The sequence below is a fragment of the Muntiacus reevesi genome, chromosome 9 (assembly GCF_963930625.1).
Source record: "Muntiacus reevesi chromosome 9, mMunRee1.1, whole genome shotgun sequence".
NCBI classification, from domain to species: domain Eukaryota; kingdom Metazoa; phylum Chordata; class Mammalia; order Artiodactyla; family Cervidae; genus Muntiacus; species Muntiacus reevesi.
In genome coordinates, this window is record NC_089257.1 from 29,965,559 (window position 1) to 30,037,647 (window position 72,089).

Genomic DNA, 72,089 nt, shown 5'->3' on the forward strand with positions numbered 1-72,089 from the left:
AAGATCATGGCATCAGGCCCCATCACTTCATGGCAAATAGATGGGGAAACAGTGGAAACAGTGACAGATTTTATTTTGGGGGGCTCCAAAATCACTGCAGATGGTGACTGCAGCCATGGAATTAAAAGATTCTTGCTCTTTGGAAGAAAAACTATGACCAACCTAGACAGCCTATTAAAAAGCAGAGACATTACTTTGCCAACAAAGGTCCATCTAGTTAAAGCTATGGCTTTTCCAGTAATTCTGTGTGGATATGAGAATTGGACCATAAAGACGTTGAGTGCCAAAGAGTTGATGCTTTTGAACTGTGGTGTTGGGTAAGACTCTTGAGATATTCTCAGACTGTAAGTAGATCCAACCAGTCAATACTAAAGGAAATCAGTCCTGAATATCCATTGGAAGGACTGATGCTGAAGCTGAAACTCCAATAATTTGGCCATCTGATTCAAAGAATTGATTCATTGGAAAAGTCCCTAATGCTGGAAAAGATTGAAGGGAGGAGAAGGGGATGACCAAGGATGAGGTGATTGAATGGCATCACCGGCACAATGGATATGAGTTTGAGTAAGCTCCGGGAGTTGATAATGGACAGGAAACCCTGGTGTGCTGCAGTCCATGGGCTCACAAAGAGTTGGACACAGCTGAGCTACTGAACTGAACTATATGCTCATGGGTTGATCTAAAGCACAGATAACACATAAGAGACTTCCCTGCTGCTCCAGTGGTTAAGAATTTATCTTCCAATGTAGGGGAGACAAGTTTTCAGTTTCTTTCTCTTCAAGTACATACAATGTCTCATTCATATGCAAATGCTGTTAATAGTATCTTCTTCCTTATACGGATGAGGAAACTGAGTCCTCGGGAGAGCAAGTAACTGGCCCAAGTAGTTCACTCAGCTTCCCAGGTGGTGCAGGGATAAAGAATCCACCTGCCAGTGCAGGAGATGCAGGAGACTCAAGTCCAATCCCAGGAATAGGAAATGGCAACCCTCTCCAGTATTCTTGCCTGAAAAGTTCCATGGACAGAAGAGCCTGGCAGGCTACAGTCCATGGGGTCACAAAGAGTCAGAAACAACTTAGTGACTAAACAACAATTCTAATGTTGGGATGTTGCTTGGTCATCTCATCAAAAAAATTTTTTTCTCTTTTTACATTACATTTTTTTAATCCTTTTTGCTCTAAGGTTTCAACAGTCCCAGAGGAAGTTTTCAGTTAACTTTTTAGTTTGGTTTTCCCTTGTTACATGTGAAAAAGAAATTCAGACCTTTTAACGTCCTTTAAAGTAGGATCAGTAGTTTCATTTCTTAAAAAGTACTCCTCCTACTGTCCTCCATCTACATTCTGTGATAGTCACAAGCTTCTTATGACTTCCCAGAATAAGGGGTCCAAATCCAAGTTTCTCTTCTAAAGTTCCTCTTCTATAGGCAGGATAGTGTTTTGAAGTCCTTGGAGTTATAGACTCCATATCCCTTTTGGACCCAGTGATGGGTCCTATCCCTCACATGGGGATAGGTCCACATCCCTCAAACATCCATTCCCATACTGTAGGTACAATACCTTATCTGAAACCCATGCAGTGCCAGCCCCATCTCACCACTCCGGCTCTGATTTCCTGCCTAATTTCTGGCAACTGGCTTTATTTTAAATTCAGCTATGTGGCCCCTGAAAAAGGTAGCTTTAATATAACATTTCACTCAGGACTCCATCCGTTTGTGGTGGAGAAAACAAGCAAGATTCTAATATTTCCATTGCCCTTGTCTTCACATAGTGTCAACACATCCTCAGCACCGTCCTGGTGACCTATCTTGCCTAAATACTATAAGTTTCTAGTGTTCTTCCTGCTACCAGTCACTGTTTCCTTCTTCTTTCTACTCTCAGGGTTATTGACCTAACAATCTATCAGATTTTATCATTCCAATCCTTAAAAGCTGTCTTTACTTCATGATGACTTTCAAGATCAAAGTTACTTGCCAGGTCAGGTCACAGTCAAGATTTTTCAAAACTTGTTCCCAATTGTTATGGACTGAATTATATCCTCTCCAAATTCATATGTTGAAGCTCTAACTCCCAGTATCTTAGAATGTGATTATATTTGTAGATTGGGCCTCTAAAGATAATGAAGATTAAATGAGGTCATATGAGTGGGCGCTAATCCAATTGGATTCTTGGCCTTATAAGAAAGAGCGAGAGCCACCAGAGATATTAATGCACAGAGAAAAGGTCATATGAAGACATAGCAAGAAGATGGCCAACTGCCAGCCGAGGAGAAAGGCGCCAGGAGAAACCAAATCCACCGATGCCTTGCTCTTGGATGTCCAGCCTCCAGAACTGTGAGAAATAAAGTTCTGTTGTTTTGACCTTCTGGTCTGTGGTGTTCTGCTATTGCAGCTCAAGCTGACCAATAGACCAATCTACCCTGCTAGTCATATGTCCCAGTACTTCCCATCTCTGTATTCCAGACAGGGTAAACTAATAACCATTCCTCATCCCGGAAAATTGCATTCCACAGCTGTAAACCCCATGGAATACTGCCCTTGCCAAAAGTGATAGGCTGAATAAGGGCTTCCAAACGCACCCAGATCCTAAACCCTGGAAGCTGTCAATGTTAACCTATAGGGCATTTGCAGCTGTGATTATGTATCTTGAGTTGGAGAAATCATCCTAGATGATTTGCATGGGCCATAAATGTAATCACAAGGGTCTTTCTAAAAAGGAGAGAGACAAAGAAAATATGAAGTAGGAGATATGATGGTGAAAGGAAGAGGTTGGAGCAATTTGATGAAGACGGCACAAGGCAAGGAATGTAGAAAGCCTCTGGTACCTAGAAGATGCAAGGAAATTGTTTCTTCAGTAGAACCTCCAGAAGAAACCAGCACTCTTGACACCTTGACTTTAGCCCAGCAGATTAATTCAAACTTTTGTCCGCCAGAGCTATAAGAGAAGATATTCTTGTTGTTTTAAACCACTGAGATTGTGGTGATTTGTTACAGTAGCCACAGGGAACTAAGACACCAGGGAGTTTTCTAGCCGTCTATCAGGAGTCAGATTTCCTGTCATCTACTTTGTGAAGCCTTCCATCATTCTCTTTATAGGATCAGTCTCCTTATTCAGTTATCCTGAAAAAGTCTGCTCTGCTCTAGTCATGCTGCAATTTTTTTAAACTTTTTATTTTATAACAATTATAAACTCACAGAAAGTTGCAAAAATAGTAGCAAGTACCTGTCTTCAACTTTCTAAGCTCCAATGATGACATCTTATATAACTTCAGTACAATATCAAAACCTAGAAATTGACACTGGTATAATAACTGTTAACTAGACTAAATACCTTCTTCACTTTTCATCAACTATGTTTGGTTTTGATTATTTTTTATACTAGAGCTCTTCAAAGTCAGGGACCATGTATCTCATTCATCTTTACACTGTTAATGTCTAAGGAATACTAGGAGATCAGTAAATGTTTTTAGAATGAATGAGATGAAATAAGAGAGGAGAGAGGCAAGAGAGGAGATAAAATTAACTAAATTTGGGCTTTTGGGCTCATATCATTTAAACAGTTACAGGTGTATCTTTGAGTGGAGGACAGGATGTAAATGAAACAATATGCTTTAATGGCATTACAATTTTAGTGAAATTTAAATTCTGTACTCTGACTCCTCAATATTTCTAGTCACATTTTGAGAACTTAAGAACACATGCATTTTCACTACACATGTTGCACATCACTTCAATTAAATATTTCTTTCAAACAGCAGTTCAGCAGTTCAAATATTGAGAACTTTTATTCTATCTAGTATTTTTGTTAGAATTTCCATAGGAGTAGCTTAAAATAATAATAAAAGAGATATTTCTGGCTGAGTTTCACACCCACTAAAATTCCACATTCACAAAAACATGTCTCAATGAGAAACAAAGAACAAGGTGACACATCTGAAGGGTTTATTGATGAAATTTGGGCAGTGCATGCTCTTCTATTGCTACAGCTGGAGAATGAAACATTTCTATTTGGCAATTTAAAGTCAATGAAATATTTTATTTCCCAGTTAAGCTACATCTGTGCACTTTAAATGATGTATAAGTCATTCCACGAAGCAGAAGAGTTCAGGGACAGGTCATCAAAGGTCAGGTAATATGATGATTGGAGGAACCTCAGGAAAGAGAGCTCATACACCCAATCTGTCTTCCAGCCATAGTTGACCTTATTCCAAAGGTCAACGCAGGGGACTCTTGGAAGAAAAGAGAGGGGTGACCTCCGTAATTTGCCTACTATGCACTTGTTACTTTAAACACAGTGTCCCTTTTAACCCTTCCCATAACCTTGCATTGTAGGTTTTATTAGTCCCAATTTTACAGGTAAAGAAGCTGAAACTTAGATGAAGCAATCTGTCCAGTGAAAAACCTATTAACAATTCAAATCTATCCTGGTTTGGCCTCTGACCCCATACTCTTTCTTCTACAGGTGATGAATTTCTCCAAAAGCAGTGGTTTTCTACTTTCACTGCACATTAGAATCACTTAGTTAACTTTCCAAACCCCACAAAAAGCTCAGGCTGTACCACTAAGGGTGGGACCCAGGCTTCTGTATTTTTAAGGCTCTCTGGGGCATTCCAGTATGCAGGAGGGTCTGAGAATGATGGAAACACGTCAAAATAGGCTGAATGGAAAGCTGCCCAGATCATCTGATTTAAGAAGCATGAAAGGACTCCATGCCTAATAATCTCTCCCAAAGTGGCCATCTATCATGCCTAATATTCCTATCATCTACATCATTTCTTTGGCAAAGATATCTGTTCTCCACAAGGCCACTGTTAAAATGCAAATCAGTCACCTAATAAGAAAAGTGCATTAATATATTTTTTTGTCCAAGCCTAGATTGCATGACTCTGTCTTGGTCAACATTTTTAATCGCCACCTTGGAGAAAGTCACACAAGGCTTTCTCATTAAATTTGCAGCAGCCACAGACCTGGAAGAGCTCATTTGTCAGAATCTGAGATCAGAACATTTCACTCTGTCCCATTCCCCCGAAAAAAGTCTCCAGATGTTGAAACACTGGACTCAGATGAAGAATTGAAATCTTTAATGCAAGTTCAAAATGCAAATGACACAAAAACCTGATTTCAAAATAACCCTGATGGAAAAGATTCTTAGATATACTTTAAACCATATATGGACCTCATATGACCTGGCTGACAAAAACGCTGATGAAATATTAGAATAGAATAAAATAAACAGAACCACATTCAGGTATGCTATTTTAAAATATTAAGAGATTTATGTTTCCCAGGAAACTGAAAAACTAGATAGTGTCCAGATGAGGGGTGGCAGTGAGACCATGGGAGGACTTGCAAACTACATCAACTTAGGAAAAAAGGCAAACTAAATGTCACTTTCTCTGTTGGACTTTCCCATATAGCCATGTAGAATGGTTCCTCCTGACAGATATGTGATTCTTTGTACATTTTTATCTCTTATACCATTAGAGGGTAGTTAGCTGTGAGTATGTTTTTTCCACAATAGACTGTGTTGCCCTTGAGGCCAGTGACTAAGTCACATTCTTCTTCACTTCCCAGGCTCTCTCTAAGAGCAAATATTATTAAATCACTCTTATGGTATCCTTTGCTAACTGGTTGTATTTTCTTGAAATTTTCTAATTCAATTTGCCAAGGGCAATAAATTGCTTGGCAGAAGTTAGGTAACAACATTTCAGAGATGGGAAAAGCTAATTTGGGTGGCAGCTTAGACTAGATCATCTTGTTTCAACTGAAGATTCCATGATGAATAGATTCCTATAATTCATGATTGGTTTAACAGTTGGTAAGCAGGGAGTACAATCTTGAAGCAATGGGAGCAAAGGAGAGATACTTTTAGTGGACTAGGTAGATGTTTAGCAGCCAATTTATAAAGCTGATAGTCTATGGATCACGAGTTCAGAAAAGACACAGTAGTAATGACTCTCCTCTATTCCTTGATGTCTGGGATTTCAGCGGGGGGTCACTGAAACCTCCGAAACCTCTGGGAGGCAAAAAGCAGTAAGGTGGAGAGATCAGCTTCTGAGATGGCTTCTTCCTGCATGTATATGGAACCATGTATATGGAACCTGGAAAGGGACCTCTAAAGGACAGGATGAGACAGAACTGCCCACAAGAACCCCTATGTGTGGTCTAGCCAATACGGAAATCACTTGGATATTTTATATGGTGTTTCAGGGCTTTAAGGCAAGTTTCCAGGATTACGAGGCAGAAGTTGAATGGTCATTTACAACTTCTGCTGTAATCTGTTGGTTGAAGCAGTTTCAAATTTGTCCAAATTTAAGGGGTTGGGATCATAGACCTCACTTCTCAATAGGTGTGGGATTAAAGGATTTATAGCTATCTTTTAAAAACCACCGCAGTAACACTTTGGTTTTTTGAGACCTCAGTGGTTAACTAGACACGAATCTTACACAGAGGTCCTGGAGCAACACCACATACCATGTGCGGCAGATGGCGGGCATGACATGGTAGCTATCTTCACTCCTCAGTGGCGAAGAAGGCTACCATTTATAGATGGAATTGATATCTGGTGGGCTTATCAGTTACCAGATACCTATAATTAAGAGGATTGGATAGTCACATGAATGAATCAGGGACAGGCCAAGCAGGGGATGCACAAAGAGCAAGAAAACAGCCGTCTTGAACGGCATAACCATGCAACCCACCCCTACATACCCTGCACGACTCTTAGAGTCTTGGTCTGCCCCACTTCCACAATATCCCTGGTGTCAGGTATGTAGAGGTACACTGCAACCAAACACCACCAATGCAATAAAGATAGCAGCTTAAAAGATATCAGGAGTCTGCTGCTACTGCTGCTGCTAAATTGCTTCAGTCATTTCCTACTCTGTGTGACCCCACAGACTACAGCCCTCCAGGCTCCCTTGTCCCTGGGATTCTCCAGGAAAGAACACTGGAGTGGGCTGCCATTTCCTTCTCCAACGCATGCATGCATGCTAAGTCACTTCAGTCGTGTCCAACTCTGTGCGACCCCATGGACAGCAGCCCACCAGGCTCCTCTGTCCACGGGATTTTCCAGGCAAGAGTACTGGAGTGGGTTGCCATTTCCTTCCATCAGGAGTCTAAGAGGTGGGAAAAATTTGGAGCCAGGTGCTTATGGGGGTCAACTTTTCATGGACGTCCAGAGAAGGATGACATTGTATCTCGCTGCAGATCCACCAATTAAACTCATTTCACAACAAGGCCACTGTTTTTTCACAGTCTGAAAACAGGTTCCCTCCTCTCAGACTAGGGATGAAATGTAAGGTGTTTGACAGGCACAATACAGGGAAGATCATGACCATTAAACAAAATACAATCAGAAATAACATTCTGAGATAATATACCACCCCGCCTGTAGTTTGTTTTGGGCCGCAATAGCATACTGCCTGTCCACCCTCAGTCCCCACGGTCTGTGCTAAAATACTAGAGAGGTGGTAATAACAACAGACCACAAGGTTAATACAAACGTTCCTTTCTCCAGTGGAGGGCCCGCAGTTAATTACTTAAGTAGTCTTCCATGGGGTTTGGTAGAAGACAGTGAAATCTCTAAGTCCCTTTCTAATCCTGTTCCCCATAGGGCAGCAAAACCCCAACCACCAGGGACTTACCTGCCACCAGGGCCATTTTATAGTATGCTGTCCTGCAGGTAGATCCTATGTCAAGGGCAAAAAACGCATCCTTGTCATGACTGATCACTGGCAATGGAAAGGTGAACTCAGACTGTGTTAACTAGCTTCCTCTCGGTTGCCATGGTATAAGAATGAAGACATCGCCCCCCTGGATGTGCCCACATGTTAAGAGCAGATTTCGCATCTCAATTGTTGTTTAAGTAGTCCCTTCATCCTTTCAGTTAGCCTGGCGACAGTGGGGTTGTAATGCAGTGGAAATGCCAATATATATAATCTTTATCAGTCCATTCCTGGACTTCATAGCAGATCAAGTGAATTCCTTGGTCACTACTGATGTCCGTTGGGGTCCTGCGTGTCACACAGCTATTCTAGACCCCAAATAGTGGGAGTTTTTTGCATTGCTTGGTGACTTGGGTAGACCTTTGGTAATGTCTTCCACCTGTTGTAATGCACTGTAGCCTACCTATAGCTGCTATTCCATCACACCAGTAAAAATTCTGAGGATGAGGGTCAGAGCATGGACAAACTAGAGGTAATAGAAGTGTGGAAAACTGTGATGTAATCTTGAACTAGTTCAGTGCCTGTTTGGATTCAAGTTATCTGCTCACCAAGAGGATGAAATTAACTCTCTGTAGAAGGATATAGCATCAAGAGCCTCTAATACTTATTAAAAAATGTCTTTCCAATGATAAAATATTACCAGGTATGACAAGAAAAAGAACCAAGAGAAAAACTGACAATAGAAACAGACCCGCAGATGATCCATTTTTCAGTGTTATTAGAAATAAACTTTAACTGTAATTAATATGTCCAAGATAATAGGTGTCGTGGTGGAGAAATTCACTAGATACCTGGCATTTATTTTAAAAAATAAATTACAGGATTCAAATGTCATAACAAAAATTGAAGTCTCAATAGATGGGTTTATTAGCAGATTAGACATAGAAGGAAAGTTGATTAACAAGTTGGAAGACTGATCACTAGAAAATATCCAGAGTGAAGCCTAGAGATATAAAAGGATAGAAGATAGAAAAGAGCATAAAGGCATATGGGATGTGGTGAGAAGATAGGAGAAATAGAAAATGAAAGAAAAGATATTTGAAGTGTTAAGAGTAAACATTTTCCAAGACTAATAAGACATGCGGGCTACAAGAAACATGAAACTCAAGAAGGATTTATGGACATAAATAATAATAATAATAATATGCAATATAATTATATGAATTGTATATATTATTGTATAATACATTTATTATAGCATAGAAGTGAAGTGAAAGTCGCTCAGTCATGTCCAACTCTTTGCTACCCCATGGCTATACAGTCCGTGAAATTCTCCAATCCAGAATACTGAAGAGGGTAGCCGCTCTCTTCTCCAGGGGATCTTCCCAACCCAGGGATTGAACCCAGGCCTCCCACACCACAGGCAGATTCTTTACCAGCTGAGCCACCAGGGAAACCCTAGTATAATTTGTCATAAAATAAATAGTTACATTGAAACTTACAAGTTACTCCTCAATAGACATGATGAAAGTCAGAAGACAGTGGGAAAATATCTTTAAAATATTGAAAGAAAAGTGCCAAGACATCATTTTATAATTGGTAAAAATATTTTTCAAAATTGACGGTTTCTGGACACATAGAAATTGAGTGAATTCATCACTAGGAGACCTATGTTAAAATAACGCACAGATGGTAAATTCTCCTAGAAGAAAACATGGAAATACAGGAAAGGATGAAGAGCAAAATAATGGTTAAATAGGTGAATAAATATAAGCGAATATCAAACATATAGAATAGTACATGGGGGTTAAAAAATACATAGAATAACATATTGCTGTGGTTTAGTCGCTAAATCATTACAACTCTTTGTGACCCCATGTACTGTAGCCTGCCAGTCTCCTCAGTCCATGGGATTTCCCAGGCAAGAATACTGGAGTGAGTTGCCATTTCCTTCTCCAGGGGATCTTCCCGACCTAGGGATCGGACCTGTATCTCCTGCATTGGCAGGAGGATTCTCTACTGCTGAGCCACCAGGAGAGCCCAGAAAAACATAATTCAGTACCAGAAAAGTCAGAAGGAGTTACTGAAGCTAAAGTACTCTAAAGTCTCTGTGTTATCTGTAAGGTCATGAAAGAACTTACATTAAGTTTATTACATCAAAGCTGTACATTAGGAAAAGAATATGTTAACAAAGCAGCTTATAGACAGGGAAGACATAGGCTACAAATGTTGGATTTATTCAAAATAAGTCAAGAAATGAGAGGGGAAAAAAAATAAAGCAGATGAGACCAAGAGAAAATGAGTAGATAGGAACCCAAGAATAAATAGACATAAATCCAAGATTTTTAAACACTCCAACTTAAAAATGAAAATTAACAAAACCCAGCTGCATATCGCTTAGGCTTTAAGTAAAAGGACTCAGAGAGTTTGAATGGGAATGATGGGGAAAGCTATACCATTCAAATCAGATAAAATAATAGCCTAAAAGCGGTTTAAGAGACCATTTGTTTTCCAAGACTACTTGTTCTTTTGCCTTAGGAACCACAATACTGAGGTCCAGAGTGGCAGCAAGACCATCTGGGATGAGGATTCTGTGGGCTTCTGATTCTCAGTTCTGTCATTTTCAATACCAACACCATAAAATGGAAATTGTTATACTTTTCGTCATTTCTCATTGATTCTCAAGTCAGAATGTCGTGTTCCTCTGAGTAGAGCCCATTTGTGATGAGCTGTATTTGGGGAGAACAGAGCCTTAAGAATATATTTCTGAAATGGTTTCCTCTGTGGACGCTGTGAGAGTCTTGATTTGTGTAGTATGATTTGTAATCTCGGCTGCTCAGCTCCAAGGATGGATGTGTGGGGAGTGAGAGATCCTTTCCCATGCTTCTTTTTTTTTTTTTTTCATTCCCTTTTCACTCTCTTCTCCATCAAAGATTTACAACTAGGGGAAAGATAAAAGAAAAACAAATGCAAACTCTAAGCCAAGAGAGTCTTCTTGACTGTATTTCAGCTCTCTTAACAAATTGCCTGATCAAGTTCACCTGGCTCAGTCAACAAATCAGATGGGAAACTTTAACCCATTGCCCACCAGGATGCATTGAGGATAGATGATATCTATTGGTTAATATCTATTGGTTAAAATTAATTATGAATTATTGTACAAAATGAAAATATCCTAATTAATTGTAGCAGGTGAGGCATTAGTGTGGTTATCCATTTAAAACAATCACAACAAAACTATCCATACCTTTTCTAAAGCCAAAAAGATAACAACAGCATAATGGAAGCCTCTGACTTGGTCTTTCTGCTTTTGACTTGTCTCACTGTCCTCATCTGCATTCCCTGACAGACCTGACCGACAGCCTCAGGTTTGCCCCAGTTTCTGGGTTAATTGGAAGTAGCATAGAAGGCATACATAGCCTGAGGCTTTAGAATAGGTTATTATGGTCAACCAGGCTCACTAGCTGTCACAGCAGAGATAGCCCAAGATATGTTTAAAGTCTCTGAGTTATAACATCCCATCCAACCAAGACTATAGATTTAGGCACTTCATCTGTTTAGGCTGCTATAACAAAATACCACAGACTGGGTGGATTATAAACAGTAGAAATTTATTTCTCATGGCTCTGGAAGCTTGGAAGTCCAAGATCAAGGCACTGGAAGATTCAGTGTCTGATGAGGAAGTGCTTCCTGGGTCACAAATGGCCATCTTTGTACTACGTCCTCACATGGCAGAGAGCTCTCTGGGCTCACCTTCATAAGAGCACTAATCCTACTCATGAGGGTTCCACCCTCATGACTTAATCAACTCCCAAAGGCCCCACCTCTAGAATTTAACATATGAATTTGACTGGGGGTGGGGAGAAGGGGGTTGGGGGGATGCAAATCTTCAGTCTATAGCTGGCAGCTACCTCTTTCCATAGGGTTTCCTGTTAATATAATAACTAATATTTATTAAACACTATGTACCCAATACCTTAAATCCATTTTTTCATTTAATCTTCATAAAACTACATAAGTACTGTTTTTACTATCACTTTGCAGATGAGAATACTAATTTTTTTTAAAGGTTTAAGCAGTATATAAGCCAATCTCTTAACAAGTGGCAGACATGGAATTTGAATTGGGTAATGTGGCTTCAGCACTCACATGGTTAAAACTGCACTGCTTAGCAATCCATCTGTCTGTCAGACCAAAACTGGCTTGGATTTTATCTGTCTGATTCTCTGATCGTTAACTGAGCTTTTCCTTCTTAGAATCCCAACCTGAGATAGGAGTCTTTCTACATTCACTACAATACCAAGAATCATGAAAAAAATTCTACCTTAACTGGTTACAACAACCAGCCTGAAATTTTCAACTCTGGACTCCCTCAAATAATTGTCTTAACTGCTTCTAAGCCTCCTTGGACATTGTGTTTCAAACTGTAAAATTGCTTGTTTGAGTACTAGTTGACAAACCTCACTGTGTTAGTCAGGGTTCTCCAGAGAAAAGGAACCCGTAAGAGACTATCTATCTATGTATTTATCTATCTATCTGTCTATCAGTTCAGTTCCGTTCAGTCATTCAGTCGCATCCAACTCTTTGCGACCCCATGAATTGCAGCATACCAGGCCTCCCTGTCCATCACCAACTCCCAGACTTTACCCAAACTCATGTGCATCAAGTCAGTGATGCCATCCAGCCATTTCATCCTCTGACGTCCCCTTCTCCTCCTGACCCCAATCCCTCCCAGCATTAGGGTCTTTTCCAATGAGTCAACTCTTCGCATGAGGTGGCCAAAGTTTTGGAGTTTCAGTTTCAGCATCAGTCCTTCCAATGAACACCCAGGACTAATCTCCTTTAGGATGGACTGGTTGGATCTCCTTGCAGTCCAAGGGACTCTCAAGAGTCTTCTCCAACACCACAGTTCAAAAGCATCAATTCTTCGGTGCTCAGCTTTCTTCAAGGTCCAATTCTCACATCCATACATGGCCACTGGAAAAACCATAGCCTTGACCAGACGGACCTTTGTTGGCAAAGTAATGTCTCTGGTTTTCAATATGTTATCTAGGTTGGTCATAACTTTCCTTCCAAGGAGTAAGCGTCTTTTAATTTCATGGCTGCAATCACCATCTGCAGTGATTTTGGAGCCCAGAAAAATAAAGTCAGCAGTGTTTCCACTGTTTCCCCATCTATTTGCCATGAAGTGATGGGACCAGATGTCATGATCTTAGGGTTCTGAATGTTGAGCTTTAAGCCAACTTTTTCGCTCTCCTCTTTCACTTTCATCAAGAGACTTCTTAGTTCCTCTTCACTTTCTGCCATAAGGGTGATGTCATCTGCATGTCTGAGATAATTGATATTTCTCCCAGCTATCTTGATTCCAGCTTGTGCTTCATCCAGTCCAGCGTTTCTCATGATGTACTCTGTATATAAGTTAAATAAGCAGGGTGACAATATACAGCCTTGAAGTACTCCTTTTTCTATTTGGAACCAGTCTGTTGTTCCATGTCCAGTTCTAACCATTGCTTCCTGACCTGCATACAGGTTTCTCAAGAGGCAGGTCAGGTGGTCTGGTATTCCCATCTCTTTCAGAATGTTCCACAGTTTATTGTGATCCACACAGTCAAAAGCTTTGGCATAGTCAATAAAGCAGAAATGGATGTTTTTCTGGAATTCTCTTGCTTTTTCGATGATCCAGCGAATGTTGGCAATTTGATCTCTGGTTCCTCTGCCTTTTCTAAAACCAGCTTGAACTTCTGGAAGTTCATGGTTCACATATTGCTGAAGCCTGGCTTGGAGAATTTTGAGCATTACTTTGCTAGCATGTGAGATGAGTGCAATTGTGTGGTAGTTTGAGTATTCTTTGGCATTGCCTTTCTTTGGGATTATCTATTTATCTATCATCTATTATGTCTCCATCTATTTGCATGTGTGCTAAGTCACTTCAGTTGTGATAGTCTCTTTGTGACCTCATGGACTATAGCCCACCAGGCTCCTCTGTGCATGGGATTCTCCAGACAAAAATACTGGAGTGGGTTCCCATTCCCTTCTCCAGGGAATCTTTCTTACCTAGGGATCGAACTGCGTGTCTTATGTCTCCTGCATTGGCAGGCAGATGCTTACCACTAGCACCTCCTGGGAAGCCTCTGTCTATTTATGTATCATCTATCTATCAATCATGTATCTAGATGTAATGAGTTTTTTGTAAGAAATTGGTTCGTGTGATTATGGAGACCGAGAAGTACCATGATGCCAAGCTGGAGACCCAGGAAAGCTGGTAGTATAAATTGCAGTTGAGCTTAAAGATCTGAGAATCAGGAAGTGTCAATGGTTTAAGTCCCAGTCCAAAGGCAGGAGATGAACAATGTCTCAGCTCAGTCAGGAAGAAAGGGAGAGTTAAACTTTCCTGTGCTTTTTTGCTCTATTTAGTCCCTCAGTGGGTTGGATGATGACCATCCAAGTCGGAAGGAGAAGTCTTCTTTACTTAGTCTAGCGATTCAAATGCTTTTTCCTGAAACTCTCTCACAGACACACCCAGAAATAATATTTAACCGTAGATGTGGGCCTCTCTTTTAGATCCTGGAGTTTTTGTGAACCTCAGTAGAAATTTTGGTTCTCCTGGTCCTGGCATGCCTTTCTCCTGCTCTCACAGTATGTGGATGCATGTTTAACTGGAGTACGGAATCATTTCTTGGTAAATGCCTAATAAGGCACTCCCAAGAGGATCAGCCTGTCAGACCCATATTTCAGACCGCTTTATGCTGCCAGGTAGAATTATGAACTGTTGCTGTTTTCTGGTTTTCGGTTAGTTATCTCTTGCCACTCTAAATCACTTAAATGATCTGCAGATTTCTTTTTTTTTCTTGATGATGTATTTCTCCATTTTTATTATTATTATTTTGAAATAAAGCTCCTTAGACTTAGCAGGAAAGGCTTAAAATTAAAACCCCACAAAACAGAATAAATGAGAAGCATAGATTTCTTTCAGCGACCTTCTGTCATTCCCTGTGCATTAAGCAACTGTGCATTAAGCTTAATAACTTCGGGCTAATGTTCAAAAGGGACAATGGATGCCTTGAAAGTGACACTGTGAATATTGAAGTCCAAAGGGTAAAGAGAATGTGATATCCCTCTCAGCTGATGAGGAAGCAGCCTCATAAAAGGGAAATGAGGGTGTTAGTCTAGATGATCACCAGGGTCCCTCACAGTTGTAAAACTCTAAATGGTCAGTGGGGACAGCCCAAATACAATGGGTTAAAGAGTAAAAGTAATCATTAAGAACCATACTTGGCCCTAATAATTTATCTGTCTCTTATTGATCAAAATGAATATATTTCCATTAATTCCCCAGAAATAATTTTCAGAGGGTCCCTTGAAACTCTATTATAGATTTCACTACCATGGAAAGATTATGGGTTATTTTCTGGCCAGTTACTCATAAAAGTGAGAGCTAATATCAGTTGAGACTCTTGGTTGTAAACCTTAGAAACTGATACTGTCTACTTAGTGAAAGAGAGTTTACTGCAAGGAGAGATAAGTTCACAGGATCAATGAGGGGCTGGAGGACCTGAGTTAGGAGATGGATCTAAATGAAGAGGCTCTTGGTGCTGGAGATGGGCTTATCCCCAGGCTACATCTGTGCCCTGATGAGCATAACCTCTCAGAGCAGGCATCTGAAGGGCACCTTGGTCACATGACTGTCTCCTGGCTGTACCAGGATGGGGGCCTGAAAGGGAATGATGTGACCTTCTAGGCTTCTATAGTTGGGGGGTAGGTGAGAACTGTCCTCCCATTAAACCGACATCCAAAAGGAAGTTAGGAAAGAATGTGACTGAACACCAGACAGCCAATGAAGAGTTAGTGTCTGCTATATTAACTATACATTATAATAGTGTGTACAACCTGTGTATGTCAATTTATGGTGTGTGATATATATATATATACACACACATATATATGTATATCTATATATCAGTTCTGTTCAGTTCAGTCGCTCAGTCGTGTCCAACTCTTTGCGACCCCATGAATTACAGCACGCCAGGCCTCCCTGTCCATCACCAACTCCCAGACTTTACCCAAACCCATGTCCATAGAGTTGGTGATGCCATCCAGCCATCTTATCCTCTGTCATCCCCTTCTCCTCCTGACCTCAATCCCTCCCAGCATCAGGGTCTTTTCCAGTGAGTCAACTCTTCTCATGAGATGACCAAAGTATTGGAGTTTCAGCTTCAGCATCAGTCCTTCCAGTGAACACCCAGCACTGATCTCCTTTAGGATGGACTGGTTGGATCTCCTTGCAGTCCAAGGGACTCTCAAGAGTCTTCTCCAACACCACAGTTCAAAAGCATCAATTCTTTGGTGCTCAGCTTTCTTTACAGTCCAACTCTTACATCCACACATGACCACTGGAGGAACCATAGCTTTGACTAGACAGACCTTTGTTGACAAAGTAATGTCTCTGCTTTTTAATATGCTACCTAGGTTGGTCATAACTTTCCTTCCAAGGAGTAAGTGTCTTTTAATTTCATGGCTGCAATCACCATCTGCAGTGATTTTGGAGCCCAAAAAAATAAAGTCTGCCACTGGTTCCACTGTTTCCCCATCTATTTGCCACAAAGTGATGGGATCAGATGCCATGATCTTAGTTTGCTGAATGTTAAGCTTTAAGCCAACTTCTTCATTCTCCTCTTTCACTTTCATCAAGAGGATTTTTAGTTCCTCTTCACTTTCTCTCATAAGGGTGATGTCATCTGCATATCTGAGGTGATTGATATTTCTCCCAGCTATCTTGATTCCAGCTTGTGCTTCTTCCAGCCCAGTGTTTCTCATGATGTACTCGGCATATGAGTTAAATAAGCAGGTGACAATATACAGCCTTGACGTACTCCTTTTCCTATTTGGAACCAGTCTGTTGTTCCATGTCCAGTTCTAACTGTTGCTTCCTGAGATAGGTGTGTATATATAGTATATTTAAAATAATATGAGACTTAAGGTCAGACAGACTTGGTCAAAAGGCTAGCCCTGCCACTTTCTAGCTTTGTGACTTGGCAGATGCTCTTTTAGTTTTCAGATTTTCAGAGAATCTCAGTATTCTCTATCCTACAGTTGTTTTTGGACTAAGGGCCTAATCTATACAAACCCTGGCACACAGTAGGATTTATTATTTTTTTTTCCTGAAAGAAAGATACATTCCTCATTTTGAATCTTAAATGGTCAATAGCCTACCAAAACTTTTCTAAAAGCCTTTGACAAAGGGTCTTTGAAATGAGAAAATGACATAAAAACGGTAATTAGTAACCTGCAGCTTGAGCCCTATTCTGCAAATGGGAAACTCGTAGCAGGACCTGGGAGGAAGGACCCTCTTCTCAGCACTTGTCCTAAGTGAAGGTGCATCCTTTGCCTCAATAATTGGATGTCTCTCCCTTAGACTGAGAAATAGATCGCCACCCCCCACCCCCCGCCACCCACCTCCACCATACTTTACTTTTCCATTTATGATGCTGATATGTCCCTGAATTTTGCAAGTACGTTTGCTTAGAATTAATACCATCATCATAAAGGACCAGTGTCTTAATTTCTTTTCATGCTAAGTTAGCAAGAGAGATCAAAGTCCTTTCTTCTTATGACTGAACTGCTCAAGCATCTAAAAATGCCTTTAGGACTTCAGAGAGAAGCCACCACAATGCATGACACTCACATTCTTTTTATAGACTTATAGGTCTGTAAGGTTTTGTGCGTGTGTGTGTGTGCAACCTAATACAGCTAGCTATTGCCTAGTATGGCAAATGAAACAAAGAGGACTGCTTTCATGAGCCACATTTTCTTAACTAAAAATGTTCAGATCACTATGTAGTAGTCGGTTTTTTTTTCCCCCATCAGAAAGTTTGACCTAAATTTTTTTTAAATTTTAGGGTCTTTTAAAAATTATTCAGCATTAACTTCAGTTAAGCAAGAATGAAATTGACATTTCAAAACTGGATTTTAGGATATAGATGAAAGTTTCTGATGTATACTGGTGAATTGAGTCAGTTTCATTAAATTCTCAAAGATTTGTCATCCTCCAAACCTAACTATGTAAAACAGCCAAATATTAATAGAAAATCCCTGACTTTAAGTTACTGGTGTCAGAAATGTTAAATAGGGTAAGAATAACTTCACAGATACCTTCCCTGCAAAAATAACCCAAAGGCTTGATTGTGAGCATGTTGTTTATAATGGAGAAAAATTGAAAGCAACCAAAAAGTACAGGTTTAGGGATTAAACAGATAAAATGGGGACTATTTTTAATAATAGAAAGTCTTATAATGGAAAATAAAATGATAAAAATTATTTAATGTGACACAGAAAGATGCTTGTTAACTAGTGATAAAGTTCAAACCAGTACATTTAGTAGGATTTCAATTCTCTAAATACACACAGATACAGACAGGATGACACAGCAAGTGCAGTTATTTTTTCCTAGATGATGAATTTATAATTGGTTTTTATTTCTTTTTTGTTTTGTACATATGTATTTTCTAAATGTACAGTAAAAAAAAAAAATTCTAAACAGCAAGTTATTTTAGATAGTAATGGGCTTCCCTGATGGCTCAGCAAGTAAAGACTGCCTGCAATGCAAGAGATACAGGAGACTCGGGTTTGATCCTTGGGTCAATAAGATACCCTGGAGCAGGAAATGGCAATCCATTCCAGTATTCTTGTCTGAAAAATCCCATGGACAGAGGAGCCTGTTGGGCTACAGTCCAAAGGGTTGCAAAGAGTCAGATATGACTGAGCAACTAAGCACTCAAGATAAGATGGATATTACTCTGTTTTCAGACTTAGTTTCAATTATCAAATCCATATCAAATATTGGAATTTCAAAGTCATGGAGCAAATGGGTGAATATGATGCTTACAGATCTTGAAGGTGTTTTCTCCCACCACTAAAAATTCTTTAATGTCATCTCTAATAGGTTAAAATCTAGCTAGATGGTGCTGACACGCTTGTAGGTATTTTCTTTTCTGAGTTTAGTTTCAGTTATACCCTTAATTAAAGTGCCTAATTAATGCACAAGTATCTGAGCATCCCCACTGCTATTAGTAGTCAGCAACCCAAAACAGGGGTTGTTAGATGATAAATAGATTCCCAATATATTCCCAGTATATATAAAAGTAAGTGAATTTTCCCCAGTCTCCAAAGTGCTAGTTAGTATTTATTCTAGTTTCAGGGGAAAATACATAATTCCTGCACTGGTGATTTATTTTTGGCAAAAGAAACCTTGAGTCCAAATGGAGACTATCCTTCGGCATTCTGATGTGCTGGTGAAGTGAATGGCTCTGGGATCAGAATGCCTGAGTCTGAACTTTAGTTCCTCTGACTACTAACAAGTTATGGGCTTTGGCTAAGTTATTTAACTTCTTTACATTTCAACTTCTTTATCTATAAGAAGGGGGAATATTGGTGTTTTCTCTATGGGGTTGTTGTGGAGATTGAATTAATACACATAGAATTTAAAACAACGGCACACAGTGAGTGCTTTATAAAATCAAAGACATACTGTCCATTCTCTGCCTGCCCTCCCTACCCCCTCATAAAGCCATCCTCACACTTCTCTGGGCCCCAGGAGCTGACCTCCATGCATGCGTGTTAAGTCACTTCAGCCTGTCAGACTCTTGCAACCGTATGCACCATGGCCCGCCAGGAGTGAGTTGCCATGCCCTCCTTCAGGGGACCTTCCTGACCCAGGGATCAAACCCACATCGCTCTTGTCTCCTGTAATGGGCGGGTTCTTTACCACTAGCACCACCTGGGGAGCCCACTGAGGTCCGTGGATCGCCCCGAACTCTCTCAGCTCTGGCTTTCAGCTGGGCATAAGGAGACAGAGGATCAGGATTTATTCCTCCCTGACTCCATTCCCGGCTCCTGGCGGTGGCCACGTTCTTCTACGGCTTCAGCTCCTGATGGCAGCCCCTCCTCCAGGACACCGATTTTTATTAGATTCCTCTACAGTGTTTCCTTCTCCTCAGACTTCACGGGTAGCAACAGCTCCCAACAACTGCTCATTTCTGGATGCTTCGCCATATTTTGTTGCTTCCCTTAGGGCTGCTCACTCCTCTGTAAATAGTCTCTTCCTTGAACACTACTTAGTTTATTCATTTTGAATGAACCAAGTACTTCCTGCTGACTCCTGACCGTAAACAAATGACCACTTTTAATAAATGGATCCTCCTGCTCATAATAGTACTGTAGTCAGAAGAGATTGTCAAGCACAAAGGTAATCATTTTATTGGGCATGCACAGCACCAGACAACTTTCAGATTCTTCTGAATTATGAATGTCTCAGGTTTGCTAAACCATCCGAGAATCACACAGGTGAGATCTAAGGGATGGAATTTTTAGTTGCCATTTTATTTATGCATTAGGATATCTGCTGCTTAGCAATCACACCAGGCTTTGGATTCTTTTAAGATTCCTATCTGCTGATACATCTTCTTGATCCAAAGAATACAAGATGAAGACCTGATTTATGATTTCTATTAAATTTATACCAGGCTCTATCATTGGATCAATTAACTATTCATTCATTCATTTATTCATCACATATAAATTGAGAGCCCGCTCTGGGCCAAAAGAACCTTGTGCTGGAGGAAAGCATTATAAGCAGAAAGAAAACAGAGGCAGTCCCCAGTCTCATGAATTTTCTAATTTGGGGAAGGAAATTTTAATTCTATAATTATACATGTGCAAAAAAAAAAAAAAAGTAAAATTGTATCCATGACAAACGCTATGACAGGAGGTGCATGATGTCACAAGAGTCTTTGATAGAGAATTTGACCTCGTCAGGAGATCAGGGAACGTTTTCCTAAGATGGTGATATAAGCTGAGACCTGAAGAATAAGAAAGAGTTGATAAGAGAATTTCATAAAGATGAAATAGCATGTGCCAACACATCCTGTGGTGTGTGATTGGTTGGGGTTCCAGTGAAACCTGGCCAGGAGAGAAGGCAGTGTGACCAGAGCACAGAGAAGTAGGCAAAAGAGGGCATATATGATGAGGCTGGGAGGAAGCTGAAGGTTGGACAAGATGGGGCCTTTGAGGCCATGTTCAGTAGTTCGTTTTATCCCTAAGGCATCAGGAGACCATTAGAGGATTTTTAAGCAGGGAATGATGTGATTGGCCTTGAGTTTCTCAAAGATCATTTTGTGCTTCTAAACTCCAGGATTCTAGACCAAAAAAAAAAAAAGTGTTGAAATAAGAATAGAGAATATTCACTTCTTTCTTTGCAGGTGATTAGATTGGAACTGAATTAATTTATCCTAATCAAAAGGATTCTTCTCAAGGCCTCATCAGTGACAGGTAATTTCAAGATGTGATCGTTATTCGTGTCTGTTTCTAATCAATCCCTGGTACTACATTTCAGCAAGTCAACACTGCTACATATTTTTGTAACTTTCCAGTAATTTTCATGTCACAGCTGTCACTGGGCTCCCTGCTGGACCCAAGTACACATAACTAATTAATCAATCAATCAAGAGGGAGAGAAAGTCATGCCTAATGCTGCAACAAGAGCTTGCTAAACCCTACGACTAGTTCGAGACGGAATAAAATTGGAGGGCTCCTTAATGGGAGGCAGAGTTAGCAGATTTAAAGATAATTCCTAAGACTAATGGTCTTTGTAATTTGGAGCGTGTGCACTGCTGTTACTTAGCTGTTTACTCCACACTATCGAGGGAAGCAAATCTATGGCTGGAACTCCCACCGCTTCCACTTGTCATCAGTGCGGGAGGAGGTGGGAGGCAGGGAGAGAGAACAGCAGGCAGAGGGAGGAATTCCTAGGTCCAGAGTCAGGAGAGCTGGCTCCCAGCTCTAACCCACTGTGTACAACCTTGGCAAGTCATTGAACCTCATACCACCTCCTTCATCTGTGAAAATTAGGTCTATTGAAAGTAAGAGAGAGATGCATTAAGGATAGCTCATCAGTAACTCAGGCACAGATTTAGGATGTGTCAGGCTTGCATTTCTCTGGACCTCGAAGTCCAAAAAGTTGACTCCGTTTACCCGTATCTTGGAAAACCTCCAAGTTTGCCACAGTGAAGGAAGGGTAGGTGAGGGGTCACATTCCCTTTGATTGCTTCAGGTAGTTAAAACTATGTGCAGTGGGACATAGTACTTCTACTTATTTGTCCATTGGGTAAAACTAGCCATTTGGCTCCGTCTTCTCAAGAGAAGCTAAGAAAGGTAGAAAACATGGAATATAAGTGAGCACTGTCACTGGCCAACTGTGGTCAATTTGTTGGGAAATACCTGAGTACTTGTTGGAAGGGTTCTGAGATCTGGTTCAAACTCATCAGAACAAAATGGCACACATGCGCCATTGGTGCATGTATTGTGGCTTGATATATTTTGCGGCAGCACATTGCTCCCCTAGCCAGAATATCCTTTTCCTCTTTTCCTTGTCTCTGAGAAATGAAATTAATCAGGAAAAAGTTGTTTGCTACTGAGTTATGCAAAAGGAAATGAGAAAGTCTTCAGAAATTTGCAACCAGGCTATGAAAAAAATGAGCAAATGAGTTGTACGAGATTTTTAATTTGGCCTCAGTAGACACTCACAAGTAGACCATGGGATTTCTGGGGAATCTAATAGCTGTTTAGATTGTACGTGTTTATAAAAAAAATGAAGTTTCTGGCTACTCTTCATATGGAGCTGAGAGTGTCCATAACTCAAGCAAATAGTGGAGAGGAGAGGAAACAGCTTCTCCCCTGACTGGTCTCCCAGTCCTTCACTAGCTCCTTGGCTGCTGCCCACCTCCCCGCCCCACTTACCTAGCTTTTTGAGCTTGATTCGCTATAGTCCCAGATCTGTAGCACCAATTACATTTCCTGTGAAGAGCTTGCTCGCCAGTATCAGATCCTCCAAGATAGTGTGCCCCATTGTTTCTTCCATCTGATGCTACCCTGGAGAGAGAAGATGCATTTAAAAAAAAATTAATTTATTTATTTTAATTGGAGGCTAATTACTTTACATTATTGTGGCGGGTTTTGCCACACATCGACATGAGTCAGCCATGGGCATACACATGTCCCCCATCCTGAACCCCACTCCCACCTCCCTCCCCACCCATCCCTCTGGGTTATCGTAGAACACTGGCTTTGAGTGCCCTGCTTCCTGCATCAAACTTGCACAGGTCATCTATTTTACATATGGTAATATACATGTTTCAATGCTATTCCTTCAAATCTCCCACCCTCGCCTTTTCCCACACAGTCCAAATATCTGTTCTTTACATCTGTGGAGAAGACACCGTCTAACTCTGACACTGAGGTATGTCCATGGGTATCAGTTTTCGCCACTGTAAACTGTTGCCTCAGTGCATCGTCCTCCCAGATTTTCAGTATGCATTTCCTGGGTGACAAGTATTTTAATTTACCAAACAGGGCACATGACATGTGATTTTACAAAAACAAAGATAAACCGAAAAAGAGGAGAAGGGGGAGATGAGAGGGAAAGTTCTGGGTTAATAATAATTCCACCCTTTGTTTGTTTAAAATATGTGACCAAGCCCTGTACTAAGCACTTTCCAAATCTGAGCATACCTCTCCTATGAAGCTATGACAGTTGCATAGAGACTGAGGAAGCCTACGTGAGGTGGTGATACCAGGATTTGAACCCAGGAGGATCTGACACCAGAGCCCATACTGTTTCTTAACCACTTAGCAATATCCCACCAAAGCGCTGAAAGAGGATGACAGAAGAAATCACAGCAAAAGCAAGCAAAGATTAAAATGGATGAGGGTCAGTGGCACTCAGAGGTGGGTAAAGACTGGAAAAGAAAAGGAAGGACATTCCCTATGCCCAAGGGGGTGGGATAAATTGAAAAACCCTCTCAGCCAGGAGGTGTTTGAATGACAGATTTCTCCTCCAATCTAAAGGGCAGTGGGATGATGGATGAGAGAATCTCTGAAAATGTGCACCATGAGATGGGAAATAATCAGATGGGGTTAGAGCTTTGGCGAACGGAGCAGAAGCCCTTGTTCCTGGAGCGAGTCTCCCAGTGTCTGCGTGTGGGCAGGGGTCCAGGGTGGGGTGGGGGGAGCCAGCCGCAGCCAGCAGCCACTGAAAAGATCACATGACAAGCAAAGCCCTGACCGGAGACAGAGAGGAGAAAAGAAGGCCCAACTGAGGAGCTTTCTAGTCTCTTCCCTTAGGATGTCCATGTGCACATTTTGGACCTAAAAATTTCAGTCCTTGTCTCCACACATTCCTCCCACAAACAGTTCCTGGGGGTTGAAGAACTGGACCCTGGCACTCAGCATCATTTGACCGAAGCCCCATTCTGAATGCTGAGATTTCTACATCCTTTCAGAAGAATTAACCATGCTTTTAATTGCTTCAGACAATGATAGAAAGATGCAAGCAGCTTATCAGAAAGGAAAGCTCCTTCTTGACATCACAAGGAATTTTCTTTTTTCTCCCTGCAAGTTCCTTATCTCAAGAGGAAGGAAAAGACTGAATGAAGCAAGTTAAAACGAACAGGAAGAGCCGTTCTTCTCTAACATGGAGGTTTGTGACAGTGTTTCCAGCCAATGAAAAATGTTATATGTACGCCAGGTTTCTGAGATGCTAAGCCCAAGTGGCTGCAAATTAATTGAAAAATATCCTGGATAACCTGAGTTACAGCAGGCGCATAGGTCTCTTCGGAACAAAGGCAGGGAGCGAGCTTTTGTTTGGTTGCTGGTGCAGGTGACCTTGTAGAACGCACACTATAAATTGCTGTAATTGTGGGATGATAAGCCTGGTTGATAGATTTCTGTCACTCTCTCTCCATAAAAAATGGGCTCACCTTCCTGAAGTCTGCAGAGGCATATACATCAAAAAGCACATCGTTGCTGCTGCATCAAGACAGGTTTCTCTGCACATTTACAAACATCCAGGAAAAGTGTCCACATTTCACCCATCCACCAGAGCTCACCTTTCTTTCAGGATCATTTTCATATCTTTTTTTTTTTTAATTTTGTTCTGTTTCCCTTTTCATTCTAGACATGTACCTGGCTTTGGACAATGGTGCCTGGGTATGATTAGGAAACAGTGAAAGTGGGACGATAACTCCAACGTGGTGTTTATTTCACCGTCTTGTTTTTCAGATAAGAAGGGCACTGAACAGGAAGAGACACGGGGGATACTGATGCTAGATCACATGATAAGAATGAACCAGGAAGACCGAAAGAGACCTGCCCATAATATCTGCTGCTCCAGCATCAAGCAGTGAGTCAGGGCGGAGGCAACCCTAGACCCTGCTGTCAGTAGAAAGACTATGTCAATAGAAACCGTAGCACATATTCTGCACTCTCTACAGAACATTTGACTTTTTTTTTTTCTACTCAGTAAATACATGCTGCAAGGGTAGCAATCCTTCTGCTATTTCCTGCAGCTAGTGAAAAGGAAACTCAATAACCTGGACGCTCTTCTGCCTGAAAACCGAGGGTTCTTATTTGGGAAAGGCACTGACATAGAATTCCTAGGAAATGAGTATGCAGTGTATGTAGACATGAAATGTAGTAATCAGCCAAACCACGCTTGGAGTGAATCTCAGCTTAGCTGTGCCACTTGAAGTCTGTTAGTTGACTTTAAGTCTCAGTTTCCCTGGGAGCCAAATGGAAACACTTAATTGACAAGGTTAAAAGGAGGATTAGACACAATATAGAAAAGCCCAGTGCACAGTAAGCTCCAAGCAATGATGGTTCCCATTCACAAAGGAGTATACAGATATGTTCCTAGCAGGACTTATTTACCTGAGGAAAATGGCATAGAAGAGTAGGAAAAGCATTGGCTCAAAAAAAAAAAAAAAAGAAAAAAGAAAAAAAGAAAGAAAGAAAATAAAAAGAAATAGAAAGAGAGAGAGGCACTCCTCTGGAGTAAAATGGCCCCAAAAAGGCTCCACACTAGCCATGTGGCCTCCAGGAAGTGGCTTAAGCATCTGTAGGGGGAGATAATATCTTCTTCATAGAAACATTGTAAAGAATCAAAGTTGTTTATAAAAATAAATAAATACATTAGTATAACTCTTGGCACAATATAAGCATACAATATACAGTTTCTCCTTTCCCACCTGAAGCACAATAATGACAAAGAAACCTATAAAAAGTATAGTATTCCTGTCTCCCAATATTTATACTCTAAACGACATCTATAATGCTTTCTATAGTCTTAAGCTGCAGTTTACTTTGTACATTTTATTAGGGCTCTCCAGAGAAACAAAAGAAATCTGGTGTGTGTATAGACAGAAAGAAATTTTTTTTAAGTAATTGGCTGATGCAATTGTGGAAGCCAGTAAATCCATAATCTATGAAGTGGACCAATAGGCTGAGGACCTAGGAACAAAGAACCGTTGCAGTGTTGAAATACAAAGACCATCAGGCTGGAGCCCCAGGAAGGGCCGATGTTCCAGTTCAGGTCTGAAGGCAGTCTGCTGCAGAAATCTCCTTTGTGCGTGTAAGGTCAGTCTTTTGTTCTATTTGGACCTTCAGCTGATTAACTGAGGCCCACCTGCATTGGAAAGTGCAATCTATTGTATTCAAATTTTCTTTATTCAAAATTATTTATTTATTCAAGTTATAATAAATAAATAATAAAATTAAATTAAAATAAATTTTAAAATAAAATGATAAAAATAATAAATACAAAATAAATTTATTTATTTATCCATTGATTTAAATGTAAGTTTCATCTCTCCCCACCCCATACACACAAAAACCATCACAGAAACCTCCAGAATAACATTTGAACAAATATCTAGTTTTGATCCCATGACCCAGCCAAGTTAACACATAGAATGAACTACATGTGTCTTAAGTCATTTCCATGGGACTGATATTTGAAAACAAACAAAAGCAACTGGCTTGTAACCATTTTTGAGTGATTAGAAATCGAGAATCTTGGTGAAGAAATTCCCTTCTTCAATTAACTCTGGATCCTTGGGGGTGGAGATTGGATGCATGATAATGACAGGAATTCAAGCTTTCAGCATTTGTTCCTCCACATGAGAGTTTCTGCCCCTTTTGGATCAAAGATGAATGTCTCTATCACTAAAGCAGAGTGTCCATCACCGGCTCCTCTAAGAGAGTTCACATTTGTTACTGCCCTTCCAACATGATTCTCAAAACAAATAGTAAGTGGGATTTAATGTTATCTGATTCTAGCTTGAAGATAAAAGGGAATTCTAATCTTCCTGTGGCATGGCATATTCTTCTAAATATGAAAAGTGATACATGGATACTTTCTGGTATAGTTCCCATGCTGTCTACTGCTTTTCACAGGTACCAATTGCTTTGGGACTGGCTATAAAATAGCTAGGTAAGTTGTTTCTAAAAGTTGTATATAGAAACACCTTTCTAAATGCTCTGCTTAATTTTTTTCCCACATTGTAATTCATTGTTGGCCTTTTCTACAGTGAATTGTTGGAATTAACCAATAAATCAGCAAGAAAAGACATGCCAATTTCCTTCCCAGTTGATAAATTACAGGGTGGGCATGGCATAGTGTGTTTTATCGTGTGTGTGTGTGTGTGTGTGTGTGTATGTGTTCACTTGTGCATGTGTACTATTGTCCCCATCTAAATTTAATTTTTTAAGAGATATTGAAATCCTGGAGCTTCTAAATTACTTGCCAATTTTAATGAGCCACATAAGCATAATATTTATAAAAATATACTTTATCACATGGCAATTGGAAAATAATATTATTCCAGATTTGCTCATGTGCATTTACTATAGAAGGCTTTGCTTTTCATTCTATACTCAATTTGTGTTCATTCATGAGGATTTTTCCACCTCCCAGTTTTCTGTTTTCTTAGTAATTAATTTGTTAACTATACAAAGAGCATTTATAGTTTAGTTTATAAACTATAAACTAATGGGAAATTAATAGTTTCCCACTAATCTGTATATCAGTAACTCCTATAAATAATGCTATAATAGTCTTTATTTAACAAAATATTCTGTTCAGTTCAGTTCAGTCCAGTGACTCAGTGGTGTCCAACTGCAGCCCACCAGGTTTCCCTGCCGATCACTAACTCCCACAACTTGCTCAAACTCATGTCTGTTGAGTCGGTAAATACCATCCAACCATTTCATCTTCTATCTTTTCCTCCCACCTTCAATCTTTCCCAGCATCAGGGTCTTTTCAAATGAGTCAGCTCTTTGCATCAGGTGGCCAAAGTATTGGAGTTTCAGCTTCAACATCAGTCCTTCCAATGAATATTTAGGACTGATCTCCTTTAGGATGGACTGGTTGGATCTCCTTGCAGTCCAAGGGACTGTCAAGAATCTTCTCCAACACCACAGTTCAAAAGCATCAATTCTTTGGTGCTCAGCTTTCTTTATAGTCCAACTCTCACATCCATACATGACTACTGGAAAAACCATAGTTTTGACTAGATGGACCTTTGTCAGCAAAGAAATGTCTCTGCTTTTTAATATGCTGTCTTGGTTGGTCACAGCTTTTCCTCCAAGGAGCAAGCATCTTTTAATTTCATGACTGCAGTCACCATCTGCAGTGATTTTGGAGCCCCCCAAAATAAAGTTTGTCACTGTTTCCACTGTTTCCCCATCTACCTGCCACTAAGTGATGGGACCAGATGCCATGATCTTAATTTTCTGAATGTTGAGTTTTGAGCCAACTTTTTCATTCTCCTCTTTCACTTTCATCAAGAGGCTCTTTAGTTTCTTCTTCGCTTTCTGCCATAAGGATGGTGTCATCTGCATATCTGAGGTAATTGATATTTCTCCCAGCAATCTTGATCCTTCACATCAGGTGGCCAAAGAATTGGAGCTTCAGTTTCAGCATCAGTCCCTCCAATGAATATTCAGGACTGATTTCCTTTAGGATTGACTGGTTGGATTTCCTTGCACTCCATAGCTTTGACTAGCTTTCCCATTGATATTTCTCCTGGCAATCTTGATTCCGGCTGTGCTTCATCCAACCCAGTATTTAACATGATGTATTCTGCATATAAGTTAAATAAGCAGGGAGAATATACAGCCTTGACTCCTTTCTCAAATTGGAACCAGTCTGTTGTTCGATGTCCTTTCTAACTGTTGCTTCTTCACCTGCATTAATGTGGTAAAATGGAAGTCCCTTTAAGATGGGGAATACTTAATTATCTGCTCATGAAATACAGGAAATGGGCTCTTTGCCCAATGAGCTGACTATTAAGGCACTCTGACAAATATAAAATGATTATGCCAATCAGTTAGTAAATATACAGGTGGCTTAGTAGCCTCTTGGGAAGTCTCCATAGCATTTTTCCTTCAATTCAACTCAGCAGTGTAGGCAGAAGGGCAGTTCAAGATCCTCCAGGGCAATCTACCTAAATGTTACTGAACCAAACTTGATTCCTCTTGCCTGTGGGCTGTAAAGTCAGGCAACTGACCCATATTGTGATAAAGGAAAGTGCAGCATTTATTGCAGGGCACCATAATAAATGTTTGACCAAGGAATCCAGGTTGCTAGTGTTTAAAAGACCAAACCTCCCTGAAGGCTTTCAGGGAAAGATTTTTAAATATAAGGTAAGGGAAGAGGATTGTTGGTTATGTGTTCAGCTCATGAACATTCTTCTCATTGGTTGGTGGTGAGGTAATCAGGAGTCAATATCACCAACCTTCTGTTTCCAACTGGTCTGGGGTCTATGTGCTTGTGGGCAGCATGCAGTTAACTTTTTCCACTTAGCAAGGGTTTCAGTATCTGCAAAACAGCTCATAGGACATGGATCAGAATATTATCTATAGCCCTTGAGAAGGAACTAAAGGTCCTTGAAGTTGTTTAATGGCTAGATTATTACTATTTTGTCTTGCTTGACTGTTTTCTTTTTGTTTTTAATGAATTTTCTCACTTCTCTGACTGTATTTATTCATTGACTAAAGTTTTTGTACAGACAAAAGGTAGGCAGAGGACTTGGGGTGATGGCTGCTCTTCTGGGAAAGCCCCATAGGGTCCTGCTTGGTTACATTAAGAGACTACATCTACATGGCCTGGCCTGTCGCTCTAAGGCAGAACTCCTTGCTTAACTTCTTCTGTGTACATATGTCCAGTTCTTTATTGATCCAATAAGGACACAGATATTTCAAAAAGGTTTTGTGAGAATTGATTGCAAAGTGATTTACACAATGGTCAGCCCAGAAAAGGCCTTCAATAGATGTGTCTTCTTTGTTTTGAAAAGAATGAAGTGATAAAGGCCTTTGAGAGAGCCTTGCAAAACACTCAAAACTAAAAGAGGAGAAAAAGGAAAACTAGTCAACAGAAATGAAGAACACCAGGAAAGGGCAGTTAGTGGTCAGGACAAATAAGGTCATGGAAACTGAAGGAACTTAAGGTTCATGAAAGTTTTATGATGCAGTCTCTGAGAGCAAATAGAGTCCAGGACAAGATAATCTAAAATGTTCTTTTCTAAAAGTGTTTTTAAAATATTCTGCCCTCTGCTCTGTGGGAACAGAGCTCATTTGGGAACAACATGTTAATACCAGAGACATGTCTTTTAAATAATTCAGTCTCCTGACAAGGAGTAAATTATGAGATGAGCAAGACCTGGCTTAAGAGAAAATCACATTGGAAAAAAAAAAATCTAGAAGTTTAACTGAATGAAAACTTCATATGAAGCACCAGTGTTATATACCTGCCAAAACAAACAAATTAAAGAAATCCCAGAAAAATGCAACATGAATCAACAGAGAAAATGTACCATTAACAAGGTTGGTTAAAGTGATGAACTAATAGGTTAAATCTGGATTATCCTGGCCCACTCGGGGTTAAACTCTTTAGGAAGGATTTGACCAAATAGTGTGTTCAGATAAAAGTCACCAAAATAATGAGAGTGTCAGAAAAGCATATTAATTGAGAATTTCAAGAAACAGAAGCTGTTTCTTTAACCTGGGTATTGACAAAAGTCCTAGTGGATTGGATGGCTGAAGGATTTTAATGAAGTGGCTGGGTACAGAGGTGTGGGCAGGGTTAGGGAATTTATGGCAGAGGATGTTGGACAGGAGCTGCAGCCACAGAAGGATATAAACACAACCCAAAGTATAGGTCAGGAGGGGACAGGAAAGAAATCACTAACTTCTCTGTCCTTTTGACCTCCAAGTTCCCCTTGGTGCTTCCCATTGACCAACTCAAATGGGAATCAACTGGTAAGGAAACCCTGTATCGAAATCCATAGAGTTCAGTGTCCCAGGACCCCTCCTGGCACATGTAAGGCATATGAATGAATCTTCACAAGTTGGAAAAAGCAAAACCAGTGGAGAAAACTCAGCACACCCTGGAAAATAACAAACCCCAAATATGCATAGGGCTACCCTATGGAACCACAATTATACAATGCCAGTAATCATATCAGTGCACTGTTCTGAAGAACATTCCAATAATCCAAGTTGAGTGACAATGAAAGGCTTGCTACCTAAATCAGTGAGCTTCCTGTTCCTATGAAATTTGGCAAGTCCAATAGTTGGCTGATTATCCTTTAGGGGGGCAGGTTGTAGATGGAATTTTTACTTATGGCTCTTTGGTTCCTCAGGATCATACCAGTGTTTCACTAAATATTGCAATCTGTTACCTTTTTTTTTTCTCTCTTGACTATTTTGGAGGGCCTTTTTGATGGCTGAATAAGTAGAAATTGATAGCTCATGTTGAACCTTTCATAAATAATATTATCCCAGCAAATTCTCTGTTACCCAAATGTGAATTATTCTCCTTCTGGATTACCTGTGATATATGGCTGCCTTCCTCAATTACTTAGTGTATGCAAAAGGCCATTTTTAAAAAAATAGTCATCACTCCTTCAGGGAAGTTCCAGCAATTGTACGCCTTGTTTCATGTTTTTCAGATACTCTTGACTTCTCTTTTCCCTCTCCAGAAAGCACTTTCACCCAGTGCAGCAGTAGAGGAAAGTAATCACAGTGTCATGATTTGTAGCAGAGATACAGGAGTCAGGAAGGAGAGTCATTGGCCCCCATCCAGGACTGCCACTGATTAGCTTTCTTAACTTGTTCAAGTCACTTTAGATCTCTAAATGAGATGGAATTTGATGATTCAGGGACCTCACTGGTGGTCCAGTGGCTAAGAATACACTTTGCAATGCAGAGAATGCAGGTTTGATCCCTGGTGAGGTAACTAAGATCCCACATGCCTCAGAGCACCTAAGCCTGAACTCCACAACTAGAGTCAGCATGCCACAACTTACACCCAAGGCAGCCAAATAAATTAATTTTTAAAATATTTTAAAAAGAATTGGATGATCCAGGAAGAAAAAGCTTAATATCTAGGATTCCATTTCTACTGTCCAGTCTCAGGCTGTGGGGAATTGTCTTTTCCAATCCTGGAGAAGACTCTCGAGGGTCCCCTGGACTGCAAGGAGATCTAACCAGTCCATCCTAAAGGAGATCAGTCATGGGTGTTCATTGGAAGGACTGATGCTGAAGCTGAAACTCCAATACTTTGGCCACCTGATGCGAAGATTTGACTCACTGGAAAAGACCCTGATGCTGGGAGGGATTGGGGGCAGGAGGAGAAGGGGACGACTGAGGATGAGATGGCTGGATGGCATCACCAACTCGATGGACATGAGTTTGAGTAAACTCCGGGAGTTGGTGATGGACAGGGAGGCATGGTGTGCTGCGATTCATGGGGTCGCAAAGAGTCAGACACGACTGAGCGACTGAACTGAACTGAACTGAACTGAATGTCATCACATTTGACTCCTTTCTCAATTCAGAGTTTACCAAAACAACACAACATCCATCAGTTTATCGCCCTTGTATTATTCATGCTAACTAATCAACCCCCTGATTCACAGAGTGGATGACAGAAATTTCCTTTTTATCTCCATAAACTCAATCCATTATTGAAAATTATTCTTAAGAGTTTATTTTTAATTTGCAACTATTTACCCTCTGAGCTGGAGAAGGAAATGGCAACCCACTCCAGTATTCTTGCCTAGAGAATCCCATGGACAGGGAGCCTGATGGGCTGCTGTCCATAGGGTCTCACAGAGTCGGACACGACTGAAGCGACTTAGCATTCGTGCATGCATTGGAGAAGGAAATGGCAGCCCACTCCAGTATTCTTGCCTGGAGAATCCCAGGGATGGAGGAGCCTTGTGGGCTGCCGTCTATGGGGTCGCACAGACAGGATTGACGCGACTTAGCAGCAGCAGCAGCATGGCAGCTAAGCCTGAGTGCCACAACTTAGAGAAACCCGTGGGCCACAACAAAGACCCAGGGCAGAAAAAATAAATGAATAAAATTTTAAAATAATAATAAAAAATCTATTAAAAAAAAATGAAAAACAGTACATGCATGCTCAGTTGCTCAGTCGTGTCTGACTCTTTTCAACTCCATGGACTGCAGCCCGCCAGGCTCCTCTGTCCATGGGATTCTCCAGTCAAAAATATTGGAGTGGGTTGCCCTTTCCTTTTCCAGGGGATCTTCCCAACCTAGGGATGGAACCTGCGTCTCCTGCATTGGCAGGCAGATTCTTTACCACTAAGCCACCCAGGAAGCCCCAGAGAGAAGAAATTTGAGCTGAGGAGCACATCTCCTTTGCATACTTTCTCCCAATCATGGGGGCACCCACCTAGCCCAGGATTCCTGGGATGCTAATTTAGTCCCCTTTTCTATCTAGCTCACTTGAACTGTACTATGTATATATACAGTTCTTGATGACTATCAGTGAGTTAATCTAATAAATCACACCTGTGAGACTTAATTAATGTTTATAAAATTCCTCAGGAGCTCAAGATAGAAGGAGCTAAATGCTCAAATTGGAAAGTGTAACTATTATTATTGTGGATTTCTTTTTCCATTGAACCCAGTCCTTGGTTATAAGGTATGGATGGCTGTGAAGACTCTGAAATTCATTAATTTCAGCTGATTCTTAGGAGGACTTTTCGAGACTTTGTAAATGATCCTGGGAACACCTCATTTCCATTTCTGAACAGTACATTATCTTTACTCATTAAAAAATTATCACAGTGATGGATTCGGCTTAATTTAAATTGACTTCTTTGTGGGGTAAAAAGGCAATTAAAGTTAAGAATATTTAAAAGGATTCCTAGGTGGGGACATTATTTCAGTGGGAAAATAAAAATGGCAGCTGACACACACCACAGGATTCTTGTTTTCTCTACTTAGAGAAAACACTTTCCCTCTGAGGGTTCTTTCTAAAGCCTTTTAGATCAAAATTGGTGAACTTGAACTCTTTGAAAAAGCTGTTTTACCAGTCATTTGAAAATAACCAAAATAAATACTTACCTCTCAAACAAGAAAATCAATTGATTATGCCTGAACTTGATAAATTAAATAAAAATAAGGGATATTATGTAGAGAAATAAATATGTCTCGGAAGTAAGACATAGATGACCCGAGTAGCCCCAGTTTGTTTGGAACTGTCCTTGTTTTACCACCGAAAGTCCTAAGTCCTTCCAAATCCCACTGGTCTGGGAAAACAGGGACAACTAGTCACCTTAGAAACAGATGTCAGGTTTAAACATGGTTCTTGAAAGGAGTGAACCAAGAGGCGAGAAAAGAACTAAAGCCTTTACTTATATATATATATTGTAGTATATATAATTGGTAATCTTTGAGTTTGAAATCACCTACATGTATGGCTTTGATTTAAAATTTAGAACAAATACTTGTTAGTAGAGAAGATAAAAGGTTACTGTGTATGGCAGAGAACTGAGCAGTGGAGTAGGAAGGGCAGGTGCTGGATGAAGCAAAGGAGGAAAAGACAGTGAGCTGAACATTACTTTTGCAGAGCTCACATGGAGAGAAGAGAGACCACCACACGGAGAGTCTATTTTTTTCTGCCTTCCACTCTTTTTTCCCTCCTTTCCGATCTTCCTTCTTTCTCTCATTCTTTGTTCTTAAGCTTCATGCTACTTCTTTACTTTTTAAATTTATTTATTCATTTTTGGCTGCTCTGCATCTTCACTGCTGCACGCAGGCTGTCTAGTTAGGGCAAATGGGAGTTCCTGTCTAATTGCGGTGCTCAGGTTTCTCACTGTGGTGCTTTCTCTTGTTGGCGGAGCATCAGCTCTAGAGTGTGGGTTCAGTCTCCGTGGCACATGGGCCTAGTTGCCCCATGCATGTGGAATCATCCTGGACCAGGGATTGAACCTGTGTCCCCCGGAAGTAGCAGGTGGATTCTTAACCCCTGGACCACCTGGGAAATACTTCATGTTGCTTCTTTTCTAGCCGTTGACTGCTTTCAACTTCATTTAGTGAGGTTTTGAGTTTTTCCTGTCCACTCAGTTTTTTGCCACTTCAGCCAGATTTCTAACTGAATATTTTCAAATGTTTTTTTTCAGAAGGTAGAAATCTTAGCATTGTTTATTTGATTTAGGGTAGGTTTGCCAGGTAAAATCCAAGATGCTCAGATTAGTTAGAATTTTTGATAAAGAATGATTATTTAGTATAATTACCTGTTTCCTAAATTGTCCTAAATATTGCTTGGCATATATTTATATTAAAAAAATATTTATTTACCTAAAACTCAAATATAATTGTGTAGTGGTTGTTTAGTTGCTGAGTGGTATTTGACTTTGCAACCCCATGAACTGTAGCTTGCCAGGGTCTTCTGTTTGTGGGATTTCCCAGCCAAGAATAATGGAGTGGGCTGCCATTTCTTTCTCCAGGGGATCTTCCTGACCCAGGGATCAAACCCCAGTCTCCTGCATTGCAGGCGGATTCTTTATTGACTGAGTCACTAGGGAAGTCCCCATAATTGGATATCCTGTGTTTTAATTTGCTAAATCTGGCCACCCTAATTTAGACTTTTCTCTTTCAGAATTACAGGTGGTGTGGAGAAAGGGCCAAAGACTGGATTTAAGAAGGGTTGGGCTTCTTATTCACAACTCTGGGTTTCAGTTTTCACATTTGCAAAATGAGGAGGTCGATATAGATTGTCTGCTCATCCAGCTGTAGAATTCATAAATTAAAATCATCTTGTTTGAGCATGTCCTTGACATAACATGAGGCATGTCATAAGCCACAGTTGGGAGCTGTTGATCTGATCTTATCCGGCCTCTGTCGAGAGAGCAGTAGTCAAGAGACTGGGCCTGTTTCCACCTCATCTGACAGGGGCCAGATCCTCTGAGGTAACGGAGAGATTCCTGAGAGGTTAAGAGTGCAGGTCACATTTTATGGCTGTTTTGGAATTTGGCAGCAACAGTGTCTGAACTAGACTTAGAAGGTCAAGAGTATTTCCCATAGCGTCTGTGTGAGGAGGAAAGACAAATCAAGTATTCCATGGCAGCTCCAGCCAGGAGTAATGTATGATAGATTGTATTTACTTCCAGAAACATGCACTCAATTCCATGGACACAGGGGATTCACTTCATGTGACTAGATTTGGAAATTATGAATTTTAATAGATGGAGCAATTTCTGTATGTTAGATAAACACCCCCATTTTGAATGTATAGCTGGGGTTCAGTCTAATGCAGTGGAAAGTTCACAAGCTTTGAAGTCAGTCAGGCCGCAGAGCAAATCCTAGTCTCACCCCATCCTGCGGTGTGACCTTCAGCAAATCACTGCCATGTTTTCATGTAAAACTCACGTTTAATCAGCACTTATCATGTTCTTGTGTTACATGCTTTCTTTGCTGACTGCAATAAACCCCCACAATGTCTCCAGAATGTAGGTGATATCATCAATGATAATTACAATATAATGTTATCATATCATTTTATGCTTTTAATTAAAAGTGAGGAAATAAAAGTTGAGAGGGGTATAAAATCTGGCCAAGGTCACATGGAGTATCATGGTGAAGCCAGGACTTCGTATCAAGTCTATCCGTCCAAAATTCACTGTCTCACACCTATAAATTTTCTCTTTCCAACTAGGCTCTTCTATCTCTAAACATACATCATTCTTAGGGTGACAGGAAAAACTAAAGGCTGTCCTATAAATAAAGTACATATCGGTACTCATTAAGTTGTTATTTTTATACTCGATCTTCATTTTACAAGGAAGAATAAGTAGAATTAATGCAAAACAGAGAAATATTTCACAGTATTCAAGATATTTGCTTTTTTTATGCCAACCAAATGATCTGACCACTTAAACTTAATAAAACATAGGGGACAGAAATCCCTGCCCAGCACCTTGAAAGTGAAAGGGTGAGTTGCTCAGTCGTGTCCAGCTCTTTGTGACCCCATGGACTGTAGCTGGCAGACTTCTCTGTCCATGGAATTCTTCAGGCAAGAATACTGGAGTGGGTAACCATTCCCTTCTTCAAGAGATCTTCCTCACCAAGGGATAGAACCTGGGTCTCCTGCATTGTAGGCAGATTCTTTACCATCTGAGCCACCAGGGAAGCCCAACACCTTAAAAAATTATTTTAGGCAGTTCAGTTCAGTTGCTCAGTCATGTCCGACTCTCTGTGACCCCATGAATCACAGCACGCCAGGCCTCCCTGCCCATCACCAACTCCTGGAGTTTACTCAGACTCATGTCCATTGAGTCGGTGATGCCAAACAACCATCTCATCCTCTGTTGTCCCCTTCTCCTCCTGCCCCCAATCCCTCCCAGCATCAGGGTCTCTTTTCCAGTGAGTCAACTCTTCGCATGAGGTGGCCAAAGTTTTGGAGTTTCAGTTTCATCATCAGTCCTTCCAATGAACACCCAGGACTGATCTCCTTTAGGATGGACTGGTTGGATCTCCTTGTAGTCCAAGGGACTCTCAAGAGTCTTCTCCAACACCACAGTTCAAAAGCATCAATTCTTTGGTGCTCAGCTTTCTTCACAGTTCAACTCTCACATCTGTACATGACCACTAGAAAAACCATAGCCTTGACCAGATGGACCTTTGTTGGCAAAGTAATGTCTCTGCTTTTTAATATGCTACCTAGGTTGGTCATAACTTTCTTTCCAAGGAGTAAGCGTCTTTTAATTTCATGGCTGCAATCACCAGCTGCAGTGATTTTGGAGCCCCCTCCAAAAATAATCTGCCACTGGTTCCACTGTTTCCCCATCTATTTGCCATGAAGTGATGGGACCAGATGCCATGATCTTAGTTTTCTGAATGTTGAGCTTTAAGTCAACTTTTTCACTCTCCTCTTTCACTTTCATCAAGAGGCTCTTTAGTTCCTCTTTACTTTCTGCCATAAGGGTGGTGTCATCTGCATATCTAAGGTTATTGCTATTCCTCCTGGCAGTCTTGATTCCAGCTTGTGCTTCTTCCAGCCCAGTGTTTCTCATGATGTACTCTGCATAGAAGTTAAATAAGCAGGGTGACAATATACAGCCTTGACGTATTCCTTTTCCTATTAGGAATCAGTCTATTGCTCCATGCCCAGTTCTAACTGTTGCTTCCTGACCTGCATATAAGTTTCTCAAGAAGCGGTCAGGTGGTCTGGTATTTCCATCTCTTTCAAAATGTTCCAGTTTATTGTGATCCACACAGTCAAAGGCTTTGGCATAGTCAATAAAGCAGAAATAGATGTTTTTCTGGAACTCTCTTGCTTTTTTGATGATCCAGAGGATGTTGGCAATTTGATCTCTGGTTCCTCTGTCTTTTCTAAAACCAGCTTGAACATCTGGAAGTTCACAGTCCATGTATTGCTGAACCCTGACTTGAAGAATTTTGAGGAATACTTTACCAGCGTGTGAGATGAGTGTAATTGTGCAGTAGTTTGAGCATTCTTTGGGATTGCCTTTCTTTGGGACTGGAATGATAACTGATCTTTTCCAGTCCTGTGGCCACTGCTGAGTTTCCCAAATTTGCTGGCATATTGAGTGCAGCACTTTCAAAGCATCATCTTTCAGGATTTGAAATAGCTCAACTGGAATTCCATTACCTCCACTAGCTTTGTTCATAGTGATGCTTTCTAAGGCCCACTTGACTTCACATTCCAGGGTGTCTGGCTCCAGGTGAGTGATCACACCACCGTGATTATCTGGGTCGTGAAGATCTTTTTTGTACAGTTCTTCTGTGTATTCTTGCCACCTCTTCTTGATATCTTCTGCTTTCTTAGGTCCAGGCCATTTCTGTCCTTTATTGTGCCCATCTTTGCATGAAATGTTCCCTTGGTATCTCTAATTTTCTTAAAAATGTATCTAGTCTTTCCCCTTCTATTGTTTTCCTCTATTTCTTTACACTGATCACTGAGGAAGTCTTTCTTATCTCTCCTGGCTATTCTTTGGAAATCTGCATTCAAATGGGAATATCTTTCCTTTTCTCCTTTGCTTTTCACTTCTCTTCTTTTCACAGCTATTTGTAAGGCCTCCTCAGACAGCCATTTTGCTTTTTTGCATTTCTTTACCAGGGGGATGGTCTTGATCCCTGTCTCCTGTACAATGTCATGAACTTCCGTCCATAGTTCATCAGGCTCTCTGTCTATCAGATCTAGTCCTTTACAGCTTCGCGCCAAACATGTCCAGTTGCCTCGTCTTGTAAATAAACGTTGATTGGAATGCAGTCACACCCATTTGTCTATCTGTTGTCTGTGGTTGTTTTCATGCTACATCCACACAGCTGAGTAATTATAACAGAAATCATAAGCTTCACAAAGCCTAAAATACTTACTACCTGCTCTTACAGACAGATTTGCCAATCCCTGTTGTAGAGCATACCAATTCAATGACTGTATAACTGGAAAGCTGGGAAAGAAATTGGCCTTCAGTATCAGTCAGGGAGGGATAGTTTATAGAGTTAGTTCCTAGATCTGAGAATCTGTATTTGAGGGAAGCTTTTCCATGAACTGAGCGAGTAGATTTCTGTGGGACTGAATGGACAGAAATGTTATGTGAGAGATAAAATAAAACTTTACCTAAAAGCTGTATTAGGGATTTCCCTGCTGGTCCAGAGGTTAAGATTCTGGGTTCCCAGTGAAGGGGTCCCAGGTTCAATCCCTGGTCAAGAAACTAGATCTCACATGCTGAAACAAAGATCCAGCTCAGTCAAATAAATAAATGAATAAATACATAGTTTTTAAAAAGAAAACTTTATTAAATTCATAGGAGCTTTGGATCATCCAACAAGACAACTTCTTGCCCTAAAAAAGCTCCAGAATTAATTTTTTTTAAAGGAGGCCTAATGATATAACTTCCCTGGTGGCTCAGATGGTACCGAAAATCTGCCTGCAATGCAGGAGATGGGGGTTTGATCCTTGTGTTGGGAAGATCCCCTGGAGAAGGAAATGGCAACCTGCTTCAGTATTCCTGCCTGGGAAATCCCAAGGATGGAGGAGCCTGGCGGGCTACAGTCCATGGGGTTGCACAGAGTAGGCCATGATAGAGCGATTAATTCTTTCAGTGATACAAGAGAATGCATTTTAACCACTAAGGATTAGCTCTATCAATTTCTTGAGACTGCATTGAGCAGGGCCCCTTGTACTACAGCAATGACTAATGGTGTTAGTTGTAAATGATTCTTACTCATTCGCTTAAAAACAAAATCCACATAAGTTATTTAAGATCTGTAGGATGTCTCTCTTTGCCATTAAATACTTTACTAGTGATAGCCCTATAGTAAATGAAATGGAGTTGGTGCTATTCTGTTATTGTTCTTGCTATTGAATAACCATAAAAGCAGTCATTTAAAAAATTTTTAAATTTGTTATTGAAGTATAATTTATTTACATTATCGTGTTAGTTTCAGGTAAATTCAGCTATTTTACTAATTAAAATGGACCATCATCCCTTGAGTAGAAATAAATAGATATACCTTTATAAAAGGTATAATCCTTTTATAGAACCTGCATGCTAAGTCGCTTCAGTTGTGTCCTACTCTTTGCGACCCTATGGATTATAGCCCACCAGGCTCCTCTTTCCATGGGATTCTCCAGGTAAGAATATAGAAGTGTGTTGTCACGTCCTCCTCCAGGGGATCTTCCCAACCCAGGAATCTAACACACATCTCCTATGGCTCCTGCATTGCAGGTGGATTCTTTACCACTGAGCCACCAGGGAAGTCCTTTATAGAACATAGTGTATTTTATTGTCACTTTTATTTGTTTTGTTTACTTTTGCACGAGTTAAGAATCTTTTCTGCTACAAGTGACAGAAAAAAAAAAAAACAGCAACAACAGCTGAAAATGGATTAAGGTGGAAAAAGGAATTAATTGGCTCAGAGAACTCAAAAGTCCACAGGTAGGTAGCCATACCTATGTGCAGATATGGCTTGACCATGACTGGAGCAAAGACAGGAGTATTTGACTCATTGGCCTTTGTATTTTGACTATGAGTATTTTGACTCATTGCTTCCTGTGGGTTGGTTCCATTTTAGGCTTTGTGAATTTCAGTCCCACCCCTCAAGGAGCTTTAAGGTGGCTGCAGATCCAAGCTTCACATCCTTAGTCTGTCAATTAGAATGGTAGAGAAAGGAACATTCTTTTCCCCAGAAACACCAGTTAGTTTATTCTCACACTGACTCCAACCCCCAAATCTATGCAAGGGAGAAGATAGGCAATCTGTCTATCTCTGTATATTTTTAAAGCAGGCCTGGATCAACCCCAACACAAACCATATTGACTGATGGTGAAGTATCTGGGGGAACCAGAGTACCATTGCTGGAAGCAGCAGGGTGTACAGTGCAATTTGTGTGATGAAGAGGCAAGAAATACATGTTCTCCTCAACTCTAGAGCAGATTTTGGGCTCCCTATAATCGGAGAAGGCAATGGCACCCCACTCCAGTACTCTTGCCTGGAAAATCCCATTGATGGAGGAGCCTGGTAGGCTGCAGTCCATGGGGTCGTGAAGAGTCAGACATGACTGAGTGACTTCACTTGCACTTTTCACTTTTATGCATTGGTGAAGGAAATGGCAACCCACTCCAGTGTTCTCGCCTGGAGAATCCCAGGGATGGGGTCGCACAGAGTCAGACACGACTGAAGTGACTTAGCAGTAGCAGTAGCAGTAGTATATTGGTTTAAATCTTGAATTGCCCAGAGGAAGTAGAACTTCATAGTCAAAAGTAAGCACTTTGGAATCAGACTCCTAGAGTTCAAATCCCGGCTCATGACTAACAGTGTGAGCTTGGGTAAGGTGTTCAGCCTCTCTGCGCTTACTTCGCCCTTCCTGTCACTCCCTTGCTGGAAGGTGGTGGTGATGAAACAGCTTCCCCAACTTTAGGAAGCACCTATAGGCAGCGAGGAGACAGTACTTATCTGTCCCCAGAGAGAGCAGGCTCCTTCCTGGGGTCTTGGGGTCACGGCAGCTGGGCCGGAGCAGCTGGTTTCAGGCCCAGTGCATTGCTAATAGGGCTCCTCCAGCTTGGTCCGCCCCGGAGATGCGAGCCAGTCTTGGAAAAAATGGCAGTGAGTCTGCCTAACAAAAGAGATAAGCGTAGTACACAGTTATAACACTTGGGGCCTAAAACAATTCTTTTCTGTTATAAATTGCTCTTCTGGGAGTTAAACTGAGAGATAAGTAACTTCCTTCCACCTAGGAAAACTATTACTAGGTTCTGAAAAAAAAAGCAGAAAGAAGCAGGACCAACTGGAGGTTCCCAGTTCAGGGGCCTCAGATGGTTGAGGGTAGGAGGTGAGGGGAACAGGGTCATGGACAAGCTGCAGGGTAGCTGAGATCTGCACACTCCCTACAGCTCGGAGTCTGGGTGTCTCACTGGGGAGGGGCATCAGACACGCCACCAAAATACTCTTGGGACTCTAGGGCTTGTCAAAAACCAAGGACCTCAGGACAAAAGAAAGAAACTCTTCAGGCTTATTCATTTTTCGTTTTATTTTTGTTGTCTTTTAGCTGTGCCACACAGCATGTGGGATCTTAGCTCCCCCACCAGAGATGGAATTCTCCTGCCCTACTTTGGAAGCACAGCGTCTTAACCCCTGGACCACCAGGGAAATCCCAAGGTTTTTATCCTTACGAAATATGTGAAAGAAACATGCAGAAGTTAAAAGACACAGCCATGGACCCGTAATCCAGAGTTAGCACATTCTGACATTTTGACATATTTGCTTTACATTTTTGAAAAAAAGGAAAAATGTTTCAAAGCCATAAAAGCCTTCTTGTAGCTGCCGCTATCTCTTTCCCTTTCTTCTCTCCCTACAGGAAGAGGTTCTGTGGCTTCTACTTATACTACAAATGCAGATATTCATAAAAAACATGTGATGTTTTCTAGATTTTCAAACTTTACATCAATTGCATCATGCAATATACATCCTCTGACCACTCTATATTTTTATGTATGTTTCTGTGATGTATCAAGTTGATAGATAAAAACCTAGTGCATTTAAGTTATGAGTAACAATTCACTGAATGAATGCATGCATGACTGAAGAGACTATAAGTTATTTATTCCCTGTCATATCAGAGATTTTGCACATCCTTGTTTTCTTTCTCACTTTAAAGAGAATATTTCTAAAGTCTCATCATTAAATACGGTGTTTGCCAGAGGCTGACACGTTCCCCTTATCATGTCAAAGAGATTCCTGATGTTTCAAGTTCACTAAGTGTTTTCATTTTGCCAAATGATTTTTTTTTGCACTAATGAGATGATCATATGTTTTCTGTCATTTAATCTGTTGTTATAATGAATTTCTTTACCAGGCATTTAAGGCAGACACAACTAGTTGCCTGCTCAATATTCATTCTTCTTTTTCTTCCAAACAGAATCCTGGTTTTGTTCAAGGCAGCAGTGATAGAAGTTAATTCTCACTACAGTCTTCAACTGTTTCTCTTCATGCACTTAAGTTTTTTGTTTGTTTTAATATTTATTGTGGTATAGTTGACTTATAATGCTGTGTTTCAGTTTCACAGCAAAGTGAATCAGTTATATGTATTTATATATATTTATTGTATATAGTAGTGTGCATATGTTAATCCCAATCTCTTAATTCATCACTTCCCCCTATGTTTCCCTGTTGGTAACTTAAATTTGATTTTGAGATCTGTGAGACTGTTTCTGTTTTGTAAATAAGTTCATTTGTATCATTTTTAAAAATTTGATTCCATGTATAAGTGACATCATATAATAACTGTCTTTCTCTGTCTGACTTACTTCACTTAGTGTGATAATCTCTAGGTCCCTCCATGTCACTGCAAATGGCATCATTTTGTTCTTTTCTTATGGCTAATATTCCATTGTATATATGTACCACATCTTTATTCATTCCTCTGTTGATGAGCATTTCAGTTGCTTACTCTTCACTATTTTTCACTCTCCCTTTCAGCTACAAGTGGCCTTCTAGTCAGTCTGTCTGGGGACCTGTAAGTAGAATTCTGCCAGAAAGACTCTGGGAAAATAAAAGGAGAAAACATGACAGACAGATATCTTCACTTTTTCTTCTAATTTCTTGGACCTGGGTCCAATGCTAGTGCTGGCAGCGGCCCTTATATGACCATTAAAAAAAGGCTAAAGAATCACAGACCATCAATCCTGATGTTGATGAGTCACTGAGCCAATACCAGCAACGGTCTAACTCTAGATTCTTATGGTATGAGTAAAGAAAATGCCTATGTGTTCAAGCCATACTAGACAAGTTTACAAGTTTCCTATTTCTTGAACCTAAATACACTTTTGAGAAAGTTTCAATGATAACCATTTTTGTTCTTGAAACAGACCCTGCTTGGTCATTATGTATTTTAAATACAATAGTGTATTTATTCTGCTAATATATTAAGATTTTTACATCTGCATTCACTGGTGAGATAGGTCTATAATTTTCCCATTAAACACTATCTGTCCTGTTCTGACAGATCTGAAAGAATGAATAGGCAGCTTTTCCTCTCCTTCTAATATTTTGAATTCTTCTTATAAGATGATGCTTATATGCCAATATTGAAAGCACCTGTCTGGGTCTGATATTTTTTTGATAAATAAAGTTCCAGTTAATTTAGCTTCTTCAATGATTGTATGTACATTCCAATAGTCTGTTTCTTGATTTCACTTTGGTGATTCATATTCTTGTTTCTTGTAATATGCTCTATCTAAAATTTCAAAGTTCATAATTTCTTTTGGTTTTACCATCTACAATGTCTAAAATTGTTATCTTTCTTATTCCTAATGTTGTTTGTCTACATGCTATTCCTTTTTCCCTTAATAAACCTTATTAGTTTGTATAGTGTGGTAGTCTTTACAAAGTCTTTACAGTTAGCTTTCAGCAAGTTGCATAAGTCCCCTACATACAAACCACACTTAACTTTCAGCAATATGTAAGCCCCCTACATATGGACCTTCAAGTTGTGAAGTTGCAAAGATGCAGACATGCATTTATGTGTCTAGTCACGTAAGTGAGTTCATGTGTCTGGCATATGTTGTCACATGTGTGCATCCTCCACAAGAGGCCGTGCTTTTGTGAATTTATTGTACAGTACTATATAGACTGCAGTAGTACAGTATCTTTATTTCAAGCCCAGGATGTTTGGTTGTTCAGTTGCTAACCAAATTTATGTCCAGTTCTTTGTGACCCCATAGACTGTAGCAGACCAGGCTTCCCTGTTCTTCGCTATCTCCTGGAGTTTGCTCAAACTCATGTTCATTAAGTCAGTGATGCTATCTCATCCTCTGTCATCCCTTTCTCCTCCTATCTTCAGTCTTTCCCAGCATCAGGGTCTTTTCCAGTGAGTAAGCTCTTCACATCAGGTGGCCAAAGTATTGGAGCTTCAGCTTCAGCATCAGTCCTTCCAATGAATATTGAGGGTTGATTTCCTTTAGGATTGACTGGTTTGATCTCCTTACTGTCCAAGGGTCTCTCAAGAGTCTTTTCCAGCACCACAGTTCAAAAGTATCCATTTTTTAGTCCTCAACCTTCTTTATGGTCCGTTTCTCACATTCGTACATGACTTCTGGAAAAATCTATAAGACTATAAAAATCTATAAGACTATACATTTGTTGGTAAAGTGATGTCTCTGCTTTTTAATATGCTGTCTAGGTTTGTCATAGCTTTTCTTTCAAGGAGCAAGTATCTTTTAATTTCTTGGCTGCAGTCACCATTGACAGTGATTTTGGAGCCCAAGAAAATTAAATGTCATGGTTTCCATTTTTTCCCCACTTATTTGCCATGAAGTTATGGGTCTGGATGCCATGATCTTTGTTTTTTGAATGTTGGGTTTTAAGTCAGCTTTTTCACCTTCATCAAGAGGCTCTTTAGTTCCGCTTAGCTTTCTGCCATTAGGGTGGTCTGGAAGCAAGTGTAAAAGCTGCGGTGATGTAGTTGATACTGCTAAGAAGCACCAATTAATAACGATGGAATTAGAGGCCCAGAGAAAAGATGAAGAGTGACAAGAGGAAGAGGAAGTAACTGAAGAACCAAAGAGATTCACAACACAAGAAATAGCAAGGGGATTTTCTTTATTTGAGGAGGCACTATTAGTTTTTGAGACTCCGAACCCGAATGTAAAACAGTACACGAACTTTGCAGCAGCCGTTCAGAATGCAATCCAGTGCTACTGTATCATCTATGATGAGAAAAAAAAGAGCTACTACCCATCAAGAGGATAGATAGAATTGAATCCAGCATGGAACCAGACCCTGTGCCATGAGCATCGAGTAAGAGTGAAATTGCAGTTTGCCCTCCATCTCCTATTCTGATGGCCCTTCAGCTCTGCCATCTCCCACCTCCTTCCCCTCCTCCAATTAGTAATTCTTCTTGCCTGTTCACTTGATGCCAGACCCTGTATGCCAACTGTTGTACTATGCTACTGTACTTTTCAAGATGCTGCACTGTGAGTTTAAACATGTTTTCTTTTATTTTTTCTGTTTGTTTTTTATGTATTATTTGTCTGAAAAGTATTACAAACCTATTACAGTACTATGTGGCTGATTGTGTTAGTTGGGTACCTAGGCTAACTTCATTGCATTTATAAACAATTTGGACTTAAGAACTCCCTCTCAGAACAGAACTCATAAGTATATAGGACATTTACTATAGTCTCTTAAAAATTCTCTAAATGCTAATATCTTTGGGTCTCTAATTGACAAATTAAAAAAAAAAAATTTATGTAACTTAACCATTTAAAGCACTGGCTGATGGCTTTTTAACTGGGAGGCAATTGTCATTGCTCAAGCCATTTTAGAGATGACTCCTCTTTCAGCATGAGGGCCTTCCTACATCTCATTCTTAAAGAAAAAAAAAAATTGCATTGGTGCCAAGTCTTGGTCCTTTTAGGAATTTTGCAAGTTGCAATCATCTTAAAAACTCTCGTCAAAAAGATAGATGGTCAAATTGTGTTCAGAGAGGATCATGAAGTACTGAAACATTATTTTGTAGAATTTATTAGTTTCCAAAGGTAGGTCTCAAACATAATTTCTAGAAAGTATTCTAAACAATGGCATTACTATTGGAAAAACGTTATAAACTCTCATTTGGTAAGCAAGTTGTTTGTCAGACAAGTGTTGTCCATATAATAACAAGATTTGAGAACATTAGCCTTTGGAGTCCAACAGAAAAAGTTTGTACTCCAACTTTGCCCCTTATCCAGATGCATGACCTTGGGCAGATCATTAAAATTCTTCGTGATTTAGTTTCTCATATGGAAAAATGAGGATAATTATTTTCATTTACAGAGTTTGTGCCTAGAAAACCCCTTTAAAGGGTTAATTACCATAAATAAAAATGAAATTCCTATTAATTTTTTAAAAACTAGGTTTTATATGTTCCTGGGCATATGTTTTATACGTTCCTGGGCATATGTTATTATGCCCAGATAATGCCAAAACTCATAATAATAGAATTTGTTCATTCATTAATATTGGTCATCATTATGCAACCTAACAAGGCATCAGCTTCATTAATTATTTTATATAATTTGGTCATTTTTTGTCCTCTAGTTAAATTCTTCTATAGCTCTTATGCCCCTGTTATTAGGATTACATTCATAAAATCACATGTAATACTCAATGTTTAAGTAATTCAACAAAGAAACAAAGCAATAAACAAAAGTATAGGAGTACAAAAGAAAAATCATGAAAACAATGAAATGTATAGAGCTCAGTGTATGAGACTGCCAAGGATAGTAAACCAAAGTTTTGTAGTGGCAGAAGGTCACTAGATCTACCTTTAGGACAGTAAAGAAGTCATAGTAGATTCCCACTCAGCCCTCAGCATTGTGTGGGATACACAGAATCCATGTCACTCTCTGTAATTGCAACTGACACATTTTAGGCCAAAGAAGGGGTGTAACATTAAATGGCTCTAATTTGATGCTGAAGCTGAAGCTCCAATAATTTGGCCACTGGATGTGAAGAGCCAACTCATTAGAAAAGACCCTGATGCTGGGAAAGATTGAAGGTAGGAGGAGAAGAGGATGACAGAGGACAAGATAATTAGATGGCACCACCAACTCAAAGGACATGAGTTTGAGCATACTCCAGGAGATGATGAAAGACAGGGAAGCCTGCCATGCTACAGTCCATGGGGTTGCAAAAAGTCAGACATGACAGAGTGACTGAACAACAAATTTAAAAGGAGATATGCACCCTTATGTTCATTGCAGCATCATTTATAATAGCCAAGATATAGAAATAACCTAAGTGTCCATCAATGGATGAATGGATAAAGAAGATGTAGTATATGTGTATATAGTGTAATACTGCTGCTGCTAAGTTGCTTCAGTCGTGTCCGACTCTGTGCGACCCCATAGACGGCAGCCCACCAGGTTCCCCCATCCCTGGGATTCTCCAGGCAAGAACACTGGAGTGGGTTGCCATTTCCTTCTCCAATGCATGAAGGTGAAAAGTGAAAGTGAAGTCGCTCAGTCATGTCTGACTCTTCGCGACCCCATGGACTGCAGCCTACCAGGCTCCTACATCTATGGGATTTTCCAGGCAAGAGTACTGGAGTGGGGTGCCATTGCCTTCTCTGAGTAGAATACTACCCAGCCATAAAAAGAATGAAATCCTGCCATTTTGACAAAATGGATGACCTTAAAGGTACTATATACTAAGTGAAATAAGTCAGATGGAGAGAGACAAACACTATATGATTTCACTCATACAGGAAACTAAAAAAAAAAAAAGAAGAAGAAGAAGAAAAGGCACACACACACAAAAGAAAAACAAAACAAAAAACCTCATGGGTTCAGAGAACAGATTAGCAGTTACCAGAAGGGGAGGGGGATAAGGGAGTGTCTGGAACAAATGAAAGAATTAGCCGTTGATAGATGATGACTAGCCTTCTGGTGGTGGTCACTTTGTAGAGTATACAGATGTCAGATTATAATGCCATACAGCTTAAGTGTATAATATAATTAAAAATAGAAACTTTTAACAGACAGAATTATTTTCTCATTCAGAAAACAAATGAAATAGCTCAAGAAGTTGAATTATAATCCTAACAAGATCTGTAAATGGGTCTACAGATGAGATAAAGACTATATTTAATACACCTCTGGCACATAGAAGATGTTCAGTAAATGGAAATTGATGCTGCCTTATTGCTACAGTTTTACTATTACAACTTTCTCATTAATCTAATTCACTTTTTACATTTGATTCTATAAAAGATATAACTCACGTCCTTTTTAACATTGTCATTTACAACTGATTTCACATATTTTAAATGGCTTTTATTCTGTTTTTCCAATGAATTGTACATTTTATTTATATCTTCTATACATCCCCATCCCTACCCTCCATGAAATAAATCTATTTGGAAAGATAAATAATTGGCTTGTGGCTCGGGCAAGAGTTAGTATGTCATCAAGCAATCACTTATATTTCCAAAAGAAGATAAATCAGCTGGAAGTTAAAAGACAGTGCTTTATGAAATAGAAGTTTACCAGTGAAAGAATTTTCTTTGACATCTTAAAGTTTTCCCTAGAGAAAAAGTAGTGAAAAGTCATTATAGTTATAACAGATTTGTAGTTGTTGTTGCCATATTCAAATTTTCTTCCCAAGTTTTATATAACATGATTTTCTCTTTTTAAAGTGACCTTTGTCCTAAAACCCAGAGCCAGCACATAATGAGCATGAGACCCTGAGCTGGGGTGGAAACTATGACAAAGCAGCATCAGAGATTTTAATGAGACGAGAAAATATCAGGAGAAAAAAATAATAGTTGAGTCCAATGTTCATTTTGATAAAATTAAGTATAAATATTTACTGTAGGAGCCATGACAGGATCAAATCTTCATCTCCATGGTACAAAAACTACCCTTTAAACATGCCTGAGTCAAATCACATGGAAATGTGAACAATAACTCTTTATTCTTCCACCTCACCAGTCCACCAAACAGAATAATGAATGAGCCACCAAGAGCACCCAACAGTGCACGCTTCATGATTTTCGCATACAGGCACCATTCTTCTTAAAAGGACCCGGTAAATCCCATGGGGATGATTTTGGCTGTCTGCTCAGTTATAACATGTGGGTGCTGCCACCAAATGCACACTGGCTGCTAGAGGCGCAGTCATGAATGTCACCCTCTGAGCGAAAGGCTAAAAGCATGCAAGCATCACTAAGAAAACACCCTGTATCTGTGTTTCATTGTGGAACTGATCTGTAAGTTTTACTCTTCAGTTCTTTTATTTATTTTATTTTTGCTCTATTGTGATGGACCTTGAAGGAACTATATGCTAACTGAAATAAGTTTATTGTGAGCACATAGGCACTTGAATCCTTTTAAAACAATGCTCAGAAAGCAGTATGTCCCCCAGGAAACAGGGGCCCCAGATATTAACCAGAGATTTAAATTAAGTGTAATGATGACAGTCACGAACATGAAGAAATTCAGATTTGCCTTAAAAAAAATGATATTCCCCTTTCCAAATACTTTGACTCTTGTTAAAGAGACATGTCTTTCCCTCTCTGATCCCCAGCCTGATTACATGCTTTAAAAGTTACTTTTTTTTTAAGTTAATCACTAGTTTAAAATTAATAAATTACATATGGCTCTGTCTTAGATAATTTATGTTTATATCTATATGTTTATGTTTAAAACAGGCTTCCCTTGTGGCTCAGCTGGTAAAGAATCTGCCTGCAATGTGGGAGACCTGGGTTCGATCCCTGGGTTGGGAAGATCCCCTGGAGAAGGGAAAGGCCACTCAGTCCAGTATTGTGGCCTGGAGAATTCCATGGACTGTATAGTCCATGGGGTGGCAAAGAGTTGGACACAACTGAGTGACACTTTTTTTATGTCTAAAAAATGTAGAAGTGATGTTTTTAAAGCTGCTTATCATTCCTAAAAGGTCACAGAGGGATATACACAAAAAGAGAAACTTTATCATTTGGATATTAACATGCATCAAAAAGGAAACTATATACATTCAGTTATTTTTAAGAAGCAATTACTGTCTCAATTGAATTATCTGGTGATTAACAGAAGAATATTTTAGAGGGCAGATAAGGCAGACCTGATATGGATCACATCAAGCAGATTTTTGGAGAGGTGGGAGATAAAAGTGAATATAGAGTTTCAACATTGTGACCCCAACCTTTGATAGTCAGATAAGAATGTCCAACACAGAGGAAATGAAATACAGCAAAGTACGATTAGATCACAATGTACAGAGAGAGGAGATCTTATTTTTGTTTTTTTATGATGCAAGAATTAGAGCATTGTTTTATTTCTCTCTCAGATGATACGTATTTCACTGTGCGTGAAAATAAAGAATTAGAGTTCGGTTTCAGTCTGCTTTTATGGCCTACCTAATTTCTTCCCTGGAATGTGAAAACAAATTAAAAGTGACTTTCAAATCACTATAACTTTATTTAAATGATTTTGTGAACATTTATAATTTACAAAACCCTTTTATACGCATCATCTTTGATTCTCTTCACAACCCTGAGAGGTAAAACAGGCTGAGATGATGACTATTCCTACTTTATAAATGGGAAACAATGTTCAAAGAGGTGACATGATTAGTCTGAGATCAAATTGCTCCTGTTTGAAGCAAGACACAGTCCTTTCCTCCAGAATTCACAGCTAGCACATTATCTCTGCATGCTCACAGGCTACCCTTTCTTTCTTTTCTCACTTAACTCAGTTTTTGACTCTATCACCGCAGAGTTCACCGCACGTCCCGTGCTGGCAAACTATTTTATTGCATCAGATTCAGGAAGCTTTTAACCAATATGACTCGTGTCAGTTTAAGATTTACATCAAAGGAAGAATGAAAACTTCTCTCTCAGACCTATTTTTGTCTCTGACAAGCACTTCTCCAATGTATTTGATAATTTGTGATATGTACTCCTGGTCCAGAAAGAAAAGCTCCAAATATGTTGTCACCTGTACATACAGAAAAGCAATTGGAAATAAACTCAGAAGAATTTTTTTCAAAACAAATTAGTTTTTAGTTCTTGCTTTAATCTGTTTTAGAGTCACATTTTGCTTACCTGTAGTCCTAATAACCATAACGTCAAAAAAGACAGGAGAAAAAAATCTCTGAATTTCCCTATGCTGTAATGGTGATGTTGAGAAATCAGAAGGTTGCCATTTTATGCTTCGTTTGTTTGTTTCACCTTAGCTATGTATGTAAGTAAAAACCCAGCAAATAGACCAATTTTCATAGCAAAAATAATAGCATTTTTTCACCCAAGTTCATGATCCTTCAAGATAAGACCTACGAGATTTCACTTTTTAAAAAACAGTTTCACTCTGCAAAGAGATAGGTGCAAATGATGGAAAGACAAATCACATAATTGCAGGAGGAGGTAAAGGCAATTTATGCCCACAGTTTCAGATAAATGAATTTGTGTTCTTATGTAAATATCTAGGAGGCAAGACTAGTTTGTAAGTCACAGAGAAGGAAAGGCTTCCTTTGCTTTATATTATATGGGTTTGCATTGGGTAATTTAAAAATTAATAAACAAAGAGTCTTGGCAAGGAAATTGTAAAGAAGGTTTGGGGGTCTTTAATTTGTTCATCACGAAGCCTGAAGCAGATATTGTAGAATTAGGAACAATCAAAACAATAATAATAAATAGTAGATGTGTAGTGAAAGTGCTGCACTCAAAAGTCAGCAAATTTGGAAAACTCAGCAGTGGCTGAGTGGCTGAGTGGCCACAGGACTGGAAAAGGTCAGTTATCATTCCAGTCCCAAGGAAAGGCAATGGCAAAGAATGCTCAAACTACCGCACAATTGCACTCATCTCACACGCTAGTAAAGTAATGCTCAAAATTCTCCAAGACAGGCTTCAGCAATACGTGAACTGAGAACTTCCAGATGTTCAAGCTGGTTTTAAAAAAGACAGAGGAACCAGAGATCAAATTGCTAACAGCCACTGGACAATCGAAAAAACAAGAGAGTTCCAGAAAAAACATTTATTTTTGCTTTATTGACTATGCCAAAGCCTTTGACTGTGTGGAACACAATAAACTGTGAAACATTCTGAAAGAGATGGGAATACCAGACCACCTGACTGCCTCCTGAGAAACCTGTATGCAGGTCAGGAAGCAACAGTTAGAACTGGACCAGGAACAACAGACTGGTTCCAAATAGGAAAAGGAGTACGTCAAGGCTGTATATTGTCACCCTGCTGATTTAACTTCTATGCAGAGTACATCATGAGAAATGCTGGGCTGGAAGAAGCACAAGCTGGAATCAAGATTGCCGGGAGAAATATCAATAACCTCAGGTATGCAGATGACATCACCCTTATGGCAGAAAGTGAAGAAGAACTAAAGATCCTCTTGATGAAAGTGAAAGAGGAGAGTGAAAAAGTTGACTTAAAGCTCAACGTTCAGAAAACTAAGATCATGGCATCTGGTCCCATCACTTCATGGCAAATAGATGGGGAAACACTGGAAACAGTGTCAGACTTTATTTTTTGGGGCTCCAAAATCACTGCAGCTGGTGATTGCAGCCATGAAATTAAAAAACGCTTACTCCTTGGAAGGAAAGTTATGACTAACCTAGATAGCATATTAAAAAGCAGAGACATTACTTTGCTAACAATGGTCTGTCTAGTCAAGGCAATGGTTTTTCCATTGGTCATGTATGGATGTGAGAGTTGGACTGTGAAGAAAGCTGAGTGCCAAAAAATTGATGCTTTTGAACTGTGGTGTTGGAGAAGACTCTTGAGAGTCCCTTGAACTGCAAGGAGATCCAACCAGTCCATCCTAAAGGAGATCAGTCCTAGGAGTTCATTGGAAGGACTGATGTTGAAGCTGAAACTCCAATACTTTGACCACCTCATATGAAGAGTTGACTCATTGGAAAAGATCTTAATACTGGTAAGGATTGGGGGCAGGAGGAGAAGGGGCCAACAGAGGATGAGATGGTTGTTTGGCATCACCTACTCAGTGGACATGAGTTTGGGCGAACTCCAGGAGTTAATGATGGACAGGGAGGGCTGGTGTGCTGTGGTTCATGGTATGGCAAAGAGTCAGAACCGACTAAGTGACTGAACTGAACTGGAGTGAATAGAGCATTTGCTCTGGGTCAGCCATTGTGCTTTCTGAGAAAGCACCCACATGATTTATGTAATTCAATATTCATTTCATGCACTAAGATAATGAGACTTGGTGAAGCTAAGTGACCTGCCCAAGATCACAGTGGTAATAAATAGTTTGGTTACAGTTCCATCTCATCCCAGGGAAGAGCCCTAGAGAAAAAAACCAGGCATTCTGATTCTACCTCTCTCCTTTCTAACTCTGGGATTTGGATAACTAACAAGATTTTCATGCAGTTTAGTTTCTTCATCAGTTAAATTATAGGCTCAATAATTCTTATCTGCAGTCAACAACCTCCTAAAGGGGAGAAGGGGCAAGAAATGGACTTGAAGTTCGTTGCAAGTGATCCATGTTGTAAACTGAAGATGTGATATGTATAGCTTATATACATCCTTCCTTGTAAGAGGGATACAGATTTACTTCTGAAATAGTGAAATAAACTTAAACGTGATTTCTGAATTTGTAGACTCTTTGCCATAATGCATGGTCTCAAACAACAAACTAAAAGAATTATTACTCTCAAATCAGGATTCCAGAAAATATTTTTACATCAAAATTGGGCCTTGGCTTCTTCAAAGGTAAGAAAATCATAAGTCAAGATGATATCTCAAAACCTTCCCAGGTATATATTTCTATAATTGCAAGAGAGGAGTTAAATGACTTGACTATTAATATTGAAAGCTTTTAGGAGCAATGTCTTTTGATTACTTTTTCCCCACTCAAACATAAAACTATCACATATTGCTTTGGGCAAAGGCAGTAAAGCCCCAATGCTTCATTAGAAGCTGGTAGATTTAGCAACAGTTCCTCCTGAGCCCTCAGTGATCGCTTTGCATATATTTTCTATACTAATGATCATCAGTTTCACAAAACTTAGGAGGAACTCTTAAGTGAAAGTCACTCAGTCATGTCCAGCTCTTTGTGACTCCGTGGACTATAGCCCTCCAGGCTCCTCTGTCCATGGAATTCTCCAGGCAAGAATACTGGAGTGAGTTGCCATTTCCTTCTCCAGAGGATCTTCCCTACCCTGAGATTGAACTTGGATCTCCTCCATTGCAGGCAGATTCTTTACCACCTGAGCCATCAAGGAAGCTCCCTAGGAACTCTTAGGCCCTGTGTAAATAATGTTCTTGAAGAAAACTGATAGTTGAATCAGAAAACAACCATGCGAGCATTGCGTTCGATGGGGTTCCTCTCATTCTGTCCACTGAGAAGGATTTGGCTGATTTTGAGCTACTTCAAATGACTCAGGGCTGCACTGACAAGCTAAGTAACTATAGAAACAATCGCTAATGCAAGGTTGCCCATGGAGGCAACATAAATGATGGCAGCTCCAATCACATTTGAGGCTTTGCTTGGGAGTAACTTGCCCAATTCTCCTTCTGTTCATGTAATACATGTGTGCATGCTAAATGCTTCAGTAGTGTCTGACTCTTTGTGAACCTATGGACTGTAGCCCACAGTGTTCCTCTGTCCATGGGATTCACCAAGCATGGTGAATGGGTTCATTCATCCGCCAACCCATGGTGGAATGGGTTGCCATTTTCTCCTCCAAGATATCTTCCCAATCCAGGGATTGAACCCCCCTCTCTTAGGTCTCCTGCATTGGCAGGCAGGTTCTTTACCACTAGCTCCACCTGGGAAGCCCTTTTATGATACAAAACAAGCCAACTCTAATCAGGAGTCTAATCTTCATTATTGCTGCTAAGGAAGACCACCTACCTGTGCACAGCTGGTGGGTCAGTAAACTGTTAATAACTTTTTAAAGGGCAAATCAGTCATGGGGATTAAATTTTGTTTGACTCAGCAGTTTCTCCTCTAAAAATCTGCCACAAGAAAAATAATCACATAAAACATTTAGAATTAAAAATATTTACCATAGAAGTTTGTTTCTCATAGAGATTTGATTAAGCTATAGTTATGAAAGTATTAGTCACTCAATCATGTCCAACTCTTTGTGACATCATGGACTGTAGCCTACTGGGCTCCTCTGTCCATGGAATTCTCCAGGGAAGAATACTGGAGTGGGTTACCATTCCCTTCTTCAGGGGATCTTCCCAAGCCAGGGATTGAACCTGAGTCTGCAGCACTGTGAGCCGCCAGTATCTATATGGAAATACTATACAGTCCATAACATTTTTAAAAACAAACTTATTGGTAATAAAATGTAAGTTGGGAAAGGGGAGTAGGAGATATATAGACATACAGTTTAACTTTAATAACATTTAAGTTTGTTTTAAAATATATTAACAATTCTGTTTGTTTTGATTTTCTTTTATATAAACCCAGCCATGGCATTTGAGAATAGAACTTAGTGTATATAACTGACATTTTTCCCCTCAAATACACCAGAGTGATTCCCAGTCTGGGTCTTTGCAGTCAGAATCTGTCTGAATGGAAAAATTTTCTCCCAGATTTTCACATGGCTAGCTAATGGAAGTCTTCTCTGATCACCTCTCAGAGACTGTCACCTCAACCATATCACTCTTATTTTATTTTCTTTACAGCCCTTATGACCATCTGAAGTTACCTTATTCACTTTGTTGTTTGATGATTTTTTGTCTCTTCTCAAAGAAGTTCATACATGCACAGGCCTTCTGGATCTTACTTCCTGTACTTAGAACCATGATAGGCACATAGTAGGTGCTCAATAAATATTTGTCAAATGAATGATTTTGTGAGTGTGTGAATCATATTTCTGTCTTTTCTGGTGGCTCGTTGGGAGTTCTTTGATTCTAATTTAGGGAGAAAATAGAGAAATATTGATGTTCAGCAGAAATAAGTCTATTTACCACTAATAGTCAAACATTCCTCCCTCATCTCTGTTATTCATTTCAGAAACTTTGAGTCTCTATAGTATGCTAGAGATAGTGCTAGGAGCAAAAATAGATATACAATAGGAATTAGATTTTTTAAAATCTTACAAGACCCATGGTTAACGAACATGTAATGTATGGTGGGATAGATAATTCTTAATAACACACAGTGGAGTAAGAACAGAGAGGTATGCAGGATGCTATGGGAGAAAAGTAAGTGAGGTGCTGAAACACTTTGCTGATACAAAAGACCTTATGGATATGAATGGAAAGAAATTCCAGGCAGAGGGAATGGAATGTGTTTTGTTAGTCATGCCACATTCCAGAAGAGTGAACGGAATGACTAGATGTAGGTAAAGAGGTGAGGCTGGCCAATTAAATAGTGTACCAATTGGGACTGGCCTTATGCCACGTGAAGGGGTGTGATTTTTTTCCTACAGGCAATAGGAAATGACAAAGAAGTATAAGCTCGAAGGTCTCATAATGGATAAAGTCCATATTTAAAATGAATGGGATTTTCAATTACTTGAGAAAGAATATTCTGAACTCAGTGGCCTCATCCTTGATTTTTCCTTTTTCCTTATCCTTGTCTTCCACATCCAATGGGTAAATCTTATACTTCTGAGCACCAATTTATATCTCTAATGATCTATCCATTTCCTTTCCTCTTAGTTCCCTCACCTTCAGCCAACTTCTTGGACCCATGCTTGAACTCCTGCCATAGTCTCCAAACTGGTCTTCTTATCCTATCCTTGCCATTCTTCAATCCATTGTCCACAAGGCAGGCAGAGTCATCTTCTAAAATCTAAAACACTCCATTGCCCTGCTTAAAGCACTTTCTATTGCCCTTTGAATAATACCTAAACTCTTTTCAACAGTGTGCAAGCGCAAAGTGACCTGGCCTCTGCTTCAGCCTATTTTGTGTATCTCTTTCTGGCCACAGTTCTATCTACAAAATATTTACTATTCAAAGGCCCCTAGAAAGAAAAAAACATTCTTGCTACATTAGCAAAATGAGATCTACCATTTATTAAAAAGAAACAGACCACTCCTACACACCAAAACATGAATGAATCACAAAAACATTATGCTGAGCAAAAGAAATCAGACACAAAAGAGCACACGCTGTGTGCTTCTATTTATACAAAACTCTAGAAAAAGACACATGTAATCTATAGTGACAGAAAGCAGATCCGTGCTTGCCTGGAGCCAGCAGTGAAGGGATAGACTGACTGCAAAGAGGAGCAAGAGAGCATTTGGAGGTGATAGAGATAGTCCATATGTCGGCTGGAGTGGTCACATGGCTGTACTCACGTTTCAAAATCGTCAAACCATGTCCTTAAAATGCATATATTTTATTATGTGTAAGTTATATCTCAATATAGTTGAAAAGATGTACAATTTTCTGAGCATTCATGAGCCAAGTACTTTACATAATTATCTCTAGTACAAAAGCAATAGCTTCACTTTTTGAAAGTGAAAATTTAGCCTCAGAAAGACTAAGTGACTTCTTCAAGGCCATAAAATTATAGGTCCAAACCTTTTGTTAAAAAGAATTTTATATGTGATCTAATTCAGTGAGGATGACCACCAATATTTCTAGGAGCTTGGCAATAAAACTATATAGGGGAGGGTTGAACATAATATGACTTAGAGAGGCTGGGATTCTGCTTTTCCTGGGGGTTGGGAGAGACTTGAATCAAATAAACCACAGAGTTATAGTCTACCTTTGGACATTTTACAGATGAGGACCCTGGGACTAAGGAGATTAAATAAATCACTGTGGTCATCCAGCTAGGAAACGGCAGATCTCCTGAGGGGGAGAGACAAGCTGATGTAGGCGGAGTAGGGAAAGAGATGAAAAGTGGGAAAGTTTATACTTAAAATAAAATCCCAGAATGTGAGATGATTGCACTTATGCATTTATATAATATAAATCAAAAATTTAGTAGGGATCATATATACATAGCTCATCTCAGTTTTTGATGACTAATTCATTTGCCTGCTTATTTCTCCATCCATATAACATTTATGGAGCCCCCACTGCATGCAGAACACTACTCTTGGGGATCTACCCAATCCCATGCCCTAAATGCACTCGTGTCTCTGAACCGTTCACAGCACCAGCTTCTCCCAAGCCAAACCATTCTTCTATGACTTTCATCCATACCACACTTTTAGAACCTGGCTCCACTGCCCTTGTCTCCAATTATCTGTAAAACACTCTTTACACTTTGTTATAGCCCTATGTAATGCTGTCTGGACCACTAATTGTTTTAAATGTGTATGTCTTACCTTCCAAGATAATTTGCAAGGGATTTCTGAGCAGCATAAGAGTAAATATCTTAAATGGCTTGATAGCCCCTATACCTGGCACAGGTTAGGCACACAGAAGACTCTCCATCATTTCTTGTCAACTGACTCCCTGGGTGACCTGGGATAGCAGCATGTCTTGAGTTGGGCTTCTCAGAAGCAAGACCTAAGATAAGGTTTGAGTGCAAGTAGTTTATTTGAGATGCCATCCCTAGAAGCAGTGGTAGGGCACCATGAGGAAGTGAAACAAGACAGGAAAGGAAGTTTTGATTTGCATTTCTCTAATAATTAGTGTTGAGAACAGCCTTGGGGTTGCCAAGGGTGAGGGAGGTAGGGGAGGGAATGTGGGATTAGCAGATGTAAACTCTTACATATAGGATGGATAAACAAGATCCTACTATATAGCATGTATGCATGCTAAGTCGCTTCAGTTGTGTATGACTCTTTGTGACCCTATGGACCTTAAACCACCAGGCTCCTCTGTCCATGGAATTTCCCAGGCAAGGATACTGGAGTGAGTTGCCATGTCCTCCTCCAGAGGATCTTCCTGACCGAGGGGTCAGATCCATATCTCTTACGTCTCCTGCTTTGGCAGGCGGATTCTTTACCGCTAGTGCCACCTGGGAAGCCCCGCTGTATAGCATAGGGAACTATATTCAATATCCTGTGATAAACCACAATGGAAAAGAATATTTTTTAAAAATGTCTATATGTGTGTAACTGAATCACTTTGCTGTACAACAGAGATTGGCACATTATAAATCAACTATGCTTCAATTTTTAAAAAAAAATTTAAAAAAGAGAAAGGAAAGGAAGTGACCACAGGAATATTCATGAGAATATTACCGTGTAACTGAAGTTCAGTCCTACGGGGGACTTCTGGAAAAGTCTGTAATACACATCTCTGAGTTGTCCAGCCTGAGGGGTCAGGGGGCAATTATTCACCAACTTCCATTCATTGCTGGTTGAGAATGGCTTCTTGAGGCAGTAATTCCTGCTGGCCATGTTCCCCACCCATGCTCACCCACCATGCTCCAGTGGAGTTGGGCCCAGTGGCCAGAGAATGGCCCTGACAGAGAGCCCTGGGTGTCTGCAATAAGACTCCATCGGTGTACACAGGGACAAGGGCTGCTAATGGGATAAGTCAGGACACTAACAGCTTCTGCTACACAGCAAATTTCCATCAAAGAAAGCCTTTTTTGAGGCAACCTTTATTTAGTGCCAACCTGTGAGGTTCTTTGGAATTCAAAAATAAATACAACATGTTCCTTGCTTGCTAGAAACTTAGGTCTGTTACTTATTGAAAATTATGGAGAAAAGTAGAAAAAGAAGGAGGAGGAGAAATTGGTCCAGTTTCCATTCCCATTCAGTCCATACTCTGATGAAAATTTGATGCTCTTCTACCCATCACTTCATTACCGTCATGATTCCCAAGTAGCCATCATGTTTAATGGCTTCAGTCACTGTCAGAGTGGCATGGAGGCAGACCAGAGTTTGGAAGATGAAGGCAGTATCTTTGCTCATTTCTAATCCCCCAGGTACCCCAGCTCTGCTTCAGTGAAATTTCTACATCGTTGTCACGAACCTATACCAAATATGCAACATGATTTTCTGTTTAAACTAATATTTGAAATAAAGAAAAAAGTAATGAGAGGAATCATTTACCACAAGGACTCTGCAAAAGAAGTTATGTGGGAAGGGCGGCTGTATTTTGTGCTTTTGCCATAAAATGAAGCAGTCTATTCTATGAAGTACTATAATTATAAAGCAATTTGCGACCTCTAATGGGAGGACTTTTCTTTCATAAAATATTAACTAAATATAATATCAGTGCAATAAGTTAGGAATAGTCTTACTTTCTCCATAAAAAGTCAATTTATAACCACTGTGACTGTCTTCTTCAAGATGATGGTATCCAAAAACATCCTCCATGCCCATAGCCACTTGGCCTTGAATTAAGCACAATGCGTTTCCCCATCCTCTCTAGCTGAGTTGATGCTAAGTGCTTTTCCCTGTAAACATGTTCGTTTACAATACTGCACTCTGAGTGCTGAATCCTTCTCAACAGAATATACTGCTGTTATGCAGGCAGTTTTCTTATAATGATTGTGGCCCCAAAACCCAAATTGTCAAAATATAAAACTGAAGTTTAGGCTGAGGACCGAGTCTGCAAAACCCCAGCTATTTGTACTGTGGGATTACCTCCTCCTTTTCAGATCAGGGAAAGGGATGGTCCTCTCTGTGAGATGGGTGTTCCTCAGGCTGAATTGCTACCCACGCGGCAAACACGAGCAGGGCTTCCTGAAATTATCTACGAGGATTCTGCTGGCAGGGCAGGCAAAAGCTGTGGTTGCCGAGTGGGACAGTTAAAGGCCAGCTTCTTTCCTTTACTTCTGTTTTTTCCTTCTTTCCTATATCCTTACATAAAATTTTGTAGTTTTTGCTTTTGTTTTATGCGCCAAAGCTTGTCTAATAACTTCAGGAACTGTTTTCCCCATGCCATTTGGTTATTATGATTTTCTATTGGAGGAAGCAACCACTGTCTAACTATACCAGACAGTATTTTTTTTTCCAGGAAAAGAGGCAATCTAAAGTGAAAAGTGAAGATGTTTATCTCCTACTGTTATTTCAAGTCACTGTGCCATTTTTCACTGGCTTCTCAAGTTAAAGAGAGGGGGGAAAACAAAACAAGAACACCCAAATAACAAAACCCCAACAAATCCTCAAACAATTCTGTTTTTAAAAGCTTCTTCGTTAGAAGTAATGTATAGAAAATCTATACTTGCTCATTTAGAAATTGCCTAAGGGCTGTATCCACTTCTACACATTCCTGGGTTGATTTACACTTCTTAAATGGATCGTCAAATCCTATTGATCTTAATCAGCAAAATCCTTTTTGTTTTCTATTTCTTAGGAGTCTCCAAATTACTCAGGAAGTTTTGCAAGGAGAATGTATGGCTTCAAAAATTAAAACCAGGAGCAGAAACATTTATTAGATAAATGCTAATGCAAATTAGAAGTAGACCTCTGGTCCTATGCTCCCTTCAAGGTTAGCATATTTTGCTATAGGTTAACCGTTTATATATTTTTTGAATGAATAAATGGATTTATGAGTTCAATCAAATATTCACATTTAAATGTTAGAATGTTGTTGAAGCAGGCTGTAAATGGTATTACAACATAGTCTAATACTTTAAAATGTACTATTTTGTACACATTCTATAGTTATGTTGAATATACTATTTGATATTCAATATATATTATTATCGCATTGAGTTCAGTTCAGTCGCTCTGTCGTGTCTGACTCTTTGCGACCCCATGAACTGCAGCACGCTAAACCTTCCTGTCCATCACAAACTTCCGGAGTTCACCCAAACCCATGTTCATTGAGTCGGTGATGCCATCCAAACATCTCATTCTCGGTTGTCCCCTTCTCCTTCCGCCCTCAATCTTTCCCAGCATCAGGGTCTTTTCAAATGTGTCAGCTCTTCACATCAGGTGGTCAAAGTATTGGAGTTTCAGCTTCAGCATCAGTCCTTCCAATGAACACTCAGGACTGATCTCCTTTATGATGGACTGGTTGGATCTCCTTGCAGTTCAAGGGACTCTCAAGAGTCTTCTCCAACACCACAGTTCAAAAGCATCAATTCTTCGGCACTCAGCTTTCTTCACAGTCCAACTCTCACATCCATACATGACCACTGGAAAAACCATAGCCCTGACTAGATGGACCTTTGTTGGCAAAGTAATGTCTCTGCTTTTTAATATGCTATCTAGGTTGGTCATAACTTTCCTTCCAAGGAATAAGCATCTTTTAATTTCATGGCTGCAGTCACCATCTGCAGTGATTTTGGAGCCCCCCAAAATAAAGTCTGACACTGTTTCCACTGTCTCCCCATCTAATTCCCATGAGGTAATGGGACCAGATGCCATGATCTTAGTTTTCTGAATGCTGAGCTTTAAGCCAACTTTTTCACTCTCCTCTTTCACTTTCATCAAGAGGCTCTTTAGTTCTTCTTCACTTCCTGCCATAAGGGTGGTGTCATCTGCATATCTGAGGTTATTGATATTTCTCCCGGCAATCTTGATTCCAGCTTGTGCTTCTTCCAGCCCAGCGTTTCTCATGATGTACTCTGCATAGAAGTTAAATTAGCAGGGTGACAATATATAGCCTTGACGTACTCCTTTTCCTATTTGGAATCAGTCTGTTGTTCCTGGTCCAGTTCTAACTGTTGCTTCCTGACCTGCATACAGGTTTCTCAAGAGGCAGGTCAAGTGGTTTGGTATGCCCATCTCTTTCAGAATGTTCCACAGTTTATTGTGATTCACACAGTCAAAGGCTTTGGCATAGTCAATAAAGCAGAAATAGATGTTTTTCTGGAACTCTCTTGCTTTTTCAATGATCCAGCGGATGTTGGCCATTTGATCTCTTGTTCCTCTGCCTTTTCCAAAACCAGCTTGAACATCTGGAAGTTCATGGCTCACTTATTGCTGAATCCTGTCTTGGAGAATTTTGAGCGTTACTTTCCTAGCACGTGAGATGAGTGCAATTGTGTGGTAGTTTGAGCATTCTTTGGGATTGCCTTTCTTTGGGATTGGAATGAAAACTGACTTTTTCCAGTCCTGTGGCCACTGCTGAGTTTTCCAAATTTGCTGGCATATTGAATGCAGCACTTTCACAGCATCATCTTTCAGGATTTGAAATAGCTCAACTGGAATTCCATCACCTCCACTACCTTTGTTCGTAGTGATGCTTTCTAAGGCCCACTTGACTTCACATTCCAGGATGTCTGACTCTAGGTGAGTGATCACACCATTGTGATTATGTGGGTCATGAAGATGTTTTTGTACAATATTTCTGTGTATTCTTGCCACCTCTTCTTAATATCTTCTGCTTCTGTTAGGTCCAGACAATTTCTGTCCTTTATTGTGCCCATCTTTGCATGAAATGTTCCCTTGGTATCTCTAATTTTCTTAAAAATATCTCTAGTCTTTCCCCTTCTATTGTTTTCCTCTATTTCTTTGCATTGATCACTGAGGAAGACTTTCTTTTCTCTTCTACTATTCTTTGGAACTCTGCATTCAAATGGGTATATCTTTCCTTTTTTCCTTTGCTTTTAGCTTCCCTTGTTTTCACAGCTATTTGTAAGGCCTCCTCAGACAGCCATTTTGCTTTTTTGTATTTCTTTTTCTTGGGGGTGGTCTTGACTCCTGTCTCCTGTACAATATCACAAACCTCCATCCATTATTCATCAGGCTATTTTTTAAATGATTTAATCACATTATTGCATTAAATATATATTGTTGTATTAAATGGGCTTCCCTGGTGTCTCAGTGGTAAAGAATCCTCCTGCCAGTGTAGGAGACACAGATTGGATCCCTGGATCGGGAAGATCCCCTGGAGAAGGAAATGGCAACCCACTCCAGTGTTCTTGCCTGAGAAATCCCATGGACAGAGGAGATTGGCAGGCTACAGTTCATGGGGTTGCAAAAGAATTGAACACGACTTAGTGACTAAGCCACAACAAATTTTATTAAATATATACTATATGATAAAAATGTATACTTTATTATATACCATATTATATAAAAATGCATATGTACTATATTAAAATTATTATATTAAATATATCATCAGTTCAGTTCAGTCCCTCAGTCGTGTCCAATGCTGTGTGACCCCATGAATCACAGCACGCCAGGCCTCCCTGTCCATCACAAACTCCCGGAGTTTTCTCAAACTCATGCCCATCAAGTCAGTGATGCCATCCAGCCATCTCATCCTCTGTTGTCCCCTTCTCCTCTTGCCCCCGATCCCTCCCAGCATCAGGGTCTCTTTTCCAATGAGTCAACTCTGCATGAGGTGGCCAACGTATTGGAGTTTCAGCTTCAGCATCAGTCCTTCCAGTGAACACCTAGCACTGATCTCCTTTAGGGTGGACTGGTTGGATTTCCTTGCAGTCCAAGGGACTCTCAAGAGTCTTCTCCAACACCACAGTTCAAAAGCATCAATTCTTCGGCACTCAGCTTTCTTCACAGTCCAACTCTCACATCCATACATGACCACTGGAAAAACCATAGCCCTGACTAGATGGACCTTTGTTGGCAAAGTAATGTCTCTGCTTTTTAATATGCTATCTAGGTTGGTCATAACTTTCCTTCCAAGGAGTAAGCGTCTTTTAATTTCATGGCTGCAGTCACCATCTGCAGTGATTTGGGGGCCCCCAAAAATAAAATCTGACACTGTTTCCACTGTCTCCCCATCTAATTCCCATGAGGTAATGGGACCAGATGCCATGATCTTAGTTTTCTGAATGCTGAGCTTTAAGCCAACTTTTTCACTCTCCTCTTTCACTTTCATCAAGAGGCTCTTTAGTTCTTCTTCACTTCCTGCCATAAGGGTGGTGTCATCTGCATATCTGAGGTTATTGATATTTCTCCCGGCAATCTTGATTCCAGCTTGTGCTTCTTCCAGCCCAGCATTTCTCATGATGTACTCTGCATAGAAGTTAAATAAGCAGGGTGACAGTATACAGCCTTGACGTACTCCTTTTCCTATTTGGAACCAGTCTGTTGTTCCATGTCCATTTCTAACTGTTGCTTCCTGACCTGCATACAGGTTTCTCAAGAGGCAAGTCAGGTAGTTTGGTATTCCCATCTCTTTCAGAACGTTCCACAGTTTATTGTGATCCACACAGTCAAAGGCTTTGGCATAGTCAATAAAGCAGAAATAGATGTTTTTCTGGAACTCTCTCACTTTTTCAATGATCCAGCGGATGTTGGCCATTTGATCTCTTGTTCCTCTGCCTTTTCTAAAACCAGCTTGAACATCTGGAAGTTCTCAGTTCATGTATTGCTGAAGCCTGGCTTGGAAAATTTTGAGCATTACTTTACTAGCATGTGAGATGAGTGCAATTGTGTGGTAGTTTGAGCATTCTTTGGGATTGCCTTTCTTTGGGATTGGAATGAAAACTGACCTTTTCCAGTCCTGTGGCCACTGCTGAGTTTTCCAAATTTGCTGGCATATTGAGTGCAGCACTTTCACAGTGTCATCTTTCAGGATTTGAAATAGCTCAACTGGAATTCCATCTCCTCCACTACCTTTGTTCGTAGTGATGCTTTCTAAGGCCCACTTGACTTCACATTCCAGGATGTCTGACTCTAGGTGAGTGATCACCCTATTGTGATTATCTGGGTCGTGAAGATATATATTATATTACTATTATCTATCATAATATTGAATCTATTATCTTTGTATATGTACATATAATGGGAAAGACAAACAAACTGGAGGGATATACCAAAATTGATAAAACTGATTCCCTCTGGGACATAGGATTCAATAGGTATGGGGGGTAGCTTCATTTTAGCTAAGAAAATGGGGGGAAAAATAAGTTGTAGACTATTAGACTATTTCAAGGAGGGATTAGACTATTTCAGACAGGTATAGAACATGGACTAACATGAGAAACACCCTAGAACCTTCTCTCAGCTTAATTCAATTCTAACATCATTCCATATTTTGTTTCAGATCCTTTTTTAAAGAAATTAGACATTGTAGATATGATAGAAAAGCTTTTCATTCTTCTACATCATGTGTTCCTAGGATGTTTGAATTTCACATAATGAACATATTTGTGATCAGTAAAAAGTCAGCACCAATTTAAAAATATTATCTACACTACACTGGAGGCAAGTGAGTTAAATGCATCAACTGCATTTGGGTTTCCAAAAACTTTTTCTGCATCTGTGATTCACAAGGAGGGGGATCTTGCTTACTGTCTGTCTGTCCACTTATAGATCTCTGGCAATTGGAAACAGCAAGCTGGGGCTGAAGAAACACAATGTCAATTTAGGTGCTGGCGGGTTGGCAAACCACATGTTCTTATTTATCTCTGTCAGCCGCAGGCCCTATTAACTATTTTTAATGAATCACCACTGCTTTTACTTTTGCCATCAGCCATGACCTTCACCATTTAGAAACACATGGTCTCTCATAAACGATAGCCCACGACATATAAACTTGAGAAGGATTCTATCACAGCTCAAACTACAATATCTATCACTAAAACAAACGGCTCATTCTAGCTGAAGAGACACTCATATATATCACGGAACCAACCTTCCATATTTTGAAATTTACTGCCCCATGTTGGCTGCTTTTTTTTTTAAAGGAGGCCAGGCAACCTTGCTCACTTAATACTTTTGATAAACTTCTGCTGACAAGGAGTGTGATTAATGATGGTTAAAAGAATTGAATCAAGAGTAGGAAAGACAGAGCCAAAAAAGCAGACTGCTGGGCTGATGGAAACGAACGTCTCAACAGAAATATATGATGGACCCTCCTTTTTTACCATGCCAAGTAATTACTTGCACAGGCCTGTTGTAATAATTCCTATTACAGCCAAAACGGAAAAGTCAGTAACTCACCGCCCTGGGACAAGGTGGAGGCAAGGCCAGAGGAGCATGGATCAATATTTCATTTACTCACTGAGGTTAGCTTCTATCCCTGTATCAAATTCTTTTACAGAAAGCCATGAAAGAAATGAGGTTTGCTGCAGAACACCAGTACAGGGGCCTTGTTTCCTTGGGGTGCTTATGAGGGAAACAGAGCAACAAACCCTTTCAGGAAAACAATATGCACTCAAGGTCACTCATTACTTGCTACTGTTGGAAAATAAAGTGCCATTAGCCTGATATGAGTAATGTACATCAATCAACTGTAGACTCGGAAAAGTATGTTTTCAACTTGGTGGTGCTGCTGATAATGAATGAGCCATTTGAACACTGTCTACACAGTCTGACAATTGTGAAAAAATTTTCTCATAACAGTGCATCATCTGTTTAAAAAAAAAAAAAACCCATTAACTTTTATCTCTGATTACCTCCTCTGCCTTAAAAAAAGGAAAAGGGCCTTAATGTTTCCCTCTGCCTGCAAGAAGTTTCTTGTTTGGTAATTTTCCTAAAGAAAAATTACAGTTCAACCTCTAAATGCCCTAGAAAACAAACAAACAAACAAAAAATAAATAAAGCATACAGTTTCTCAATAGGTTTTCCTTTTAAAGAGTTTAAAATGGGTGATTCCCAGTTTTAGTTTTCTATGATGCTTTCTGGGAAAAGGATTTGGTACTGGTCAATTTCAGGTCTCACATGAATGTAATGGAACTAGTATTGTTGACACTGAATTCTTACAATTTCACCCTAAAATTAGATTTATTTTAAATAGTCCCAATATATATGAACTTATATAGGATGCAAAGTCTGAATGTTATTTATTCATTATATTTATTGTTTAGACTTTGGGTTAGAACAGACTTCAATGCCACACTGCTCTCTTCTTTAATAACGTAAAAGAACCTGGATTTATAACGCAAGTTTCCACTACACCACACACTTCCATGTAGAATGGGGTTAAGAAAATCCTCCTGTACTTGCTTTTCACCCCCACATCTATATTAATTCCCAGCTGCTTTTCTCATGATTCCAGGGGAGCATAGAAGAATTGATTTACTTGCTTAGAAACATAGGCTACTGGCAGTAATGACTGGTAAGCTTGAAGGTTTCTTACAGTTCATTTTTTCTCTGAAATAAATCTAATTCCTTTCCCTGGAACTTCAAAGCCACCCTCTACCAGATCTCCCTATCTCCACGCCATGGAATGAGGTTTAAATCAAGGCGGGAAAATCTTGAGCTGTCATGTGGGCCTTACATGCATTCTAATCTCCAGAAACAAAGGTCAGCTGGACTTAACACTGATTCAGGCCAGCAGGACTCTCGACCTGGCCAGTCAACATCTTGGAAGCATTTTAAACTGCTTGGTGTCTGCAGAAAAATACATTGTATTTTCCTAAGAATTTTTACCCCTCCTCCACTCTGCCCCTTAAACTTGGACCCCAGGAGTATTTTGAGGGAAATTCAATCCATATGTGCCTGATTCGTGTTCACTTAACTCATTGACATGTTGTTTTCCAGGAGCTGATTGATGTACAAGAAGTCTTCTGACCTTTTTTCCTGAACCTTGCAGAACTGCCTTTCTTTGAGCTGGAAAATTGCCTTTTACTTGGGGTAAGTAGCACTTTTGAGAGTTGAAAGTTTTGAGCTCAGCTTGAAACATAGTTCCCAAATCTGCGTGGGATTCTGGGCTTGACAAATGTGGCCTTGATACCTTTGTATAAAGTCCTTTCTTGCCTCATTTTTTTTCATGTGAGACACCCGTAGCTAGAGAGAAAAAAAATACAAAGCTGATGATAACTTTCAGAGCATCCAAGCAGGTATCTTTGGAAGTCACAGCATCACTCCGATGGTGTAAGATGTCCAAGTCCATCTGTTCTCTTCAACCACCCTTCACTTGCCTTGATTTCTTTCATGTGGTCCCAACCCAAAGAACTTCCTCTGCCAAGTTTTGAGTATGTAATAAAGGCAGCAGCTGACTTTAAACCCTGCTTTGATTCTGTTAGGCAACATCTCAGCTTGGGTTAGGTTCCCTGGCAAAGTATTTCAGTAGACTTTCATAACGCTACCCCTTGGAACTCATTCTAAATTATGTCTCTAAATCATGAAAGTTATAAAGATAAACTACTTTCTCCATTATTCTATTATTTTTGTTAGATTAAGAGGGAGGTGTGACTCGGGGCATGCCTCTGTCCATGGACAGCTTGTTAAATAATCTAGAATAACTGGAATAACCCCACGAAAAGACAGTCTCTTAACTCTTAAATTCTGCATTGTTGGTAGTATTGTTGAGTCACTAACTCATGTACGACTCTTTTGCAATCCCATAGACTGTAGCCTGCCAGACTCTTTTGTTCATGGGATTTCCCAGGCAAGAATATTGGAAAGGATTGCCATTTTCTTCTCTAGGGAACCTTCCCAACCCAGGGATCAAACCTGCATCTCCTGCTTTGGCAGGTGAATTCTTTACTATTGAGTCACCAGGGAAGGCCCAAATTTCATATAAAGAGGCTGAATTAGATCCTATAAGTGAGAATGTACAAATCCAAATGCCTACAGGTGACAAAGGGGAAATGTAAATAAGTGGAACAGTAAATGTAAGTAAGTGAGTGGGGATTGTTTCTAATAGGGAACACATATCTAAAGGGACAACCGATGTCCAGGGAATTGTTGCAAGTTTGGTGTTGCCAGATCTCTTGGGATTTCAAGAGACTCTACAAATCTTAGAATTTTTTTTTAATTGCATCTAAATTCACAAATGGTAAAGTCAGTTTATGAGCCAAATTTCACCTACCAATAATTGGAATCACATGCTATGCAAAGTGACAAAAGAAAAGAACAGCAATTGCTAATTTAGTGGACAATTGTCACAGGCCAGAAACTACACTAAGTGCTTTACAGATGAAATTTAATTTGCTCTTCACCTTTATTCTACTGCATGGTCTAGGATTATACTGTTCTGAGTTCCAATAAGAGAAAACTAAGTTTTGGAGTCCTTGTTAAAATGCAGATTCTTAGGTCCCTCAGAGACCCACTGAATTAGGATCTCTAAACATGGGATCTCCAGATGATTGGTGCATGCATGCTAAGTCACTTCAGTTGTGTCTGATTTTGTGTGACCCCATGGACTGTAGCCCGCCAGGCTCCTCTGTCCGTGGGATTTTTCAGGCAAGAATACTGGAGTAGATTGCCATTTCCTTCTCCAGGTGATCTTCCTGACCCAGGGATTGAACCCACATCTTTTAAATCTCCTGCATTGGCAGGCAGGTTCTTAACCACTAGTACCACCTGGGAAACCCCCAGATGATTGGGATGTACACCAAAGATGGAGAACCACTCTATCACGATATACCACAAGATGCATCCACTAAGCTTTAGAAAGAACCTGGTCCAACTCCCTCCTTTACAAATGAGGCTCTCAGGGGAACTGACGTGCTCAAGCTTAGGTAACAGAGCCAGCTCTGCCAACTCTCCAACTCAAGCCTCCTGGAAATCATGATAATAATAGTAATAGTAATAGTAATAATGCCCTCAGCTTCCCTAAACTGAGGGCCCACCATGCACCAGGCATTAGACAAGGAACAATATTGTCCCCATTTAAGCCTTATAGGAACTCTAAAGCAGCTATTATTGCCTCCATTGTATAGATAAATAAACAGGCTCAGAGGAATAAAGTGACTTTCAAGGTCGCTCAGAGGAAAGTAAAAGGTTGACTCTGTTTTTAAATCCAAGTGTATCTGCTTCCATATCTGGAGTTCTTTTCATTATACAGCGAGGACAAATGAAGCTGGGTCCTTCCTACTTAATACCAAGGGACCTGAATCAGAAGGTATAGAGAACACATTCAAAACAAAACAAAACCTCAAGATGATGATGGTGGTGATGATAATTAGGAGGAGGAGAGGGAGGAAGAGTCAGAATCTGTCAAATTACTCAAAAGGAAACCAGCTAGGAGCATCACTGACTTGCTGAATGACCCAGCCTTTTATAAGATTGGTGGCCTCATCTTTCAAGTGGAAGTGATTTTGATAGGTTATCTTTATGCTCCCTTCCCGTTTGAAAATCCAGTGTCTCTAAGTGGAGAAGACAGTTGAGTCCTAAGCATTTATGTAAACCCAAAGGCAGGAATCTATCCTTCGACCCTGCTGAGCAGCCAAACAAGCTGTCCCTGCTACAGGACCATCCCCTATAGGGTCTCACCGCCACTGTGAGAAGACTTGCCTGCAGCCTTAGAAAGTGAAGTGTCAGTAGCTTAGTCATGTCTGATTCTTTGCTATCCCACAGAATGGCAGCCAGGCTCCTCTGTCCATGGAATTCTCCCGGCAAGAATACTGGAGTGGGTTGCCATTTCCTTCTCCAGGAGATCTTCCCATCCCAGGGATCAAACCTGGGTCTCCTGTATTGCAGGCAGATTCTTTACCATCTGAGCCACCAGGCGAGAAGACTTGTCTGCAGCCTTAGAATCCTCTGTTAAACATCTTGCAATAAAACTGCAGCTGGGGTCAGGTTATCAAGCTCTCTCTTAGAAGGGCAGCCTCATCTAG